The sequence below is a fragment of the Notamacropus eugenii genome, assembly GCF_028372415.1.
Source record: "Notamacropus eugenii isolate mMacEug1 chromosome 2 unlocalized genomic scaffold, mMacEug1.pri_v2 SUPER_2_unloc_1, whole genome shotgun sequence".
NCBI lineage: Eukaryota > Metazoa > Chordata > Mammalia > Diprotodontia > Macropodidae > Notamacropus > Notamacropus eugenii.
The window spans coordinates 855,168-925,964 of record NW_027325092.1 but is presented as its reverse complement, the minus strand read 5'-3'; the positions used below and the strand labels follow the sequence as shown (position 1 = coordinate 925,964).

The 70,797-nt window shown below is 38.0% G+C and overlaps 2 protein-coding genes and 2 pseudogenes across 2 annotated transcripts; 2 read left to right on the top strand and 2 right to left on the bottom strand.

Moving 5' to 3' along the window:
- Positions 1 to 13,907: 13,907 nt before the first annotated feature.
- Positions 13,908 to 14,870, bottom strand: LOC140516904 (olfactory receptor class A-like protein 1). Its single transcript, XM_072627756.1, has one exon. The coding sequence runs from the start codon at positions 14,868 to 14,870 to the stop codon at positions 13,908 to 13,910; it is 963 nt and encodes a 320-aa protein (XP_072483857.1).
- A 1,826-nt stretch (positions 14,871 to 16,696) lies between these two features.
- LOC140516920 (serine/threonine-protein kinase tousled-like 2) lies at positions 16,697 to 29,040 on the top strand (annotated as a pseudogene).
- Positions 29,041 to 39,081: 10,041 nt separating this feature from the next.
- Positions 39,082 to 40,280, top strand: LOC140516884 (actin, cytoplasmic 2-like; annotated as a pseudogene).
- Positions 40,281 to 50,445: 10,165 nt separating this feature from the next.
- Positions 50,446 to 51,396, bottom strand: LOC140516898 (vomeronasal type-1 receptor 3-like). Its single transcript, XM_072627750.1, has one exon. It carries the CDS (start codon positions 51,394 to 51,396, stop codon positions 50,446 to 50,448), a length of 951 nt encoding a protein of 316 aa, XP_072483851.1.
- Positions 51,397 to 70,797: the final 19,401 nt, after the last annotated feature.

The following is a 70,797-nucleotide window of genomic DNA, read 5'->3' as shown; positions in this document are numbered from 1 at the left end:
TGCACAGCAACGACCACAGTGTGCGAGAGTTTTTGGTTCACCTGGAAGATCGTAGCAATGCAAGGACTTAAAAAAAAATCCCAATGTTCTTCTGAGGCAAAATACCTTCCACATCCAGAGAAAGAACTATGGAATTCAACCGCAAAATGTAGCACATCATTTTTTGGTGTGTATTGCGTTTTGGTTTGTTAAATGATTCCATTCATTTTAATTCTTCTACACAGCATGATTACAGTGAAAATGTTTTTCATAGAAATGTATATGTAGAAGCTATACAAAATTGCATGCTGTCTTGGGGAGGTGGGGGAGGGAGAAGGGAGGGAAAAAATAATCTAAGTTATATGGTACTGATTGCAGAACACTGAAAATAAATACAACTTTAAAAAAAGAAAATGGAAGTACAGCTACAAAAAAAAAATTAAATACAATGCAATCTCCATAATTCTAAGTTTATATTTTGAAATTACCCTTTTGATTTTTCTGATAGTTTGCTTTTAATTTTGTTTTTTTAAGTTCTTTTAATGAAATTTTTTTCCAACTTCTCATTTTTTAATCCATGTGTCTTTGTTGTAAAGATGTATTTCCTGTAAAAAGAGATAATGGTTTTGTTTTCTTATCCATTCTTTCCCTCTGCCCCATTTTATTGGATAGTTTAATTCACTCTCTTGTAAAGTAATGAGAATTGGGCTTTTACTTTTCTTCATTTGTGCCTATATTATTGCTTTTGATTAGAATATTTTGTTTCCCTTTTACAATGCTACTTAGTCCCTTTAAAGTTTTGCTTAAATTACTGTGATGGCTCACTATTTTTACAGGATTCTTTTCCGCCCTCCATTCCTCACCTCTCATTTGTTATCGTTTTTCCCCCTCACTTTGGATTTTTCTTTAATTTGCAAACATTTTTCTTTCCATCTATTCTCCTTTCCCTTCAAAATCCCTTCTCTGTTCTTCTTTTATTTAGTTTTATTTCCTAAGAACTGTATCTTTGCCTTGTTTGTAGTCAGTGATTATACATTTTTATTGCTTCTCTCATTTCCTTGTTTGTCTCAGGTAATTTAAACTTCTGAAATATAAAATTTGAGCCCCATCATCTAACTTATTTGTGTTAATGCCTTGATATATTTTGTCCTTTTACCCTATTTTCCTGATAACTCAACAAGAGAAGGAATAAGAATGTGAATACTTCACCATTCTAGAAACTAACTTGTGTTCCAACCCATACGGGCTATTTAATTTCCTTTCCTCCCCTCTGCCATTTTTCTTACTCATTTATCATCCCATATCATCTCTGAGCACAGGTCCTCCCAACTATATCTTTTCTACTGAGGCTTCATCCCTGATTTCCTTTACCTTGAGGCAATATGCGCATGGAAGAATAATGTTGTGTGAGAGCAAGTGTCCTTCTTCTATACTGCTGTGTAGTTGAATCATTCAGGCATATCCAACTCTTCATGTCTCCATGGAACATAGAAAATTAGGACATTTCTTCCTTCACTATCTCCTAAAATGAGCTCAAGAACATGTTCATTGCTTCCATGAAACTATCTATCCATCTCATCCTCTGCTATGCCATTTTCCTTTGAACTTCATGTCTTCTCATTGTGTGGCCAGCGTATTTAGCCTTTAGTTTCAGTATTTCTCCTTCCAATGATTAGAGTTAATCTCTTAAATGTCGAATGGTTTGATCTCCTTGCTCTCCAAAAGACTTTCAAAAGTCTTCTCCAACACTACAATTGAAAATTCCCTGTGTACTGACTTTCCCACTATTAAACGTATTGAATGATTTCTTTCTCCCATTAGAAACAAATCTTTATTCCCTTAAAGAGTGCTGTTCACTTAATCTCCCTTTCTACGACTGTAATGATATTTCATGCTTTCAGTGTAGTCATTGATTTCTCTCCTTTATGTCATCATTCCTTTTCTTCCCAAGTTAATACATATGTGTACGTAATCATGTGTGTTTGGGTGTATCGATCTACTATATCTATATACGTGCATTGTGTATCTATATAGATATAGATACACAATGCACATGTACATATGGATATATATATGTATGTGTGTGTATGTTTATATACGCATACACATGTGTGTACACATATATGTATGTTGTATTTACTTTGTTATTTTACCCATGGCTTTACTAGGCTACTTTTCTCACTGTCAATTGTCCTCTTCCTCCATTTTATTTTTTATACGTCTTCCGATTTTAAAACTTTATCCAATACAATATGTTGATAAACCTATGGGAGGGGGGATTTTGGTGTTTTATACTGCATATCAGTATTACACCTTTATTGTTCCCTATTTCTGTAAACTCTGCTTTCCCCTTTTTCTCCTTGGGTGCTGAAAAGAGAAATTACTACTCTTCCGTCTGTATTATGAATATTATCATTATTATTCCCTTCAGTTAACATTTTTTCTGACTTAAAAATAATCTATAAAGATACAATATTAATATGATCAATTTTCTTTCTGATTTTAGTGACATTTGTTTACCTTTCTTAGCTTTCCTTACATTGGGAAATTTGCAAACTGAAGACTGAGTTTTACAAATATTTTTTCCTGAAATTCTAGATATTTGTTAAACCCTGACATACATCAAATTTTCAGTCTTATTTAGACTTAAGATTCCACATGTGGCATTTTGTGTTCTATCTTTAGTTGCCTTGACTATCAGATTCCAGTCTTTTCTTCTGGTTTGGGTGTATAGTACACAATTTTCTTTTGCTGTTTGTATGTCTTTCCTGTATATTTGTACGATTTAATTTCAGTATATTCCAATATATTTGGAACTCTTCCTCTTAATAATTTAAAGAATTTGACTTCTCCCGAGGATTGAAAGATTCCACTTGCGCTGGATACCTAGACCAGCCATATTTTGTTCTTCCCCAGACTCCATTCAGGACTTTCTCCATTTCCCCACACTGGTACCTTCAGCTTTTTTACTTTCCCAACCCCTTTTCAGGTTTCTTTTTTTAAACTTGTGTTTCGGGGGGAGGAGCCAAGATGGCAGAGTAGAAAGCACACATATGCTAGCCCCGAACACACAGCCCATAAAATATCTGTAAAGAAGAACTCCCAACAAATTCTGGAGCAGCAGAAGCCACAGAACAACACAGCTGATGAGATTTCTGTTCCAGAGAGCCCTGAAAACCTGACACAAAAGGTCCATCGTGCCCCAGACCTGCAGAAGAGCCCAGCCCTGCCTTGGTTGTGCGGCACCGAGAGGAGCAGATCTGAGCAGGCTTCAGGGACGGAATCTCCAGCAGCTGCACGGGTCCCTCCACCAACAGGTGACAAGGGTCAGTGAGGGGGTCTCTTTGGCAGGTCGAGAGGGGAGTGGGGTGCCCCCATAACTCAGGCCCCCTCGGGAGGCAGCAGCAGAGGCGACAGAAGACCAGGGCTCCACAAGCAGGCAGGAGCCCAGATCCATTGTAAAAGGACTCTGCATAAACCCCCTGAGAGAACTGACCCGGTGAGGCGACCCTGCCCTGCCCTGAGCACCTGAACTTGATCTCACACTGAATAGCAGCCCTGCACCCACCAAAAGCCCTGAGGCTGGGAAGCAGCATTTGAGTCTCAGACCCCAAGCACTGGCAGGGAGGATATAGAGATGAAGTGGGTGTGAAGAGAATATTAAGAAGTCAAGTCACTGGCTGGGAAAATGCCCTGAAAAGGGAAAAAAAATAAGACTATAGAAGGTTACTTTCTTGGTGAACAGGTATTCCCTCCCTTCCTTTCTGATGAGGAAGAACAATGCTTACCATCAGGGAAAGACACAGAAGTCAAGGCTTCTGTATCCCAGCCCACTCAATGAGCTCAGGCCATGGAAGAGCTCAAAAAGGATTTTGAAAATCAAGTTAGAGAGGTGGAGGAAAAACTGGGAAGAGAAATGAGAGACATGCAAGTAAAGCATGAAAAACAAGTAGGAGACCCAAAAAAATGCTGAAGAAAATAGCACCTTGAAAAATATGCTAACTCAATTGGCAAAAGAGGTTCAAATAGCCAATGAGGAGAAGAATGCTTTCAAAACCAGAATTAGTCAAATGGAAAAGGAGGTTTAAAAGCTTACTGAAGAAAATAGTTCTTTCAAAACTAGAATAGAACAGACAGAGGCCAATGACTTTATGAGAAACCAAGAAATCACAAAACAAAACCAAAAGAATGAAAAAATGGAAGAGAATGTGAAATATCTCGTTGGAAAAACAAGTGACCTAGAAAATAGATCCAGGAGACACAATTTAAAAATTATGGGACTACCTGAAAGCCATGATCAAAAAAAGAGCCTCCACATCATCTTTCATGAAATTATCAAGGAAAACTGCCCTGAGATTCTAGAACCAGAGGGAAAAATAAGTATTCAAGGAATCCACTGATCACCACCTGAAAGAGATAAAAAAAGAGAAACTCCTAGGAATATTGTGGCCAAATTCCAGAGTTCCCTGGTGAAGGTGAAAATATTGCAAGCAGCTAGAAAGAAACAATTCAAGTATTGTGGAAATACAATCAGGATAACACAAGATCTAGCAGCTTCTACATTAAGGGATAGAAGGACGTGGAATAGGATATTCCAGAAGTCAAAGGAACTAGGACTAAAACCAAGAATCACCTACCCAGCAAAACTGAGTATAATACTTCAGGGGAAAAAATGGTCTTTCAACGAAATTGGGGACTTTCAAGCATTGTTGATGAAAAGACCAGAGCTGAAAAGAAAATTTGACTTTCAAACACAAGAATGAAGAGAAGTATGAAAAGCTAATCAGCAAAAAGAAGTCACAAGGGACTTACTGAAGTTGAACTGTTTACATTACTACATGGAAAGACAATATTCTTATCTCTTGAAACTTTTCAGTATCTGGATAGTTGCTGGGATTACGCACACACACAGACAGAGAGAGAGAGAGAGAGAGAGAGAGAGAGAGAGAGAGAGAGAGAGAGAGAGAGAGAGAGAGAGAGAGAGAGAGAAAGCACAGAGTGAATTGAATAGAATGGGATCATATCTCAAAAAATGGAATTAAGGGGTGAGAGAGAAATATATTGGGAGAAGGAAGGGAGAAATGGAATGGGGCCAATTATCTCTCATAAAAGAGGCAAGCAAAAGACTTTCTAGTGGAGGGAAAAAGAAGGGAAGTGAAAGAAAAACATGAAGTTTACTCTCATCACATTTGACTAAAGGAAGGAATAAAATGCACACTCATTTTGGTATGAAGACATATCTTACAATACAGGAAAGTGGGGGAGAAGGGGATAAGCAGGGTGGGGGGATGATGGAAGGGAGGGCAATGGGAGGAAGGAGCCATTAGAAGTCCACACTCTTGGGGAGGGACAGGATCAAAAGAGAGAATAGAAGCAATGGGAGGCAGGATAGGATGGAGGGAAATATAGCTAGTCTTACAGAACATGACTATAATGGAAGTCATTTGCAAAACTTCACAGATATGGCCTGTATTCAATTGCTTGCCTTCCAAAAGGAATGGGTGGGGAGGGAGGGATGAACAGAAGTTGGAACTCAACGTTTTAGGAACAGCTGTTCAGTACTGTTCCTGCTACTAGGAAATAAGAAATACGGGCAAAGGGGTGTAGAAAGTTATCTGGCACTACAGGACAAAAGAGAAGATGGGGACAAGGGAAGAGTGGGATGAGAGAAGAGAGAGCAGATTGGTGATAGGGGCAGTTAGAATGCTCATTGTTTTGGGGTGGGGGGAGCAGAAAAATGGGGAGAAAATTTTGGAACCCAAAATTTTGTGAAAATGAATATTAAAAGTTAAAGAAATCAATAAAAAAGTAATTTAAAGAATTTGGGGACTGATTGGGGGAGGATCCAAGATGGCGGAGTAGAAACATACACATATGCTAGCTCTGAACCCACAGCCCATAAAATACCTGTAAAGAAGAACTCCCAACAAATTCTGAAACAGCAAAAGTCACAGAAAAATATAGCGGAGAAGATTTCTGTTACAGAGAGACCTGAAAAAGTGACCCAAAAGGTCCATCACGCACCAGACCCAGAGCAGAGCCCAGCCCTGCCTCAGCAGTGCAGCATCTAGAGGACCAGTTCCGACCAGGCTTCAGGGACAGAATCTCCAGTGGCAGCCCAGGTCCCTCCACCCACAAGTGCCAAAGGTCAGTGAGAGGGTCTTTTAAGATCACTGAGAGGGGAGTGGGGTGTCCCCATAACTCAGGCCCCCTGGGGAGGCAGCAGTGGAGGCAGCAGTAGACAGGGGCTCCCAAAGCAGGCAGGAGCCCAGGTAGAAGGTCTTTGTATAAATCCCCTGAAGGAACTGAGCTACTTGGGGCAGCCCTGCTCTCACCTGAGTACCTGAACTTAATCTCACACTGAATAGCAGCCCCACCCGCACCCAAAGCCCTGAGGCTAGGAAGAAGCATTTGAATCTCAGACCCCAAGAGCTGGCTGGGCAGATCTGGAGGCGAAGTGGGTGTGAAGAGCATATTCAGAAGTCAAGTCACTGGCTGGGAAAATGCCCAGAAAAGGGGAAAAGAAATAAGACCATAGAAGGTTACTTTCGGGGTGAACAGGTATCTCCTTCCATTCTTTCTGATGAGGAAGAACAATGCTCACCATCAGGGAAAGACATAGAATTCAAAGCTTCTGTATGGCAAACATCCAAAATAAATGTTCAGTGGGCTCAGGTCATGGAAGAGCTCAAAAAGGATTTTGAAAATCAAGTTAGAGAGGTGGAGGAAAAACTGGGAAGAGAAATGAGAGAGATGCAGGAAAAGCAGGAAAAACAGGGGAACACCTTGCTAAAGGAGACCCAAAAAATGCTGAAGAAACTAAAACTTTGAAAAATGGGCTAACTCAATTGGCAAAAGAGCTCCAAAAAGCCAATGAGGAGAACAATGCTTTAAAAAGCAGAATTAGCCAAATGGAAAAGGAAGTTCTAAAGCTTACTGAAGAAAATAGTTCTTTCAAAACTAGAATGGAACAGATGGAAGCTAATGACTTTATGAGAAACCAAGAAATCACAAAACAAAAACAAAAGAATGAAAAAATGGAAGAGAATGTGAAATATCTCATTGGAAAAACAACTGACCTGGAGAATAGATCCAGGAGAGACAATTTAAAAATTATGGGACTTCCTGAAAGCCATGATCAAAAAAAGAGCCTCCACATCATCTTTCATGAAATTATCAAGGAAAACTGCCCTGAGATTCTAGAACCAGAGGGAAAAATAAGTATTCAAGGAATCCACTGATCACCACCTGAAAGAGATAAAAAAAGAGAAACTCCTAGGAATATTGTGGCCAAATTCCAGAGTTCCCTGGTGAAGGTGAAAATATTGCAAGCAGCTAGAAAGAAACAATTCAAGTATTGTGGAAATACAATCAGGATAACACAAGATCTAGCAGCTTCTACATTAAGGGATAGAAGGACGTGGAATAGGATATTCCAGAAGTCAAAGGAACTAGGACTAAAACCAAGAATCACCTACCCAGCAAAACTGAGTATAATACTTCAGGGGAAAAATTGGTCTTTCAATGAAATCAAGGCTTTTCAAGCATTCTTGATGAAAAGACCAGAGCTGAAAAGAAAATTTGACTTTCAAATACAAGAATGAAGGGAAGCATGAAAAGGTAAACAGCAAAGAGAAGTCATAAAGGACTTTACTAAAGTTGAACTGTTTACATTCCTGCAAAAAAGACAGTATTTTTAACTCTTGAACCTTTTCAGTATCTGGGTAGTTGGTGGGATTACACACACACACACACACACACACACACACACACACACACACACACACACACACAGAGAGCACAGAGTGAGTGGAATAGGATGGGAACGTATCTTTAAAAAATGAAATTAAGTGGTGTGAGAGAAATATATTGGGAGGAGAAAGGGAGTAATAGAATGGGGCAAATTATCTCTCATAAAAGGGGCAGGCAAAAGACTTTGTAGTGGAGGGAAAAAGAGGGGAGGTAAGAGAAAACATGAAGTTTACTCTCATCACATTCGCCTAAAGGAAGGAATAAAACGCACACTCATTTTGGTGTGAAAACCTATCTTACAATACAGGAAAGTGGGAGATAAGAGGATAAGCAGGGTGGGGGAATGATGAAAGGGAAGGCAATGGGAGGAGGGAGCAATTTGAAGTCAACACTCTTCGGGAGGGACAAGATGAAAAGAGAGAATAGAAGCAACGGGGGGCAGAATAGGATGGAGGGAGATGTAGTTAGTCTCACACAACATGAGTATCATGGAAGTCATTTGTAAAATTACATAGATGTGGCCTATATTGAATTGCTTGCCTTCCCAAAGGGAAGTGGGGAGAGAGGGATGAAGATAAGTTGGAACTCAACGTTTTAGGAACAACTGTCCAATACTGTTCTTGCTACTAGGAAATAAGAAATACAAGTAATGGGGTATAGAAAGTTATCTGGCCCTACAGGACAAAGGAGAAGATAGGGACAAGGGGAGGGAGAGAAGTTAGAGGAGAGGGCAGATTGGTGATAGTGGCAATTAGAATTCTCAGAGTTTTGGGGTGGGGTCAGGGGAGAAATGGGGAGAAAATTTGGAACCCAAAATTTTGTGGAAATGAATGTTAAAAGTTAAACAAATACATTAAAATAAAAAAAAACCCAAATAATTTAAAGAATTTGCTCCTTGTCAATAGGATTATTAAATTTATACATTATGCATCTTGGACGTTGGATAAAACATTTGTTGATGTTCTTTTGATTTTCAATATCTAATTATGAATTCTCTTAATTCATGCTTTGTTTTCTGTATTCAGAAATTACAAATCGTTTTAGTATATCATTTCTGAAGACATGACATTCAGATTTCTCATTTTTCTACATTTTTCCAGGAGACATGATTTTATTTTGTCTCTCTGCATACTAGGCTTTGAGATTTTTGCCTATAGAGTTATCAGACAATCTTTTATCAATGTAGGGGTGCAAAGTGCTCTAAAGTCAAAGGAAACAGATATGCCATGAGAAGATTTATCAGGAAAAATTTTTTGAATATTATGTTTGAGTAAAGACTTAAAATTGTATGGTATAACGAAGAGGCAGGTAGCAGGAATCTTTCAAAATTCACTTATTAAATGGCTACTATGTGGCAGAAAGAAAGAATATGCTGAAAACATATAGAATAAATGCATAAAATTGAGAGATAAAATTAATTACTTGATGTCTGCAAAGAAGTTACAATCAGTGGGAGGAGAAGGAAGACAATATGTGCACATTAAAGAATGTGCAAAATAGAGCTAATATTAAAAAAAAAACCTGATAATTTCATGTAAACCAATTTTCTGACTTGGTGCCATACAAATCAAACTACAAAATATTATTTTATAGAGCTAGAAAAAAAATTTATGTTATATGAATATAATGGAGTACTATTGTGCTATAAGAAATACTGAAGAGGAGGTCCTCAGAAAAACCTGGAAGGACAAATGTGAACTGATGCTGAATGACACGGACAGGACCAGGAGAACAGTGAGCACAACAAAATCTATAGTATGCAATTAGTAATTTTGATAGACTTAGCCTTTCTCATCAACTGAGGGAACTAATGGTTATTTTTATTATATTAGCTCGGTCTACTCATGAGCAACTGATGTTTTTTTTTGTTTGTTTTTGTTTTTGTTTTTTTTTTTTGTTCAGTGAGCTTTTGAAACTTCTCCTCCATTCGGCTAATTCCACTTTTTAAAACCTTCTCCTCGTTGGCTTTTTGGACCTCTTTTTCCAATTGAGCTAACCTCTTTTTAAAGCTGCCATTTTCCTCAGCGTTTTTTTGGTTCTCCTTTAGTAAGCTGCTAACTTGTTTTTTAAGGTCTTCTATTGCCTGAGTCAAGTTTAAGTCCCTTTTGGAGGCAGAAGCCTTGACTTCCTCTGACAGTATGCCTTGTTATTCTTCATCCAAAGGGATGGGGGGAGACACCTGTTCCCCAAGAAAGCAACTTTCTATGGTCTTATTTTTTCCCCCTTTTCTGGGCATTTTCCCAGCCAGTTACCTGACTTCTGAGTTTCCTCTCCACACCCACCTTGCCTCCCCCACCCAGCTAGTGCTTCGGGGCTGAGATTCAAATGCTGCTTCCCAGCCTCAGGGCTTTTTGGTGGGGCAGGGCTGCTATTCAGAGTGAGATTAAGTTCACCTGCTCAGGTGGGGGCAGGGACGTCACACGGGGCTCAGCTCCCTCAGGAGGTTTATGTGGAGACCTTCAAAATGGATCCCAGCTGGTGCCTGCTTTGGGAGCCCCTGTCTGCTGCTGCCTCCACTGCTGCCTCCAGAGGGGGCCTGAGTCATGGGGACACCCCACTCCCCTCTCAGCAAGCTGAAAAGACCCTCTCACTGACCTTTGGCACCTGTAGGTGGAGGGACCTGGGCTGCCACTGAAGATTCTGTCCCTGAAGCCTGCTTGGATCTGCTCCCCTTGGTGCCATGTGACCAAGGCAGGGCTGGGCTCTGCTCTGGGTCCAGTGGGTGACAGACCGTTGCTGTTGGTTTTTCAGGTCTTTCTGGAACATAAATCTCCTCCACTCCATTGTTCTGTGGCTTTTGCTGCTCCAGAATTTGTTGGGAGGTCTTCTTTACAGGTGTTTTTATGGGCTGTGGGTTAGGAGCTAGCATAAGTGTATCTTTCTACTCCGCCTTCTTGGCTCCTCCCCCGCAACTGATGTTTTTCCACTCACTTAGATCTGACTTTATTTGTGAGAATAATGTTTTGAAATTGTGTTCATATAGTCCCTGTATTTGTTTTGGCAGATAGACTCTCAGATATTTTATAGTATCTACTATAGCTTTAAACGGAATTTCTCTTTCTATCTCTTGCTTTGGGCTTTGTTAGTAACATACAGAAATGCAGATGATTCATGTGGTTTTATTTTGTCAGCTGAAACTTTGCCAAAGTTGTTTATTATTTCTAGTACTTTTTTACTTGATTCTCTGAGATTCTTCAAATATATCATCATATCATCTGCAAAGAGTGATAGCTTATTTTTTTCTTTCCCTACTCTAATTCCTTCAATTTCTTTTTCTTTTCTTATTGCTACAGCTAGCATTTCTAATACCCTGTTGAACAACAGTGGTGATAATGGATATCCTTGTTTCATCCCTTATCTTATTGAAATACAGGGATTTAAAACAATTCCAAAGGACTCATAATGGAAAATTCCCTCCCTAAGCAGAGAAAGAGCTAAGGAGTCAGAATGCAGAGTGAAGTAGACTATTTTCTTTTTTATTTTGTTTTGTTTTATTTTGTTTTCTTGTCATGGATTCTCCCATTTGTTATAATTCTTCTATGCAACATGACTAATGTGAAAATGTATTTAACAGGAATATATGTGTGTAGTCTGTATCAGACCATGCCTTCTTGGGAAGGAAGGGGGAACAAGGAGCAAAAATTTTAAACTTATGGAAGTCAATTCATAACGTTAAAAATTAATTAATTAATTAATTAGATGAAAACAAAAGACAAATGATTGTGAATATAAATAAACAGAAATGAAAGAATCTGTAAGATCCAATAAAAAGCCATGACCTCAAAATAAAAGAGTATCTGTATTCAATCAAAACATTGTTTTTGAAGACAGGATGAATAGAGTCAACCTAAGTATTCTAGGTATCCTAGAAGAAAATGAGAAGTCAAAAAAATCTGACCACAAAGAAATTATTCAAGAAACCAGTCTGAAACTTCTAAAAATTGGAAACAAAGGCACAATTGAACGAATCCATAGATTACCTCCGTGAAAAATAGGAATTGGGGAGTGGGCATGGAGAAAGGGGTCTTCAAACTCCAAGAACAAGAATGATCAAATTTAACAATTGAGTTGGGAAACAATTTTTCTGCTCAACTAGGAAAAAGATTTTCAGATACAAAGGGAAGAAAATTTGTGTAATAAAATTCTATTCTGCATCTACCAGAAAGAAGAATAAGGATGAAAAATTGATGGACTAAAGGAGACAACAGAATACATTGTTCCAGAACCTCAGGAGTAATCAATTGTACAAAAATGAGCTTCACTATGAAAGAAAAAAAGATAAATGCTCAATAATAAATAAGCATTCAAAGTATTATAATGAGAAACCACTGACATGAAGAGATTACATGCCTCTCAAATACCACATAACACAGCAAATAGTCATACAAAAGGGTTGAAAAAAATGCAGCATCCAAGCATAGCAACTGCAGCACTGTGAGAACAGTGTAGAGTTAAGAGTCTAATTTATACCTTTACATATAAAGAACGGGGTGAAAGTGGAAGTTAATTTTAAGTAATGATCTATAGACAGACCTGTGGTATGGTGGATAGAATGTGATAGCACCCCTGCTACTAATGAATCAATGTTTTTGTGGTATTAAATTACCAAATGGGAGGGCATGTGGAAGAGAGTAGGGAAGCAGCAGGATAGAGGAGAATATATAATGTGTCCTGCTCAAGTCAAGGAATAGCAATGAGGGGAACATAACTCCTACTATTTCTCAGGAAAAAAGAAGCCTGCATAGGAGTAGGTGAGGAGGTGGGGGAAAGGAGTTGCAAAGGGATTAAGGAAATGGAAGGTCTTGTTTTGGTAAAGGGAGAAGGATGCTATTGATGAATGTTGCTATGGTTGAAGAGAGATGTTCTGAGAAGGGAAATGAGAACTGGGTGTCAAAATAGATAACTTTAATCCATCATGTCCAAAAGTGAACTTACTAATTTTATTCTCAAACTTTCCTCTCTTACTCCCTATTACTCTTAGGGATACCACTACCCTCTCTGTTAGCCAGCCTTTTAAGCCAGTATGACTGCTCATTCTCCCTCACCTCTCATATATGATATGTTACCAAATCCTTTAGCTTTTATTTTGATAACTCTTGAATATTTCCCCTTCATCCTTCTGAAAAGCTACCATGTTGATGCCTAGGTATGGATCACTTCATGCCTAGAAGTGTAGCAATCTGCTTAGTCTCCCTGCCCCAAGTTTGTCCTTATAACACTCTATCCTTCACTCAGCTGTCAGATTTATCTTCATGAAGTACAAGTTTGATCATGTAATCCCTCTATTCAATAAACTTCTTTGCCTCCCTATCACCTTCAGAGTAAGATATAAAATCTTCTGATTGACATTCAGAGCTCTTCAAAACCAGACCTTTCCTCTTTCCAGATGTCTAAAAATCTCTGTTCTGTTGCACATACAAGTGACACTAGACATCTTGCTGTTCCTTTCCCAAAACATTTCCAGATGGTGTTTATTTTCCCAGGTTATTTCTTATCCTTGAATTTTCTCCCTTCTTGCCTCTACCTCCTAACTATTCTGTCCTTCATCAGAACTCAGCTGAAATTCTGCCCTCTGTGAAAGAGACCATTCCAAGTTTACCATACTGCTAAAACATTCCTTCTAAGATTGCATATATTTACATTTAATATTCATTTTATATAATTGTATTAGTTCTTCAAATGTTTTCTCTGCTTAAGATAATGAATGTTTTTATCTTTATTTGTGTCATTTGTATTTACCACAGTGCCTGGCGTTTACTAAGCAATTCTACGTTTTATTGTTAGTGATGATTGTGACAGCAAGGAAATGTAGCCAATATTGAAAATATTGATTCCAATGTACTTAATAACATTTGCATGTTGCCTCCACAGAAGTGGCATTATATATTTTATCCAAATCTTTCATTTTGCAAATAAGGATAATGTGGTCAATAATGGTGCTGTGATTTACCCAACACAAAACAGTTATCTAATATGAGAATATGGAAAAGGGACTGAGTCTTTCTGCTCATCCTTATAATACTGAGGAGTGAGAAAGAAAGAAATTTCTTTTCAAATGTGAATTTAGGATGCCAAATTTTCATGTGTCATTTTTAAAAGTTCCTGCTTATTGAACTATGCATTCCTTCAAGGATTAGAACACTGAAATACTTAAAATTGTTGGGGGGAGATTAGAATCATGGGTTGACTAATGTATTCATAAAATCTTTATGAGACCTTTGTGACATTCCAATCATATAATGAAGCTTTGGGATACGACTCTCACTGCCAATTAGCAGTAAGGGAGAGAGGGCAGGGTAGCATCCACCAAAAAAACTCGCAATGGTTTCCAATTCAACGTCTTTTTCTAATTTAAAAGTTTCATATAAGGTGATACAGTTGTTGAGCCAGTAGAATAACACAAAACAGGTCACAAGCAAAAGAATGGTCTGTGTGGCCTTGACCTCAGGGAAGGATCTAGGAGAATGACTGCTGCTATAAATGTGGTGGACTTGCTTGCTATGTCTATAGAAGAGAAGCACCACATGAGTACTAGACAAGCCCATAAGGAAGTGAAAAATAAGGTCATGAAGTGTCATACCAAACATAAATGCAGCAGTAAGTTGATCATCACCTTCTGTTGGTCTTACTATGAAAATATGTGAAGCATAACGATAGTTGAAAGTGGTGGTATTTTTTGGTGCTTCAGTGAGTTCAATGACCCTGATGTAGATCAGTGCATTGGCAGCCCAGAAAAATAGGAAATAATGTAAAATGTATTTGGGGGCTCTCACTTTTACACTTGCCCACACAGAGTTGTGAGGAGTGATGAGGAGGGCCTGAAACATACTCAGGATGCTTGTTGTGCAGACAGAAAGTCCTCGTGCAAGTCTGTAAACGTACATGAGGGCCTTGCACATAAAATCATCTAAAAAATGTCTCATCCCAAAACAAAACATCATTTCTGGGAAGCCTCTGGTAAAAAGAGTTACCAAATTGGCCAAAGTCAAATGAGCAAGAATCAAATCCATTGGCTTCTTCTGTAGAGGCTTTTTGAAGAAGATAAAAATATAGAGCATGAAAAGCAGTGAATTCGCTACAAAAGCAATGGCACATTGAAAGAAGAAGGACACACCAAAGATCAGCTCACTAGATAGCATTTGTCTTCAGGAATTCAGTAGATATGATGCAGCAAATAATGGAAGAGCCTAAAAAAAAAGGAAGCAGTAGATATTCTGAACACTACAGGGATGGAGTTGCATGATGTCCACAAATATTAACATAATATCGTTTTTCTTCCACCGGGCGAAACATTGAGAATCAGATGTGTGCTATGTTAAAAGTTCACAGGAATATGTGTATATATATATATATATACATATATATATGTATGAATGTATATATATATGTATGAATGTATATGTATGTATGTATGTATGTATGTATGTATGTATGTATGTATGTGTATGTATATAATTGGACATTACCACAGTGACCATGTACTCTGATTCCATCACTTCATAGATGAGGATATGGGGTAGTGAAGTGAATTGTCAACTGTTTCCAGAGAAGAAGAGTAGTAAAATGGTTCTTACTGTACACTATGTTACTTCTCTTTTATTTTTAGGAAAGTACATTCCATACTCCTTGCACTTCACTGGATTCATCAAGTAAGATTTCTATGCATTTTAGACTTGAAATTGGATTAAATATTTTATTAATAATATATATGTATATATATAGTTATCAAGAATATTATATATATATGCATATGTGTGTACATATATATATATATATATGGAGAGAGAGAGAGAGTGCCACCGTATAGTAATTTCCAAATTTCACAACACACAGAGCTCATCACAGGAACAAGTTTATTGGGTTTTCCTCTCTGATGGGGCGTTCACTTTAATCATGACTCTCTCTTCATTACTCTAGGCCCTCCTCACCCAAAATAATCTAAACCTACAGTCTTCACAATTGTCAAATAATTTTTTGCTATGTGAAATAGTATAATCTGGATATTCATTTTCAGCATAGTGTCCTAAAATCATTTAAAGTCAGTAATTCATTTGAGATGGTATTGATTGTATCTGTATCATTCTAATTTTCTCTTCAGAAAGTTGAGGAAGGTACTTATAATGGCATTGAATCAAATAGGAAGATTTTTCAAACTCCACAAAACACGTTGTGTGTTATTTATTTTGATCCATATTATTTCAATTAAATTGTATGTGTAGAGTGCCTGTCTTATTCTAAATCCTTTTTTCACTCTGTTTTGCAAAAATTCAGGATCAAAGGAATGCCTTGATTTGTATTATCCTATTTAATCCACAAAAAGTTTTCTCCTTATGCTGTTAGTTTGTATAAAACTCACATTCATATTTGTTTTTTAAGCTACTACTTAACATTTTAAATAACCCTGTCCTGACGGTACTTCCTTGCAGATTTTTCAAAATTTAATTTTGTTGAGTGGTCATGAGAATAACAGAACTTACTCACTTTTGTTAGTATATGAATGACCCTTCTGAAATATCTATGGTGTGCCAATGTGCTAAATGTTGGTGATTTAAAAAAGTCAAACTTAATCCTTGCTCTCACGAAGTTTAGAATCTAATGGGAAATGACATGTAAAAAAAAAAAATGTACAAGCAAGCTATGTACCAGATAATGGCCAGAGTTGGAAGATACAGCATCATATTCAAGAAACAGCAAGAGGGCCAATGACACTGAACCAGAGAGTGCCTGGGGAAGTTCAGTATAAATTTTCAGACTATTGGAACGGTGAGAAGTGATACATTAAAAAGAGCATTGAATGCCCTTGTGATAGAAAAACAGTGGGTTTTATGGAATAGGGAAGGGAAAAAAGGACAGATGTGTACTTTAGAAATTTATTTTCACAGCTGTTTAAGAGTTTGGACTGAAGCTTGAGATATTTGAAGTAGGTAAATAAATCAGCAGGCTATAGCAATAGTCCAAGTCTGAGATGATGAAAGCCCACACCCAGACGTTGCCAGTGACAGAACAGAGAAAATATATAAGTAAGTGGTGTTTCAAAAGTAAAATCTAAAGGATTTCACCACAGATTGAACACGGGGTAAAAGACCAAGGAATAAGGGTGGCACATAAGTGACCACCTTGGGTGGCTGAAAGATTGGTGTTAACTCCAAAAATGAGAGAGAATTCATGTAGAGAGGTGGGTTTTGTGTAAAAGTAATAATTTCAGGTTTGGACATGTTGAGTTTAATGTCTATGAGAATAAAAAAGACATTGGGGCCAAATATAATGGTAAATTAAATGGGAATATCTTTTCCATGCATTAATGACTAATGTGACCTGGGTGGGTCACATGGAAGTCTGTGTCACATGGAATGTAAGGTGGGATAATTTTGCTGAACAGGTGGTACAGGAAGGGGTGGAGTAGGAAGTGAATCAGAGCACACAGTGTTGGAAAATAGAAAGCAGACAACAACTAGCCTGAGTGGAAGAGCCTGTTTGTGATTTTGCTTAAGGGAGTCTGTTTGTGGTTTGTTTAAGAGAACTGGTTTGTGGGAAACCTAACAGACGGAAGGTTTGGGAATGGTAGTGCCCCTGTGTTGTTACTGTGTACAGATTTCTTTGTTGCTATGAAGAATTTGTTTTTTTGGTGTTGGGATTCAGTTTTCTGGTGTTTGAAAAAATACTTTAGCTCTGTCTTCCATGTAGAGAGTCTTGTTATACTTTGAGACTGAGAATGATACTGTCATATTCATAGCCACCCCAGCTGTGAAGATTGCATTGGTGTTAGAGTACGGAACAATCAAATTTAGGTATTTAACTAAAATTTCAGATGGAAGACTGCAGGTAAGGAGAGAAGATAGGATTACATAAGTAGATTTGGGAATCTTTAGCTTACAGATGCTAATTGATTCACTATAAGCTGATGAGATAAAGAAGTGAAACACCATAGAGGAAACAGAGAAAATGGTTCACACACTGAGTCTTATGGACTAACCAAAGTGAGGGGGTGTGACTGGAATGAAGATCTAGCAAAAAAGACCATACAATAGTGATTAAATAGTTCAGAAGAGAAGGAGCTTCCTGAGAACTTAGAGAAAAGAGTGTATCAAGGAAGTGATCAACAGTGTCAAAGCCTGCAGAGAAGTCAAGAAAGAAAAGAATTGAGAAAAGGCCATTCATTTTTGCTACTAAGAAATTGCTAACTACTTTGAGAAGAGCACATTTCATTGCATGGTGAAGCGAGATGTTAGACTGCAGTGACTTAAAAAAGAGATTTAAAGGAAAGGAAAGAAGACACATTTAGGCACAAAAGGGAATAACAGACTTTGGATGCACTGAGTAAAGGTATTTTGAGCATTGGGAAGATATAAATTTGTTTAGAAGCAATAGAGAAATAGCCGGTGGATAAGGAGAGACATAAGTGAGAAACTATATGACTGGAGGGAATCTGTTGGAGAAGATGTCAAAGGGTCATCTCATTAAGTGAGATAAAGGTGAAGAAGAAGTGGCAGAAAGCATATGAGTGATATGAAAATCACATGAGAGGAAAGGAGCTATGAAGGAATGGCTTCAAATTTTTCAGCAAAATTTGAGAAAAAGTTCAGTAAAATTGCAGTAAAAATTGAGAAAAAAAATTTTCTCAGCTGAGAGGGAGAGAGAGGAATGGGACACCATAAGGTGATCAAAAAAAAGGACAAAAAGTTTAGAAGAACTGCTTTTGTGAGTGAAGGAGGGAATAAATTAGGGAGGATTAAAAAGATTGCCACGCAACACTGAGGGCCTAGTCAAAGTTATTGAGCATCTGAGGACATTAACCAAAATTATAATAGACCCAATCAAAACAATTTCCCCATATTTTGTTTTGTTTTTCACAGCTTTCTTCAGGAGCATGTGTGTAGGAAGGAAGGCAGCAGACTTTGAGACTGAAAGACTTAGGACAACAATATCAGAAATAAGTTAAGGGGCAAAGGACTCAGAAGAAAAGAACCCCAGAGAGTTAAAGTGGTTCTTCAAGAGACTGGGGTGATAAGGGGAGGATAGTGTAGCTAGAGCAGGAGTCATTTTCCTAGGAAAGAACTGAGGGGTCAAGGGCCTGAAAGTCCTGGTATGGATGACTAACTATATCTTTCCAGGAAAGTATATTATAATAAGGATGGGCATAAACTGCCACTTTCATGAAAAAGGTAACCCCTTCTATACTTGTGAATCAGAACACTTAATTTTTAACTTGTCTCTCCTGGATCTAATTCCAGGTCAGTTGTTTTCTTCAATGAGATATTTCACATTTTCTTTAATTTTTCATTCTTTCCATTTTGTTTTGTAATTTCTTGATTTCTCATAAAGTCATTAGCTTCCATCTGCTCCATTCTGATCTTTTTATTTTTTAATTTTATCTATCTTTTTAATATTCTACAATCACTACCATAAAACTTAGATTTTTACCCCCACACACACCTACACCCCATTACCCCCCTGCCTCCCCAAAACGGCATGCAATTCTATAGAGGATCTACCTATAGTTTCCTATTGAATATGTTTTCACTGTAGTCATGCTATGTAGACGAACTAAAAGAAATGGAAGAAATCATATAACAAATCAAAACATAATACGCATGCACACACACAGACACACACACACACACACACATACACACACAAGCATAATAATTCCATAGTTCTTTCTCTGAGTGTGGAAGGCATTTTCCCTTAGAAAACCATTGGGAATTCTTTTTTCAGTTCTTGCGTTATTATGAAGTTCCAAGTCTACCAGAAAAAACTCTCACACACTGTGGTCATTGCTGTGCACAAAGTTCTCCTGGTTCTGCTCCTTTCACTCAGCATCAAATCATATAAGTCTTTTCAGGTCTCTCTGAAGTCTTCTTGATCATCATTTCTCATGGTGCAATAGTACTCCATTACATTCATATACCACAATTTATTAAGCCGTTCCCCAACTGATGGGCATCCCCTTGATTTCCAGTTTTTGGCAACTACAAAGAGTGCTGCTATAAATATTTTTGTACATGTGAGACCCTTTCCCATTTTTATGATCTCTTGAGGATACAGTCCTAGTAGTGATATTGCTGGGTCAGAGGGTATGCACATTTTTGTAGCCCTTTGGGCATAGTTCCAAACCACTCTCCAGAATGATTGGATGAGCTCACAGTTCAACCCACAATGAATTAGTGTTCCACTCTCCCACATCCTGTCCAACATTTCTCATTTTCCTGTTCTGTCATGTTTGCCAATCTTATAGGTGTCATGTGGTACCTCAGAGTTATTTTGATTTACATCTCTCTAATCAAAAGTGATTTAGAGCACTTTTTCATATGACTATAGTTATCTTTAATTTCTTCCTCTGAAAATTGCCTGTTCATATCCTTTGACCATTTATCAGTTGGGGAATGACTTGTATAGTTGTACATTTGAGTCAGTTCTCTATATATTCTAGAAATGCGACCTTTATCCTCGAGATTAGCTGTAAAAATTCTTTCACAATTTACTACATCCCTTCAAATGTTGGTTGCATTGGGCTCCATTCTAATTTTTAAAGAAGAATTTTGTTGAGTGAGCTTTTGAACCTCCATTTCCATTTGGCTAATTCTGCTTTTTAAAGCATTTTTCTCTTCACTGACTTTTTGGACTTCTTTTGCCATTTGGGTTAGTCTATTTTAAAGGTGTTATTTTCTTCATCATTTTTGGGGGTTTTCTTTAGCAAGTTGTTTACTCACTTTTCATGATTTTCTCACATCGTTCTCATTTCTCTTCCGAATTTTTCCACCATCTCTCTTACTTAATTTTCAAAATCCTTTTTGAGCTCTTCTATGACCTGGAACCATTTCAAATTTATTTAAGAGGTTTTGATGAAGAAACTTTGACTTTGATTTCTTCCTCTAATGGTATACTTTGTTCTTCCTCATCTGAAAGGATGAAGGAAAATAACCGTTCACCAAGAAAGTAAACTTCTATAGTTTTATTTTATTCCCTCTTTTTTGGGCATTTCCTCAGCCAGTTGCTTGACTTTTGAGTCCTTTGTCAAGTGGAGGGTACACTGTAGGGACCTGTAAGTTTTCACTTCCTCCAAAGTGGCATAATCAAACTCCTCTCCTGGACTGCACTCTGGTCTTGAAGCAACCAAAAGATTTTTTGCCCAGGATCTGTGAATAGATCTTCTTCTCCACAGCCACCTCCAGCTCCACCACACCAGAGCTCCTTCTCACCCCAGGGCCACCACTCATACCTGAGATTCATATCAGCTGCCTTATTTCCCCAGGGTCTTTAGGCAGAGGACTCCAAAAATGAATGTTGCCACCGCCTGAGGCTGGGGATCCAGCAGGACCCTCTTCCCTTCTCACCTAGATTAAGGAGCTTTCTCATTGACCTTTGAAGCTATCTCTGGCGTCTGTGGGTTAAGGAATTTGGGAACTGCAACTACTACCCGAGATTCCACACCCTGAAACCTGCTCCATTCCTGCCCCTGCCATGCTGCATAGCCAAGGCTGGACTGTGCTCCGTGGGCTGTGCTCTGCTCTGAGCCTAGTATGATAGACCTTTCCTGTTGGTCTTCCAGTCTGCCTTGGGCTGGAAATCTCTTTCACTCTGTCGTTGTGTGGCTTCTGCTGTTTTAGAATTTCTTTAGAGTCATTTTTACAGGTATTTTATAGGGTTGGGGGGGAGAGCTACCGCAAGTCTATCCTTCTACTCTGTCATCTTGGCTCTGCCCAATGAGATAATATTTTTAAAGCAATTACCATAGTGCCTGTCACATAATAGGCATTTAATAAGTTTTGTTTCTCATATTTCTACTTTCCTTATTCCGTTACTTTTTCTTTCCTTCTTGTTGGCTCTCTAGTTACCTAAATCATTGACCCTCTTTCCTCTTGGATAAAGAAATCAGAATGTGAATAGTTGTAATGGAATAAGTAAAAACAATTGACATTGTATAAATGTATGTTGTCGCTGTTGTTGCTGCTGCTCCTGTTGTTTAAAGTTCCCAGGAGGTTATCATAAAATAAAAGGTGCCGCTGACCTTCTTCACAGAAAATGCAAGGGCTTTTTTAAGGAAATTTCGTGTGATTAATTGCTCCCTTATCCTTCACTTTTATCCCCAGCAAAACATACACATACACACACTATGTATGTGTATATATAAATACATATAATATATATATATCATTTACTTATATGTGCATATATATGGATATATGTGTACACACACATACATATACATGTATATATATGTACACATGTACATAATTTCACACAATGCCTGAAGATTCAATACTGTTTGATGCTGTCTTTATGAGATGGTTTGGGTAGTTCAAATGATCTCTTTTGGGCTCTACACACAGTTACATTCAGAGAAGAATGAAACATCCCAAGCAGATACTGAACTTCAAATGTCCTTCTCTTTAGAGTATGCCTCTGTATATTGTCTATGTTTATAGTCAGCTTCCTCTGAATGATACATAAACACCCTGGTCTTAGGGGAGAACTCAGTCCTTAGTGTGTCTTATTCATTTAATAATTTATTTTTCCGAATTCCATGTAAAAATAAATTAACATTCTTTTGTCCAAATATTGACTGTCAAATTCTTTCCCCCATTGAGAAGGCAAGTAATTTAAAATAGATTATACATGTGTAGTCTTCATGTAAGTTAGTCTATGAAAGAAACCACAGACGAACATATCCACAGCAACAATAAAATAAGTAAAGAAAATGTGTCTTTGATATGCATTCAAGCTCTACCAGTTATTCCTTGGGAGAAACACAACACGTTGTCATCATAAGTCACATAGAATTACACTAGATCAATTGTATTTCCACCTTATGATGGCTTATTCATGATTATCTTACGTCTCTTTCATGTGTCACAAATTTTTTGTCTTACTTGATTTTTGAAATTTTAATTGAGCCCTTCTGTGGGCTGGGATCAATTCATATTTTCCTTGGAAGTTTGGATGCAGAAATGTTGACTTTGTTAACTTCTTCTGAGTGTATGTTTTGATCTTATTTTTTTTACCAGAGTAACTTTCTATGATCAGAATTTTCCAAGGTGGAGCCAAGATGGCGGAGTAGAAAGACGCACATACACATAGCTCCAAACCCACAACCCATAGAACATCTGTAAAAAGGAACTCACTGCGAATTCTAGAGCAACAGAGGCCATAGAACAGTGAAGCGAAGGAGATTTCCGTTCCAGAGGGACCTGCAAACCTCTGTCAAAAGGTCCTTCACGCCGCAGACTGGGCACTGTGGACTGGGAGCCCAGCCCAGCCCTGCAGCACCCGCTGTACCGAGAGCAGATCCGAGCGGGCTTCAGGGATGGGATCGCCAGTGGCCGCGAGGGTCCTCCACCCACAGGTGACGGGGGTCGGTGAGAGGGTCTCTTTGGTGGGTCGAGAGGGGAGTGGGGTGCCCCAGGAACTCAGACCCCCTCGGGAGGCAGCAGCTGAGGCAGTGGCAGACCAGGGCTCCCCAAGCAGGCAGGAGCCTGGATCAATTGTTGAAGGTTTCCGCATAAACCCCCTGAGGGAACTGAGCCCGTGAGGCGGCCCTGCCCCTACCTGAGCACCTGAACTTAATCTCACACTGAATAGCAGCCCTGCCCCCGCCCAAAGCCCTGAGGCTGGGGAGCAGGATTTGAATCTCAGACCCCAAGCACTGACTGGGAGGATCAGGAGGTGAGGTGGGTGTGAGGAGAATATTCAGAAGTCAAGTCACTGGCTGGGAAAATGCCCAGAAAAGGGAAAAGAAATAAGATAATAGAAGGTTATTTTCTTGGTGAACAGGCATTTCCTCCCTTCCTTTCTGACGAGGAAGAACAATGCTTACCATCAGGCAAAGACATAGAAGTCAAGACTTCTGTATTCCAGCCCACCCAGTGCGCTCAGGCCATGGAAGAGCTCAAAAAGAATTTTGAAAATCAAGTTAGAGAGGTGGAGGAAAAGCTGGGAAGAGAAATGAGACACATGCAGTCAAAGCATGAACAGCAGGTGAGCACCCTACTAAAGGAGACCCAAAGAAAATGCTGAAGAAAATAACACCTTGAAAAATAGGCTAACTCCACTGGCAAAAGAGGTTCAAAAAGCCAATGAGGAGAAGAATGCTTTCAAAAGCAGAATTAGCCAAATGGAAAAAGAGATTCAAAAGCTCACTGAAGAAAATAGTTCTTCCAAAATTAGAATGGAACAGGTGGAGGCTAATGACTTTATGTGTAACCAAGAAATCACAAAACAAAACCAAAAGAATGAAAAAATGGAAGATAATGTGAAATATCTCATTGGAAAAACAACTGACCTGGAAAATAGATCCAGGGGAGACAATTTAAAAATTATGGAACTTCCTGAAAGCCATGATCAAAAAAAGAGCCTAGACATCATGTTTCATGAAATTATCAAGGAAAACTGCCCTGAGGTTCTAGAACCAGAGGGAAAAATAAATATTCAAGAAATCCACAGAACACTTCCTGAAAGAGATCCAAAAAGAGAAACTCCTAGGAACGTTGTGGCCAAATTCCAGAGTTCCCAGGTCAAGGAGAAAATATTGCAAGCAGCTAGAGAGAAACAATTCAAGTACTGTGGAAATACAATCAGGATAACACAAGATCTAGCAGCTTCTACATTAAGGGATCGAAGGGCATGGAATAGGATATTCCAGAAGTCAAAGGAACTAGGACTAAAACCAAGAATCACCTACCCAGCAAAACTGAGTATAATACTTCAGGGGAAAAATTGGTCTTTCAATGAAATTGAGGACTTTCAAGCATTGTTGATGAAAAGACCAGAGCTGAAAAGAAAATTTGACTTTCAAACACAGGAATGAAGAGAAGCATGAAAAGGTGAACAGCAAAGAGAAGTCATAAGGGACTTACTAAAGCTGAACTGTTTACATTCCTACATGGAAAGACAATATTTGCAACTGTTGAAACTTTTCAGTATCTGGGTAGTGAGTGGGATTACACACACACACATGCACACATGCACACACACATAGAGACAGAGTGCACAGAGTGAATTGAAGAGGATGGGATAATATCTTAAAAAAATGAAATCAAGCAGTGAGAGAGAAATATATTGGGAGGAGAAAGGGAGAAATAGAATGGGGCAAATTATCTCTCATAAAAGATGCAAGCAAAAGACTTATTAGTGGAGGGATAAAGAGGGGAGGTGAGAGAAAAACATGAAGTTTACTCTCATCACATTCCACTAAAGGAAGGAATAAAATGCACACTCATTTTGGTATGAAAACCTATCTTACAATACAGGAAAGTGGGGGAGAAAGGGATAAGCAGGATGGGGGGAGATGATGGAAGGGAGAGCATGGGGAGGAGGGAGCAATTTGAGGTCGACATTCATGGGGAGGGACAGGATCAAAAGAGAATAGAAGTAATGGGGGACAGGATAAGATGGAGGGAAATGTAGTTAGTCTTATACAACACAACTATTATGGAAGTCATTTGCAAAACTACACAGATTTGGCCTATATGATATTGCTTGTCTTCCAAAGGGAAGGTGTGGGGAGGGAGGGAGGTAAAGAAGTTGGAACTCAAAGTGTTAGGAACAACTGTCGAGTAATGTTCTTGCCACTAGGAAATAAGAAATACAGGTAAAGGGGTACAGAAAGCTATCTGGCCCTACAGGACAAAAGAGAAGATGGAGACAAGGGCAGAGAGGGATGATAGAAGAGAAGGCAGATTGGTGATAGGGGCAATTAGAATGCTTGGTGTTTGGGGGGGAGGGAATAAAAGGGGAGAAAATTTGGAACCAAAAATTTTGTTAAAATGAATGTTAAATAAATAAATTTAAAAAAAAAAAGAATTTTCCTCATTGTTTGTCTTTTTTAAACCCAGAACTGTGAAACAATTAAAAAGAGTCCTACCCATAGTGCTAGCAAAGGACACCTGTTAATCTGTGTCTTGTACATTGCCCTATCCCCTCACTTTCTGTGGGCTGAGAGATATAGAAACAGTTCCTGCTCCCATTGATTCAGTTGCTCTATAATCGTTTCTGGTTTACTGAAGCCCAGTGCATATTGTACTGTGCTTTTTTCTTACCCAGGTGCAACAGTTTTTCCTACCCACATTGTAAATTGTAATTAGTGTGAAAATTGTTTCACTCCATCTTTTCGTGTATTGGATCAATTGAGATTGTGATTAGAGTCATCATTTAAAGAATTTTATAGGAGTTTGTGGGAGAGCTCAGGTGAGTCCTTACCTTTCCTCCTCCATGTTGACTCTGCCCCACCTAAGTAAGTCTAAAGAGCAACTAGTACCTTGCTTCTTAACTTCCCTGTATAGTTTTGCTATCACTTCCCATATGCTGGCCATCAGTTACTTATCAACTCTCTGTTTCAAGAGGCATACTCAAAGTTCTCTCATAAGAGGTGTCATTGCACTCTATTTGTTCATTCTAGTAAGATCCCTATGTTCCCAGAGTACCTAGTGACACTGTTAACTATATTTGTCCAAGCCACAACTTTCCTTACTTTCTTCTCATATTTTCCCAATTGATAAATCGACACCTCTATGGTTATCAGGAAAATACTTAGCTAAAGTCTAAAACCTTTAAATGAGGCTTCACCCAGAACCTGGGATCCAATAGGTCTACTTGAGGAAGCTGAAATTGGCTTGTGAGACCTAATTGTTAATTCAACTGGCAAACATTTGATCAAGGGACTTACTGTTTTGTTGATTGTCTAGTATTAGTAAAGTGATAGAGAATATCTCTAGTATCTAATAAACAGTAGTAATTGAGAATAGTCATCTACTGTTTGATAATCCCAAAGCTAAAGCTATTGTTGAAAGAACTTAACTTTTTGCAAAAAAAAATATTGAGAAAAGTAGAAAACAGTTTGTCAGAAACCACGTAAATATCAACATCTCAGACTATGTGTGAAGATAAGGTTAAAAAAGATAAAGGATTTTGATATAAAGAGTGATGTAATAAATACGTTAGTCCAGCCCAGGAAAAATCTATCCTTTCAGATCTTCACATAAAAGAAGCATTTGTGATTTTAAAAAAGAGATAAAGATTACAAGCAGAATTAATAACATTGAGTTTATTAAAATAAAAATATTTTGCGCAACAAGCTAATGCAGTTAAAATTGAAAGGAAAAGGAGAGGGGGGAAATTATAGCATGTTTCTCTGATAAAGGTCTCATTTCTCAAATATATAAGATAGTTACCCCAATTGGTAAGAATGTGCCCTATTTTCCTATTGACAAATGGTTAAATAATATAAACAGGCCACGAAATCAAAACTGTCAATCATCTCATATAGATGCTCTCAATGACTACCGATTAGAGAAATGGAAATTAAAATAACTCTTATACTACAATTCAAAACTCTCAGACTGACTAATAAGACAGAAAAGTAAAATACTTTAAAGTTGTTGAAAAACTGCGGTCTAATGCACTGCTGGAGGAGGTGTGAACTAGCCCAACAATTCTACAGGAAAATTTGGAACTCAGTCCAAAAATCTAAAAAACTGAATATAGACATTCTCCAAGCAATACCACTACTAAATCTAAATCCCAAAGAGATCAAAGAGAAGGTAAAAAACCCTATTCATACAAAAATATTTAGAGTGGATCTTCTGTGTGTGTGTGTGTGTGTGTGTATGTGTGTAGAGACAGCACAGGGTGAGTTGAATAGTAAGGGGTCATATGTAAAAAATAAAATTAAGGAGTGAGAGAAGAATATTTTGGGAGGAGAAAGGAAAAAATGAAATTGGGAAAAATTATCTCTCATAGAAGAGGCAAGAAAAAGCTTTTCCAATAGAGAGGAAAAGGGGGAAGGTAAGAGGGAAAAAGTGAAGCTTACTCTTATCACATTTGGCTCAGGGAAGGAATAACATGCCCACTCGACTTGGTATGAAAAATTTTCTTACAGTTCTGGAAAGCAGGGCAGAGGGGGATAAGTAGGGGGCATGGATGATGGAAGACAGGGCAAATGGGAGAAGGGAGCAATTAGAAGTAAACACTCTTGGGGAGGGACAAGGTCAAAACACTGAATAGAAGAAATGAGGGGCAGGATAGGATGGAGGGAAATATAGTTAGTCTTACACAACATGACTATTATGGAAGTCATGTGCAAAACTACACATATATAGCCTATAGTGAATTGCCTGCCTTCTCTGTGGGGATGGGTGGGGAAGGAGGAAGGAAGAGCAGTTGGAATTTAAAGTTTTAGGAACAAATGTTGTGAATTGTTTTTGCGCACAACTGGGAAATGAGAAATACAAGTGATGGGGTGTAGAAATTTATCTTGCTCTACAGGACAAGAAAGAAGATGAGAATAAAGAATAAAGATGAGAATAAAGAAGAGTGTTAGAAGGGAGGGCTCGTTGGTAGAAGGGGCAATCAGAATGCTAGGCGTTTTGGGGTGGGAGAGGGGAGAGATGGGGAGAAAATTTGGAACACACAATTTTGTGGAAATGAATGTTGAAAACTTAAAATAAATAAATTTATTAATTAAAAAAGGCAGTAAGAGACCCAAATGCCCACCGAATAAAATAATTCCTAAAAATTAGAATGAAACAAATGGATGCTAACGACTTAATGAGAAATAAAGAAATTATAAAATAAAACCAAAAGAATGAAAATATAGAAGATGATGTGAAATATCTCATTGGAAAAACAGCTGACCTGGAAAATAGATCCAGGAGAGATAGTTGTAAAATTATTGATCTATCGAAATCCATGATGTAAAATGAGACTAGCACAAGTTAATGTCAGAAAAGGAGGCTGGATCCACTATTATGCAGATTTTGAATGCTTTAAAATACTTCATTGAAATCAAACCTCCCTTCATTCACTATGATTTCAAACCAGGAAATATTCTTCTAGTAAACGGTACAGTATGTGGAGAAATAAAGACCACTTATTTCCGTCTCTCTAATATTATGGATGATGATACAATTCAGTTGATAATATAGAGATGGTACTTACTGGTATTTGCCATCAGAGTGCTTTGTGGTTGGGAAGGAACCATCAAAGATCTCCAAAAATGTTGATGTCTGATCATTTGGGGTGATCTTCTACCATTGTCTTTATGGAAGGAATCCTTTTGGTCATAAGCAATCACAGAAAGACACTCTGCAAGAGAATACTATCTTTAAAGCTCCTGACCTTCAGTTCCCTCCAAAGCCAGCTGTGACACCTGAATTAAAGGCATTTATCTGGCCCTGCCTGGCTTACTTAAAAGAGGATCACATTGAAGTCCAGCAGCTGGCATGTAACACCTATTTACTTCCTCACATCCCAAAATCAGTTTCCACGAGCATCTCTGCTGCAGCTGCAATTGCATCCCCTTGTGGGGCAATCTAATAACAGTTCTTCAAACTGAGATAGACTCCGAGGCCAAAGACTATGCAACACAAATGGACAAATGCCATTCAGCAGTGAATTCGGAGAATAAGGAATCTGAATGGATTTCATGAAACTTATATCAGGTGCTTTTTTTCTTGCTTTTTCCCCATCCTTACAGCATGGCAGTATCAGTTCTCATTGAGAAGTAACCTTGGGCAGTGCCGGCCAAGCCCTGCTGGAATAAACCCTGAGGTTCCCACGGCACTGGCTGCTCTGAGTGAGGGGGGAAAAAGAAAAACTAACTGGATCCATGTAATGTGACTGAGTACACGCAGACTCAGGGAGTCCCTGCTGCAGCACTTCTGATGAAGAAAGAGAACTTTTCAAATACAGAGTGGGCTAGTCCAGTGTCTATATTTAAACTTGTTCTTTTCTTTTAATAAAATTTAGGTAACATCTCCTGAAGAGTTCACAGCAGAAAGGCTCGGTTGGGGATGATGTTTGAGATCAAAGGAAAAAAAAGTTGCTATTACTCATTGATGGCACTAGGGTTAGTGTCCTCTCCCTCCCTCCTACCCCAAATAATTTCAGCTTTTAAAGACCTACAGCTTCCCTAGTTGCTTTTTTATTTTTGAAAAAAAAAATGGTCACAAAGTGAAACCTGTATTAGCAGGTACGTGGAAATGTCCATTCCAGTCAAATGCAGCTTTCTCCTCTTCCATCTGGCCTCCTGTTAACAATTGTTTCCCTCATCTCAGTAGGCAAACAGTTGGATGGGAGAATGGAGATCTGTGACTTTTTGCTATTAGACAAGGAATAAGGTTAGAAGACTGCAACCAGAAGTTTCTCTAGGTTTTCAGCTATTTCTTCACAATTTAACCACTTGAAGGTTGTCCCTTTTAATTTATTTGAAGTACCATTTTGTTTTTAAATAAAGGTTTGTTTGCCCACACAATCCTCTTGACTTCTCTGAATATAGTATCTGTTGAATCTGTTAAAAGAAAAAAAAAAGATAGAAAATAGTCTGGGAAGTCAAATGCAACAACAGGGATGAGTATCTTCCTTCACATCATCTTTGTGCTCACTAACAATTTTACGTTTCTGGTTAACTACTTGAAAATTTAAATACTATATAAACTTTCCTCTGCTAGACCATTTGGCACAAAACTCCCTGGTTCCTTTTCCATTAATGTCCCCTGCAAATTGGTGTGCATGGCGTTCCAGCACACTGCGGATGTAGTTAACTTCTTTAGACTAATCAGATGGAATTTTGAGAGATCTCAAGGGGAATTAAATATGCCAAATCTTAACATTCTTTTGGATCTGGCTTTTTAGTCGTATTGTCAATGAGGTGTGTGTTCAACTGGAGAGGAAACTGAAATGGGAGCTGCATGACCCTTCTCTGCCCTTCAGACACCAGAGTGCTGAACTCAAAGAGGGGGAAGGAGGCCAGAACCCAAACATGCGCCAACCAGCTTGGAATGTTACTACCATGTGCCAGGAGGGCTCAACCAGAAATATTTAACGATGCAGCATTCAGGATGGGGAGGGTCCGGAGGTCAGAAGGGTGGGAAGAGAATGTAAGTACACTCAGATAGCTCATCCCATCCATGATGCTTTTATGTAGGGGTTGGGCAAGGGGAGAAATGGGGAAATGCCACTGCTAACAGATTCTCTAAACTGTAGGGTCCACTTTGTTTCCCTCACAACCACAGGGCCATCACAGTCAGTTCTGGAGATAGACTGTTTTGTGAAGCCAGTGGGACTTTTAATAGGAGTCATTCTTAGAGGCTTCATTAGTGCCTGTCCCTACAGCTTTCCTTTTTTTCTAGCTTTGGTTTTTCAGCAGGTACCTGATAAACACAAAAGGCTGTGAAGGAAGAAGAGCCGCCAGGGGTCTGAAAGACTGAGAGTAAGCACCCTGTTAAAAACCAATAGTAGCTACTTGTGCACTGACATGAAAGACACTGCTATCTTTAAGAAGAAAAAATTATTCCAATAATTGAATCCCAGTTCCTATTCTAATTCACTTGATTTGATCCTGAATTCTACTTCAAAACATTTTCAGCTTTGTTTTTACTTGGGGGAAAAATGCTTCATCTTTAAGTCTTCCCTCTAACTTCCTGCCCACTTCAGTATCATAGAAAATTAACTCCTTTCAGGACCAGTTAGTCTGCATGTCCAGGCCCCTGGAATTGTTAGGTTTTCTTTGAAGTGAAACTACAGTAACTCCACTGTGACTATCAGTTGAGCTTGATCTTTTAACTTTTCTACCTCCACTGGGAAGGGAGAAGCAAAAGGATAGATTCCCCACCCTCAACCTTATTGTGTATCTGGGACAGATGGTGCTGGCTCAGGTCAGCTGGTATTGAGACAAAACCTTTGCCCTGGGATGAGCTTATCCACACTCCAGAGACAAGGAGACAACTCTGTCCTTTTCTGGTGTGGATCAGGTCATTAGTGAAGAAACCAGTAGGACTCTAGTTTTGACATGCTTTGTTAATGTGGGTTTCACTTTCTCCAAGGATGGCCTCTTATTGCCACAATGTTCATTTACTTTAAAAAAAAAAAACATTTTTTTAAATAAATGTATTAATTTGTAACTTAAACCTGGTCAGACTGTTTTGGCCTTACCCAACACATGAAAGACATGGATATTAAAATAAGTTTTAAGAAATGCAAAAGAAAAAGAGCCTAGACATTGTCTTTTAAGAAATGATCTATTTTTATTAGTTTATTTGTTTTCAGTTTGCTACAATCACATCCATAAGTCTTAACCTTACTCTCCCTCCCCAAGATGGCATGGAATGGTAAACAGGAAAGAGAGGCTATAAGGGACTTATTAAAGGTGAACTGTTTACATTCCAACATTTAAAGATGATATTTGTTGTAACTCATGAGACCTTTTCCAGTATTAGAGTAGTTAGAGGGAATATATACATATGTGTGTGTGTATATATATATATATATATATATATATATATATATATATATATATATATCTGTGTGTGTGTGAGTGTATGTGTACATGCTTGTGCACATGTACATATATACACACATGTACATGTGTGAGGTGTGTGTTATACATGTTTATGTGTGTATTACTTATATGTGTGTGCGCATGTATATATGCGTGTGTATTGTGCATGTGTATACGTATGTTTATATATGTGTATATGGTTCCATGTATATATGTATATTATATACGTGTAGGTATGTATATATACATAGGTATTAGTGCCTATGTATATGTATACATAGACAAAGGGCACAAGGTGAGCTGAATATGAAAGAAGGATACCTAAAAAATACAATTTCCTGTGGAGTGGAATGTTCTAGGAGTAAAAGAAAGGGAAAGATAAAATGCAGCAAATCATATCACATAAAATAGGCAAGAAAGAGCTTTTACAATGGAGTGTAAGAAAAGGGAGATGAAAGTGAATGAGTGAACATTGCTCTAATGAGATGGGGCTTCAGGAGGGAAGAACACACACTTAACTGGATTCAGAAATCTATTTTACCCCTGAGGAAGACAGAGAAGAAGAGGATGGGACAGGGACGATGATAAAAGGGACAGAAAATTGGGGAAATATATAATCAGAAGCAATCGCTATTGTGGAGTGACAGGTCAAGGGAGAAAATGGAATAAATGGAAGACAGGACAGGACAGAGGGAAATGTAGTTAGTCTTTCACAACATAACTATTATGAAAGTGTTTTGCATGGTTTTACATGTATGACCTATAATAAATTGCTTGCTTTCTCAATGTGGGTGCACAGGAAGGAAGGGAGAGAATATGGAACTCAACATTTTACAGGTGAATGCTAATTGTTTTTGCATACAGTGGGAAATAAGATGTGCAGGCCAGGGGGCGTAGACATCTCTTTTTCCTTACAGGAAAATAGAGGGAAGGGTGATGGAAGAGGAGAGGGAGTAATAGAATGTAAGACAGACTGGAGGAAGGGGTGGATGGGGTGCACACTCTCCTGGAGTGGAGGGTGGGGAAAGATGGGGCAAAAATTTGGAATTCAAATTATTCTGGAAATGAATGTTGAAAACCAAAAAATAAATGAAGTGTGTGTGTATATATATCTGTATGTATGTATGTATGTATGTATGTATGTATTGAAAAAAAGGCACAGGATGAGACTTTCCATCCATCCATCTATCTGTCTATATCTATATTGATATATAGCATCAGGGCAGGGCAGCTAGGTGGTGCAGTGGATAGAGCACCAGTGCGGGAGTCAGGAGGACCTGAGTTCAAATCTCACCTCAGACACTTGACACTCACTAGCTGTATGACCTTGGGCAAGTCACTTAACCCCAGTTGCCTCATCCTGGGTCGTTTCCAGTCATACTGATGAACATCTGGTCACTGGATTCAGATCGTTCTGGAGGAGAAGTGAGACTGGTGACCTGCACAGCCCTCCCTCCCTCAAAACAAAGTCAAGTGCAACTCATGTCATCATTTCTCTGATGGCATGGTCTTCTTCAGCAATGAAGGATGAACACAGTAACATAAGGTGCTATAAGGAATAGGCAGGTAGTAGCCATTTTTCAAAATCACTCATTAAATGTCTACTATGTGCAAAGAAGTAAGAAAATACTGAAAACACTGAGAATAAACAAATAAAATTCAGAGGTAAACTTAATTACTTGATGCCCGCAAAGAGGTTACATTCTATGACCAGAAGGGGCAGATGTGTACAAATTTAAGAATGTGCAAAATAGGGCTACTTAATAAAAATTACAATTCTGCCTAATCTATTTCACTAATTTAGGACCATACCATTGAAACTAACAAAATTAGTTCATAAAACTAGAAAAAAAAGGCAAAATTCACCTGGAAGAACTCAAAGTTCAGAATATTAAGGGAAATAATGAAAAGAAATACGAGAGAAAGTAGCCTAGCCGTACTAGATTTTAAATGGTAATATAAAATAGCAATCATCAAAACTAATGGGTACTGACTGAGAAATAGAGTGGTGGATCAGAAGAATGGATTGGATACCCAAGTCACCAAAGTCAATGACAACAATAATCAACGGTTTGATAAACCTGGACACCTGAGCACCTGAGGAAAGAAATCGTTGCTTAACAAAAATTATTGAGCAAACTGGGGGAAAAAAATATGTGAAAACTTGGCATAGACCAGCATTTTACACGGTCTACCAAGATGAGGTCAAACTGGGTATATGATTTAGAAATAAAAGGTAAATCTATAAGCAAATTAGTAGAACAAAAATTGTTTACCTGTCAGATGTATGAAAAATGGAATAATTTATTACCAAACAGAAGATACTACAAAATGTAAAATGCAAAATGGATAATTTTGATTGTAACCAACATTAAAAGGGAAGCGGGTAACAAGGAAGCAATTTTTACAGCCAGAGTCTCTGCTAAAGCCCTCATTTCTAAAATATATAGAGAAGTAAGTGAAATTTTTAAGAATAAAAATGATTCCCCAATTAAGAGTCAAACGATATGTGAAGAAATGAAAGCTACCTATAGTCAAATGAAAAATACTCTAAATCCTTGTTGATTAGACAAACATCAAAACAACCTGAAGTACCACATCACACCCATCAGATTGGCTAACATGACAAAACAGGAAAATGATAAATGGTGAAAATGTGGGAACATTGAAACATTAATGCACTGATAGTAGAGTTCCAACCACTCTGGAGAGAAGTTTTGAACTTCTGGATAGGTATCTATCCAAAAGAGATCTTAAAAGTGTGGAAAGGACCGCACATACAACAATATTTATAGTAGTTCTTTTTGTGGTGGACAAAAATTGGAAATTGAGGGGATGCTCATTAATTGGGGAATGACTGAACAAATTGTTGTATATGAATGTAATGGAATACAATTGTTCCATTTGAAATGATGAGCAGCTGGACTTCAGAAAAAAAAAAACTGGAAAAGCTCACATGAAAGTAAAAGCAACACTGTGTAATGACCAACTTTGACAGACATAACTCTGCTCAACAATACAAGGAACTAAGATAAAAGTCCCATAATGGAAAATGTTGTCCATATCTAGAGAAAGAACTGTGGTGACTGAATACTGATTGAAATATATTATTTTCCCGTTTTGTTTGTGTCTTCTTTCTCATGACTTTTCTCTTTGGTTCTAAATCTTCTTCATAATGTGACTCATGTTGAAAGATGTTTATTAGGATTGTACATGTGCACCCCATATAAGATTGTTGCCATCTTGTGGAGAGGAAGCACGGAAGGGGAGAAAATTTAGAACTCAAAATAGTAGTGATTGTTGAAAACCAAAAACAAACAAATAAAATTTAAAAAATATAATACAATAAGAGGTGAAAAATAGAGTTATGGTGACTTTGTTGTCAGGTGATCTACAAGATAGGGAACTAGGCATTTTTTCTCATCTTCATAGCCCATCAGACCTCTCCAAAACAGAAATTATGCACTGAAAATAAAGGAACTTCAACTTTATTTTAATTGTCTGACACCAGGAGTTCACAAGAAGGTTAAAAACTCCATTATCTAATGCCTAACTTATTTTCCGTAAGCACCCCATCCTTCAACCACTCACCAGGTTATTGGCAGAAGGGCTGTACTAGTCACCCAAACCACTGACTTGCAACAAAATGCAACCCCATACCCTGACTCTTTCTCCCTCTTTCCAGAGACATTGAGGTCCAAGCCCCAAATGGCAGAAATTTGTTGAGGTGTCAATTGGCAGTCAGGCAGCAGCATTTTGTGCTATGATGGAGAACAAAGGAGCAAAAGGAAACGGGAAGGACATGGATCTTAGCTTGCAATAGAGCTCAAAACCATCCCCCAACCTATCCCTTCCCATTGCCAAGATACCCAAACTCTAAATGACAAACGTATTCCCAGGCAGCAAAATTACCAAATGTGGCAGCACTTTGTTCTGATGAAATAGAGACCTGAATGAATGGAAGAAGACATCACCTGTGGGATGGGAGGGAAGTAGTAATTATATAGCACACTACTAACCCTGAGGGAAAGAGTGCAGCATCTAGGTGAGGCCAGTTCTTTAGTCATGAAGGTCACTTGGGACAGAGACTCAAGGTATTGAGCTACCAATTACCCAGGGTAGCAGAAGACCAAGACACTCTGAGATTCAATCCCCTGAAAATCAAGAAAAAAATTATAAAAAGCAATAGGAGAAAATAAAGAAGTATAAAGGACCCCAGTGAAGAAAACTCAAAGATCTTGGGCTGAAGCAAATAAACCAGCAGGGAAGACAATAGATAAAGGAAGTGTTATCTAATAAATGAATGCAGGAATAATATAAATACTACAAAACAAAAGGAAATGATTCAGCGTTTGATGAGATGGAACTGGAAAACACTGCTACTGTTTAAAGAAGAAATAAGAATAATAAGAGCAAAATTTGCAAACTGTGGAGCAAAAATAATTGGCAGAAGAGGAAAAAAATTCAATCTGTGATGGAAGCTTTTGTATCAAAGTTAGAAAAGAGAAGATCATGAATGCAAACAAATAGAAATAAAAGAATCCGCACCATTCGATCAAAAACCATGACATCAAAATAAAGCAATATGTGCATTCCATCAAAACACCGATTTTTTAAGATAGGAGTACAATCAACCTAAGAATTATAGGTGTCCCAGAAGAAAATAAGAAGCCAAAACAATTGAACAACACAAAGGAAGAAATAATATAAGAAAGCAGCCTGGAACTTCTCAACACAGGAAGCAAAGTGCCAATTAAAAGAATCCATAGATCACCTCTAGGAAAAAGAAAAAAAGGAAAAGGACTGGGCAGGGGGCAGAGAAGTCGCAAACTCTAACACCAAAAATGGTTAAATTTAACAATTTAATTGAGAAACAAGTTTTATAAGCACCTAATAGAAATATTTCCAAATACAAAGTGAGTAACAAGAGTGTACTTTGTATCTGCCAGAAAGAGGAATAAGGATGGGAAATCGATAGACTAAAGGAGATGACAAAATACTGCCAAAGACCAGTGGAGCTCAGGATGGAACCCAGAGTAATCTACCCTGAAAATTTGAGCTTCCCTAAAAAGGAAAAAAAAATATTGACGTTTAATAATAGAAACGCATTAAATGTATTCTAAGGGAAAACCACAGGAGCAGCATAATGAAAACATCAGAAATATAGAAGGGGTGAACATCTGAATGTATTATGTTGTAGAAACTAACCATGGCAATTGCAACACAGTGACAGTCTGCTGAGGTAAGAGACTATTTCATAGTTTTACAGAAAGAGATAGGGATGAAAGTCAAAGTCAATTTCAAATGATGATGGATAGACAGACCTGCAAAGTGGTGGATAGAATCTGACAGTCCCCTCCTACTACTAATCAATGTTCTTAAGGGACTAAATTACAGAATGGGAGGGTATGTGGAAAGGAGTACGGAAGAAGGATAATAGAGGAGTATATCTAATGTGCCCTGCTCAAGTCGAGGGATAGCAGTGAGTTGAAAATGATTCCCATGATTTCTCAGAAAGAAAGAAGCCTGCCTAGGAATAGGTGAGGAAGTGGGGAAAGGAATTGAAAAGGGGTTAAGGAAAGGGAAGGTCTTGTTTTTGTAGTGGGAGAGGGATGCTGCCGATGGATGCTCCTATGATTGAAGAGAGATGTTCTGTGAAGGGAAATGGGAATCTTGTGCTGGATCTCTTGTCTGTCTCCATTTGGTGATGAGACCATTAAGAACACATGACAACTCTTGTCCTGCCTGGGAGAGTGAAGAATGAAACTGAATACTCTAGTAAATAGGGTATGGACCTAAGGAGGAGATTTTAAGGCAAATTGGGAAGACAGATGATGAGGTGAAGGGTATAAGAAGACAGCCCCAACCAACTCCTTTGTGAACACTGGAGGTCCACAGTGTTGCACATTACATTTTTGGACTTTTTCAATGTATTGATGAGATACACTGATTCTTTTCTCTTTTATATTTGGTCTTTAAAAAAATACTATATATTATAAATGGTGGTTCTCTAAGAGACGTAAGAAAAAGAAAATTAAATGAAACTCATCATTACAAATGACTAATAAAAACTTATTCAGAATACAAAATTGGGCAAAGGGGGCAGACTGTCTAAGTTTGAGAAGCTGTAAAAGTCTCATGTAATAGTAAGTATTTAAGCTAACGTTAAAAGGTGGTGAGATTGTAAGAAACATATCTGAGGAAAAAGTACAAGCAAGGAGGTAAAGGACATTTGGTACATGGTGACAGAAGATGGAATGTTGCATATGAAAATCAACAAAAAATCCCCAGTAACTACCTATTACCTAAAGGATCAAATGCACCAGTTTGGCATTTAGTTCTTCACAACATGGTGCCAATCATTTCTAACCTTGATACATTTTACAAAACTTCATGCTTTCTACTCTACACTCAAACTAGCATAAAGACTTTTCTTCATATCATGAACCCTACTTCCGATCTCCATGGTTTTTACACCACCTATCCACTAAGCCTATGTTCATTACCTCCTGATATCCACCTTTCAGAATTCATCATATCCTTTCAGATACACCTCAAACACCATCTTCACTTAAAGTGCTTTCTGATGCTCCAGTTCCTACTACTCCCGTCCAAACCAGCAGATCACTTTGTGTGTGTGTTTTTCTTTTTTGCATATATCTTAGAAATATATGTTGCCTTTATTGAAAGAATTTAAACTACTTGAGGACTAGAACTGTTTCACTTTTCTGTATCCTTAAAAGTGCCAGGCACATACGATTATAAAATGTTCATTGACCAACTGATTGTAGAACGTGTGAAGGAGAGATAAGTGGGAGCTATGTGTGAATGGATATTTGGATTTGGATTTGGGATTTGATCTTAGTGATAAAAGGCTACCACTGGATTTTTTTATTCATTAGTCTGTTTTTGTGATACTGTCAGACCTATGCTTTAGGGATAATGCCCTGAGGGTCTCACTGAGTGGTATCCAGCAGCACTTGTAAGCTACTTTGGAAGTACCCCTGGATTTGCTCCCCCTCTCCCCCCTGCTCTAAGTTCTCAGACTAAGATGGTGCGCAGCCTCAGATTAAACAAAAATGGAAGAAGAAAGTGCTGCTCTCGCCATTGACAGTGGCTCTGGCATGTGCAAAGTTGGCTTTGCTGGGGATGATGCTCCTCGAACTGTGATCCCCTCTATTGTTGGACACCCAAGACACCAGGATGCCATGGTGAGAATGAGGCAGAAGGACAGTTATTTTGGTGATGAAGCCCAGAGCAAGAGAGATATCCTGACTCTGAAATACCCTATTGAACATGACGTTATTACCAACTGGGATGTCATAGAGAAAAACTGGCATCATGCCTTCTAACATGAGCTTCGTGTAGCTCCTGAAGAACACCCTGTTCTGCATACAGAAGTTCCCTTAAACCCTAAGACCAAGAGACAGAAGATGACATGGATCATGTTTGAGACCTTCAACACCCCAGTCATGTATGTTACTATTCAGGCTGTGTTGTCTCTGTATGCCTCTGGTCGTACCACTGGTATAGCTATGGACTCTGGTGATGGTGTCACCAACACTGCCCATCTACGAGGGTTATGCCCTTTCCCTGCCATCCTTCATCTGGATTTGGCTGGCAGTGACCTGACAGACTACCTCATGAAGATACTGACAGAAAGAGGGTACAACTTCACTACCACATCTGAAAAGGAAATGGTTCGTGACATCGAGAAGCTGTGCTATGTTGCCCTGGACTTGGTGCAGGAGATGGCCACTGCTGCTTTCTCCTCTTCTCTGGAGAAGAGCTATGAGCTTCCTGATGGCCAAGTGATCATCATTGGCAATGAGAGGTTCAGGTGTCCAGAGACCTTCTTCCAGCCATCCTTCCTGGGTGTTCAATCCTGTGGCATTCATGAGACCACTTTCAATTCTACCATGAAGTGTGATGTTGATATCCAAAAGGATGTATATGCCAACACAATACTGTCTGGTGGTACTACCATGTACCATGGTATGGTCGACAGAATGAAGAAAGAAATCACAGCCCTGGCACCTAGCACAATGAAAATTAAGATCATTGCTCCCCCTGAATATCGGTATTCTGTATGGATTGGTGGCTGTATTCTGGCATCTCTGTCCACCTTCCAGCAGACGTGGATCAGCAAGCAGAAATATGATGAATCTGGCCCACCGACTGTCCATCGCAAATGCTTCTAAATGGACTGCTAGCAGATGCGTAGCATTTGCTGCATGAGTATTCACAAAGTAAAAATTTGTCCAGGTAAACATACACCTCATGTGAGCCTCATGAAACTGGAATAAGACTTCCTTGAAAAGGAATTTGTTCTTAGGGAAGTTTGTATCTGATATTAGACAAATATCAGCACTTCTTAGATTGTTCTACTGTTACTCATTTGAGCTCATATTCAAGTTAACTGTTGTTCCCTTGGTGTACATTTTAGCATACCTTGTACATACCTTTGATCTAAACCCTGACACAGGTCATTTCATTTTGACAAGTAAGGCTAAGAGTTAAACTTGAATAGAAAATTGAACTGATAATATGGCAATATAGTAGCTGACTGGATGACACTTTACAGCTGTACAGTTTAGTTCTATAAAGCATCAAATCTGTGTAGCATATTTAAAAGTCAGATTTCCAGCATCTAGAAGAGCTGACTTGCAGAATTTCTTTCCTAAGGCTAGGAAGGGTTTATGAAATGTGTGTTGCATCTTGCCACCACTCTAGAAGGAATAAATATTGAATCCAAGTCTTAGGAACCAGTTTTTTTTTTCTTAACCCACTGCTTTTCCCCAATGTCGTGGGGTTAAGTTACTCAACCTTGGGTTGCAAAAACTTTTGCATTTATAACCTGTAAATTTGTGCATCTAGTTAATGAATGTAAGATTTTTGTACATTGCACATATGTTCTCACATGACAGTAGAATACCAAAATTTGTAAGTCATCCTAAGAACTGAGAATTGTAATGCCCAACACGTCATTGTGTAAGGAAAAATAAAAGTGCTGCAAGTAAAAAAAAAGAAAGAAATATTACCCTGACAGATATACATAACCATTGGCCCATTACCAAAGACTCAGCTACACACATATAAAGTATATTGTGATACAAACTCTATATTTATGCATATTTTACATGGTTTTGCACATAGTAATACACTGTCTTGTTTTTCTTTACCCACATTCCCATGTCAGAAAATCAGGATGTGACTATATTTTTGTTCTACTTTATAGTTATTCAATTGCCCTTTAAGTAACCAAGGCATATCAACTTAAAAACACCATATTTTGGAACGTAATAGAAAAATTAGTAATGATAGGAAACATCTCTTAAATGAATGACTCTTCACCCTGAACCTCTCTGAACATGATTCATAATAGTAATTACTGAACAAGAGCACCATGAGTAATCTACCAATTATGATTTTGAGATCAATAGAATGTCAGTTGCCTTCTCTCCATTCCTTGAGGTTAGCGCCCCTTTTGTGAAAAACATGCCTTTTTACCATCACATGGCTTAACTCAGCCACTTGCAACTGCTGCCATCACTAGTATTTTTTGTTCAGTAGCTACTGGTTTTACTGAGTCACCTCTTGTTGTTCATCTCAAAACTTTGCATTAGCAGTTGGCTTGCTTTCCTCATAACTCCCACCTCTCTGAAACTACTTTAATATGCACATGTTGGAATATGTTGTATGTGGGAAATTTCTGTTTTTGCTTTTCCTTATAGAATTGTTTTAACTCTTGCTGTTTTGTATTAACTTGATGTAGAATAAACTTTCTTCTACCCCCTCATGTTTAATTTGCTTATATGTTTTGGTGTGTATTTCTTATAAAAGCAGAACATTGTGGGATTTTCTTTTCTTATTCAGTGTCATTTTTCATTTTATTGAAGTGTTTAAGGAATATGCATTTAATGATATAAGAGAAAGGTTTGGCAGGAGTGGAGCGAACATGGCAGAGTAGAAGGACAGACCTGTGGAAGCTCTACCCTCACAGCCCACAAAATAGCTTTAAAATATTACTCTTAAGAAATTCTAGAGCAGCAGATGCCACAAATTTCCAGGTCAAGACAGCCTGAAATGCAGACAGGAAATGTCTATCACACCAGACTGGGAGGGGAGCACTGCCCAGCCTTGGCCATGCAGCTCAACAGGGACAGGACTGAAGCAGGTTCCAGAGTGGGAAAGTGTGGATGGCAGTTGTGGTTACCACTTTACTCCACCCACAAAGACAGCTTCAAAGGTCAGTGAGAAAGCTCTTTCACCTGGGTAAGAAGGGAGCAAGGTCCTCCCCTAGCCCCAGCACCAGGTGGCCCCAGGTGGTGGCAGTGTCCATTTTTGGAACCCTCAGCTTAAAGACCCTGGGGAAACTGAGCTGCTGATCTGGATCTTAGCCCTGGCAGACATGGGATGAGGAGGAGCTCTGACATGGTGGAGCTGGAGGTGGTTGTGGAGAGGGAACCCTACTCACAGATCTTGAGCAGAAAAGCTTGTAGTTGCTCACAGAACAGAGCGCAGGACAGGAGAGGAGTAAACTCCTTTCCCTTGATTGTGCCACCATGGAGGAACTGAGAACTTACAGGTCCCTGGAGTATACCCTCCACTTGACAAAGAATTCAAAAGTCAAGTAAGTGGTTGGGATAATGCACAAAAAAAAGGAAAAAATAAGACTATAGAAGGTTACTTTCTTGGTGAACAGGTATTTTCCTCCATCCTTTTAGATGACGAAGAAGAAAGCATATCATTAGAGGAAGACATCAAAGTCAAGGCTTCTTAATACAAAACCTCTAAAATAAATTTTCAGTGGTCTCAGGCCATGGAAGATCTCAAAAGAGAGACCAAGATATTATAAAACAAAACCAAAAGAATGAAAAACTAGAAGACAAAGTGAAATATCTCATTGGATATTCAAGTGACCTGGAAACTAGATCCAGGAGAGATAATTTAAAAATTATTGGGCTATCTGAAAGCCATGATAAAAAGGAGCTAGACATCATCCGTCATGAAATTATCAAGGAAGATTTACCTGATATTCTAGAACCAGAGGGTAAAATAAATATAGAAAGAATTATCCAATTACCTCCTGAAAGAGATCTGAAAAGAAAAACTCCTAGGAATTTTGTAGCCAAATTTCAGAGTTCCCAGGTTAAAGAGAAAATATTGCAAGCAGCCATAAAAAAAACAATCAGAGTATTGTGGAAATACAATTAGAATAATACAAGATCTAGGAGCTTCTACATTAAGGGTTCGAAGGACTTAGAATATGATATTCCAGAGCTCAAAGGAACACGAATTAAAACCGAACATCACCCATCGAGCAAAACTAAGTCTAAAACTTCAGGGTAAAATGGTCATTCAATGAAATAGAGGACTTTCAAGCATTCTTGATGAAAAGACCAGAGGTGAATAGAAAATTTGACTTTTAAACAGAAGAATCATGACAAGTATGAAAAGGTAAACAGGAAAGAGAAATCAAAACGGACATAATAAAGTTGAACTGTTTAGATTGCTACATAGAAAGATAATATTTGAAACTAGAAACTTTTCCCAGTATTTGGGTAGTTGGAGGGATTATACACACATATATAGACAGAGGGCACTGGTTGAGTAGGATAGGAAGGGATATATCTAAAAAATAAAATTAAGGGGTGACAGAGGAATATATTGGGGGGAGAATGGGAGAAATGGCATGGGGCAAATTATCTCTCATAAAACAGGTAAGAAAAATATTTTTCAATGGAGGAGAAAAGGGTGGAGGTGAGAGGGAAAAAGTGAACCTTAGTCTCATCACATTTAACTTAATGAAGGAAGAGCATGCACACGTAATTTGGTCTGAAAATGTGTCTTACACTACAGGAAAGTAGGGGAGAAGTGGGATGGGGGATAGTAGAAGGGAGTGCAAATGGAAGGAGGGAGTAATTAGATGCTAACGCTTTAGGAGAGGGGCACGGTCGAAAGAGAGAATAGAATAAATGGGGGACAGGAAAGGATGGAGGGAAATGTAGTCTTTCACAACATGACGAGTATGGAAGTCTTTTGCAAAGCTACACATATATAGCCCATATTGAATGGCTCGCCTTCTCAGTGAGGATAGATGGAGGGGGAGGAAAGCAGAGAAGTTGGAGCTCAAAGTTTTAGAAATGAATGTTGAGAATTGTTTTTATATGCAACTGGGTAATCAGAAATATTGATAATGGGGTACAGAAATCTATCATGCCCTACTAGAAAAGACAGAAGATGGAGATAAGGGAAGGAAGGGGTGTTATAGGAAAAAAAGGCATATTGGGGAAAGGGTAATCAGAATGCAAGGTATTTTAGGGTGGGGGAGGGGAGAGATAGGGAGCAATTTTGGAACTCAGAATCTTGTGGAAATGAATGTTGAAAACTAAAATAAATAAATCAATCTACAAAAAATAGTAAGGCTTGTGTTTTCCCCATTGGTTTATAATACAGCATACTTCTTGGAATTAGAATATTTTGTTTATTTTCCTCTTGTAAAGACTAATATTTTTTACTCAGGAAATTTTCCTGACTCTATCTAAAGTGGATTTTTTTTTTATAGAATCTCTTCCTCTCCATCACAACATTGTTCTCGTTGTGCTTTTCTCCAGTATACCACATTTTTAAATTTGATTCATTTTTCCTTTAAGCTAAATATTTGCTATTCTGCTTTTACTTCTGATAAAGAATCAGCTAAAATTCTTCTTTCTCCAAGCCTCTACAAAATGTTTTAGTTTTTCTTAAAATTTTTTGTGCATTTTTTTCTAAACAAGATCTATTTCACTCCTTTATTTCTTTAATTTCCATCCCTGTTTGTCTACTCTTGACTTCTAATTCTTTGAAGAATGAACATACCTTATTTATCCCTTCTTTAAATTCTGAATTGATTATACAATTAAAGGTTCTAAGGCAGTTGTTTTAGTTTCATCTTCTGAATAATTTCTATGCCATTCCTAAAACAGAGAGTATAGAAATATTATCCCATGGTAAATATATATATATATACATATATGCATATATATATATATATATATATTTCACTGTCTGATAATGCAGTTCATTATTACCCCCTACCTTTTCCATGATCATTTCCCCCCATATTCTGCAAGGTCCTTTGTTGGCACAAGTTAGCTAACTTTTTTTGGTTATCAATTGCCTGCCCGATAATTAAGCAGGAAGATTTCTATAGAGGTATGGCATGCTATACATCAAATCTCTGTGGATTGTGCCGCTTTGAAAGCCCCTGTCTCCTATTAAAGAATATCTCTCTCCCCATGGGAACATTTTTCATAAGGACATTGTTCCACAATTTAATGGAGATTTCACCCTTTCTCCACCTTGTTTTAATACTTGTCTTTACCACTTCATCCTTTCTCCCTCTTCTTTCTGAGACTTCTTCTTACCCCACTGACTACTGAGAACTTTACCTGATATTTCACTGAAAAAATAAAGGTCGTTCTCTGAAAGTTCTTTCCAGCTATTCCCTCCTCCTCATTGCATATCACTCAAATGCCTTTTGCCAATATCTCGTCCTTCAAGCTAGACTCACATAATAACATAATCCTTTTCCTTGTCAAGGCAAACCACTTTACATGCACAAGTGATCTCATTCAAAATCACTTCTCTAACATAGTGTACCCTTTATCATCCTCTCTCACTTTCCTCAATCTCATCCAGTCTACTGTATGTTTTGTTATTGGTTATGACTCCCTCCAAGTTTCCCTCCTGTTAAAAAAATACACATTCCTTCATCCATCAATGCCTTTTGCCTGTTTCCCTGCATCTCTCCTTTATTTTGCAGCAAAACTTCTTGAGAAATCATTCTACATTAGAGAAGTCATTCTCCCCTTCCTTCTTCCACTCTCTGCTTTTATATCTGCATAATTCTGGTTGCTGAACTCATTATTCAAACATAAGTGTTCGCTATGAAACATTTTATTGTCAAATCCACCAGCGTTTTCTCAATACCCATTCTGGATCTCTCTGCTGCTTTTGACATCGTCAGTCACCTTCCCTTCCTTGACACTCTCTTCCTTCTATGTTTTCATGACCTTCTCCCAGGTTCTCACCTTACTTATCTGACCATTTTTTCTTAAACTCTCTTCCAGAATCCTCATCCAAGTTATTTACAAACACCTTGGCCATTTCAAAAGGCTCTGTCCTAGGACCTCTTCTCTTCACTCTGTATTTGATTTATTAGATGATTTCAATTCCCAGTGATTCACATAGTATGTCTAATGCTGATATTTCTCAGTTTGACTTATTCAGCGATAACTTTTTCCGTGACATCCAGACTCATGCCTCCAATTGCTTATTAGACATCTTAAACTGAGGGTCAGAAGTGACATCTTAATCCCAACATGTCCAAAACTGTCTTCCAAAACTTTCCTCTTACTCCCAATTACTATTAAGGACACCACATTCCTCCCAGTTAGCCAGTCCTTTAAGCCAGAGTCAGATATTAAGCATGACTCCTCACTCTTTCTCATCTCCCATATAAAATACGTTGACAAATTTTTTAGATTTTATTTTGATATCTCATGAATATTTCCCCTTTTCCCCTCAGAAAATCTACCTGATGCAGGTATAAATCACCTCATTTCTGTACTACTGCAGTAGCCTACTGCTTAGTCTCCTAATCCCAAGTCCATCCCTATACTAGTCTGTCATCCATTCAGCTATCAAATTGGTTTTCCTAAAGCAGAGATATTTTTAATTAATTTATTTAACTTTTAACATTCATTTTCACAAAATTTTGGGTTCTAAATTTTCTCCCCATTTATCTCTTCCCCCAACCCCAAAACACCGAGCATTCTAATTACCCCTATCACCAATCTGCCCTCTCTTCTATCATCCCTCCCTTCCTTTCTCTCCATCTTCTCTTTTGTCCTGTAGGGCCAGATAATGTTCTACACCCCTTTACCTGTATTTCTTATTTCCTAGTAGCAAGAACAGTACTCAACAGCTGTTCCTAAAACTTTGAGTTACAACTTCTCTTCATCTCTCCCTCCCAACCCGTTCCCTTTAGAAGGCAAGCAATTCAATATAGGCCATATCTGTGTAGTTTTGCAAATGACTTCCATAATAGTCGTGTTCTGTAAGACTAACTATATTTCCCTCCATACTATCCTGCCTCCCATTGCTTCTATTCTCTCTTTTGATCCTGTCCCTCCCCAAGAGTGTTGACTTCTACTTGCTCCCTCCTCCCATTGCCCTCCCTATCACCCTCCCCCCCCACCCTGCTTATCCCTTTCTCCCCCACTTTCCTGTATTGTAAAATAGGTTTTCACACCAAAATGAGTGTGCATGTTATTCTTTCCTTTAGTCGAATGTGATGAGAGTAAACTTCATGTTTTTCTCTCACCTCCCCTCTTTTTCCCTCCACTAATAAGTGTTTTGCTCGCCTCTTTTATCAGAGATAATTTGCCCCATTCCGTTTCTCCCTTTTTCCTCCCAATATATTTCTCTCTCTTTGCTTAATTTCAATTTTTTAAAAAATATGATCCCATCCTATTCAATTCACTCTCTGCTCTTTCTGTGTGTGGGTGTGTAATCCCACCCCCTACCCAGATACTGAAAAGTTTCAAGAGTTACAAATATTTTCTTTCCATGTAGGAATGTAAACAGTTCAACTTTAGTAAGTCCCTTATGACTTCTCTTTGCTGTTTACCTATTCATGCTTCTCTTCATTCTTGTGTTTGAAAGTCAAATTTTCTTTTCAGCTATGGTCTTTTCATCTATAATGTTTGAAAGGCCTTGATTTCATTGAAAGACCATTTTTTCCCCTGAAGCATTATACTCAGTTTTGCTGGGTCGGTGATTCTTGGTTTTAGTCCTAGTTCCTTTGACTTCTGCAACATCCTATTCCACGCCCTTTGATCGCTTAATGTAGAAGCTGCTAGATCTTGTGTTATCCTGATTGTATTTCCACAATACTTGAATTATTTCTTTCTAGCTGCTTGTAATATTTTCTCCTTGACCAGGGAACTCTGAAATTTGGCCACAATGTTCCTAGGAGTTTCTCTTTTTGGATCTCTTTCAGGTGGTGGTCTTTGGATTCCTTGAATACATATTTTGCTCTCTGGTTCTAGAATCTCAGGGTAGTTTTCCTTGATAATTTCATGAAAGATGATGTCTAGGCTCTTTTTTTGATCATGGCTTTCAGGTGCTCCTATAATTTTTCAATTGTCTCTCCTGGATCTATTTTCCAGGTCAGTTGTTTTTCCAATGAGATATTTCACATTCTCTTCCATTTTTTCATTCTTTTGGTTTTATTTTGTGATTTCTTGGTTTCTCATAAGGTCATTGACCTCCATCTGTTCCATTATAATTTTGAAAGAACTATTTTCTTCAGTGAGCTTTTGAACCTCCTTTTCCATTTGCCTATTTCTGCTTTTTAAAGCATTCTTCTCCTCATTGGGTTTTTGAACCTCTTTTGCCAATTGAGTTAGCCTATTTTTCAAGGTGTTATTTTCTTCAGCATTTTTTGGGTCTCCTTTAGCAAGGTGTTGAGCTGTTTTCCGTGCTTTTCTTTCATCTCTCTCATTTTTCTTCCGAGTTTTTCCTCCACCTCTCTTACTTGATTTTCAAAATCCTTTTTAAGCTCTTCCATGCCCTTAGCCCATGTTGTATTTATTTTGGATATGTGGGATGCAGAAGCCTTGACTTCTGTGTCTTTCCCTGATGGTAAGCATTGTTCTTCCTCTTCAGAAAGGAAGGGAGGAGGTATCTGTTCACCAAGAAAGCAGCCTTCTATTGTCTTATTTTTTTTTCCCTTTTCTGGGTATTTTCCCAGCCAGTGACTTAGTTTCTTAGTTTTCTTTCCACCCCCACCTCACCTCCAGATCCACCCAGCTAGGGCTTGGGGTCTGAGATTCAAATGCTGCTTTCCAGCCTGAGGACTTTTGGCAGAGGCAGGGCTGCTATTCAGTGTGAGATGAAGTTCAGGTGCTCGGGTGGGGGCAGGGCCACCTCACGGGGCTCAGTTCCCTCAGGGGGTTTATGCTGAGACCTTCAACAATGGATCAGAGCTCCTGCCTGCTTTGGGAGCCCCTGTCCTGCTGCCACCTCCGTTGCTGCCTCCAGAGGGGGCCTGAGTTATGGGGGCACCCCACTCCCCTCTCAACCAGCCAAAGAGACCCTCTCACCAAACCTTGTCACCTGTGGGTTGAGCGACCTGCATGGCACGGCCACTGCAGATTCTGTCCCTGAAGCCCACTCGGATCTGCTCCTCTCGGTGCCACGTGGCCAAGGCAGGGCTGGGTTCTGCTCCGGGTCCGAGGCACAACGTAACTTTCGCGTCAGGTTTTCAGGTCTCTCTGGAACAGAAATCTCATCTGCTGCATTGTTCTGTGGCTTCTGCTGCTCCAGAATTTGTTGGGAGTTCTTCTTTACAGATATTTTATGAGCTGTGGGTTCGGAGCTAGCATATGTGTATTTTTCTACTCCACCATCTTGGCTCCTCCCCTTAAAGTACAGATTGATCATGTAATCCTTGTATGCAATAAACTCCATTGCCTCCCTATAATCTTCAGGATCAACCACAGAATCCTTTTATTGACATTCAAAGTTCTTCAAAATCTGGGTCCTTCCTGTCATTCCAGATTTTTAAAAAATCTTTACTACTATGCACTTAAAAGTGACTCTAGGCATCTTACTGTTCCTTTCTCAATACACTACATTTTCAGATGGTGTTCCTTTCCCCTGGTTCTCCCTTTGTTGTTGAATTTTTTCCTGCCTTGCCTCTACCATCTGATTACTCTGACCTCCCTCAGGATTCAGCTTCAATCTCATCCTCTCTATAAGAGACCATTCCAAATCTATTATACTGCCAATACCTCCCATCTGAGATTGCACTTATTTACATTGAATATTTATTTTATATGATTCAATAATTCTCTAATTTTTTTCTGCTTATGGTAATGAATGATATTTTTGTCTTTATTCATAGCCTTTGCACTAACTACAGGGCCAGACATTACCTAAGCTGTTCAAAGACTTATTATTAGTGATGTTCCTGAGATCATGGAATGAAACTCAACACTGATGACATTAATTTCAATGTACTTAATATAATATCCATAGACACTCCATATAAGTAGCAATATGCATTTCATCCAAGCCTTTCATTTTACAAAAAAGCATAATGTGGCCTGTAATTGTAACATGACTTACCCCAGATAAAGCGGTTGTCTAATATGAACATTAAAAATGTGCCTGAGTCTTCCTGATGATCATTCTCATAATCAGGGGTGAGAAAGAAATTTTCTTTCAAATTAGGTTATAGGATACTAACTTTCCTATATTAGTTATGTTATTTTACCTGTATTTCTATGTGTTATTTTTAAAATTTCTAGTTGTCAAACTATACATTAGTTCCAGAATTGGAAGACTGAAAGTCATATAATTGTAGAAGGAAGATAAGATTCATGGGTTGACTAACCATCCCTAAAAGCTTTATGAGATCTTTGTGTCTCTCCAGGTACACAGTGAGGCTTTGGGATACGATTCTCACTCCCAATGAGTAAGAGTGGACAGAGGGCTGGGAAACATACACAAAAAAAACTTGCGATTGTGTCATACTGAGCGTCTTTTGCCAAAGTAAAAATCTGATATAAGATGATAGAGTTGTTGAGCCAGTAAAATAACACAAAACAGGTCACAAGCAAGAGGATAGTCTGTGTGGCCTTGACCTCAGGGAAGGTTTTAGCAGAGTAACTACTGCTATAAATGTGTTGCACTTGCTTTCTATGTCTATAAAGGAGAAACACCATGCGGGTGCTAGACAAGCCCATAAGGAAGTGAAAGATAAGGTCATGAAAAATAATACCCAATGTAAATGGAAGAGTAAATTGGCTATCATTTTCTTTTACTCTTACTATGTAAATATGTGAAATGTAACCATAAGTAGAAACTGTGTAATTTTTCCTTGCTTCAGTGGCTTCAATGACCCTGATGTAGATCAGTGCATTGGTGATCCAGAAAAAGAGGAAGTAATGTAAAATGTATTTGGGGGCTCCAACTTTGATGCTTGCCCACACAGAGTTGTAGGGACTGATAATGAGGGCCTGGAACATACTTAGAAGACTTGTTGTGCAGACAGAAACTCCCCGGGAAACTCTGTAAATGTACATGAGTGCCTTACACCCTAAATCATCTAAAAAATGTCTCATTCCGAAACAAAACATGATTTCTGGGATGCCTCTGGTAAAAAGTGTTACCATATTGGCCAAAGTCAAGTGAGCAAGAATCAAATCCATTGGCTTCTTCTGTTGAGGTTTTTTGAAGGAGATAAAAACATAGAGCATAAACAGGAGTGAATTCCCTACAAAGCCAATGGCACATTGAAAGAAGAATGCCGCACCAAAGATCAACTCACTAGATACCATTTTTCTTCAGAGATTCAGGAGAAATGATGCCAAAATTAATGGAAGAGCCTAGAAAAGGAAGCGGTAAACAATCTCAACAGCAAATTGTTAGAATTGTATGAAGTATACAAATGTTACAATAATGTCCTATTTTTTCCAGCTGGTGAAATATTGAGAATCAGTGGTGCCCTATGTTAAAAGTTCATAGAACTATATATCTTAAACTGGACATTACCACAGTGATCATATACTCCATTACCATCACTTCTTAGATGAGAAATTTGAGGTAAGGGATAGGGAAGGAGTTAATAACGATCACCAGAAAAGAAGAGTACTAAGATTGTTTCTGCAATACACTATGCTATTCCACTTTTATTCCTAAGAAAATATATTCCGTATCTATTGGACTTCAATGGATTCATCAAGCAAGAAATGTGTATTTATTTTAGAGTTGAAAAAGGCTGAAAAAGTTATTGATGAAAAAAGTATAAAAGGCCACGGTAGTAATAGTTCCTGAATTTCACAGCACATAGAGCTCATCGGAGAAAAAATGTTACTGGGTTTTCCTCTCTTACAAGGTATTCACTTTGCTTATGATTTCCTCTCTGCTACTTTCTCTACCTCAGGCCTTCTCCCTGAAGTAGTCTATCCTTGCAGGGATCATAATTGTTGAATTATTGTTTACCATTTGGAATGCTTTTGTCTGGATTTTTGTCTCCACCATTCTCTCCTGAAATCATTCAGTGTTGGTAATGTGTTTGAGGTGTTGTTGGTTTGATCTATATCATTCTAGTTTTCTTTTGTGGAAACTGAGGAAGGTGTTTTTAGTGGTACTGAATCAAATAGGATGGTTTATTAAGCTACACAGGACAAGTTTGATTTTATTTTTTGTGATGCATTTTTTCACTTAAATTTTATATATAACTATATATATAATATATATGTATATATATAATATATATATATGTATATGTGTGTGTATATTTATATATATGTAGTTACTGACCTATTCTCAACCACTTCCTGACTCTGTTTTGCAAAATTCAGGATCAAAGGATGGTCCTGATGTGTATTATCTGATTAAACAAAAAAATTTCTTCTCATTTTGGTACTTTGCATACAACTCACATTTATGTTTGAATTTTATGCTACTACGAAACATTTCCAATAACGCTGTGATGATGCTCCTTTCTTGCAGATTTTTAAAATTCTTACTTGTGTTGAGCGGTAATTGGAACAATAAAACTTTTGAAATCACCTAGTTAACTTTTGTTAGTGTGTCAATAAACCTTTGCAAATGCCTACTGTATTTCAGTGTGCTAAGTGCTGGGTATTACAAAAAAGTCAAGAGTTAGTCCTTGCTCTAGAGAACTTTAAAACCTAAAGAGAAACTATACATGAAAACTCATGTGTAAGCAAGCTCTGTATCAAACAATGCCCAGAATTGGAAGATGAAATGTTTTATTCAAGAAATCACAAGAGGGTCAATGTCACTGGACCACAGAGTGCCTGAGGAAGTTAAGTATAAGTTTAAGTTTAAGAAAATTGAAAAGATAAAATGGAATAAGTTATGAAAAGCACTTAATGTGCTTGTGATAGAAAACCAGTGCGTTTTATGCAGGGAGGGGGAAATGACATGGTCAGATATATACTTTGAAAGTTTATTTTGACAACTAAGTAGAGTATAGATTGTAGGTGGGAGACATTTAAAATAGAGAAATAAAATACAAAGCTATTGTCATGGTCCAGGCATAAGGTGATGAAAGGCCACGCTCAGATGTTGGAAGTAGCAGAAATGAGAGGAGATATACGTATATGTACATATATATTTATATTTATATTTATATATATATATGTAATTGATGTTATGAAGTTAAAATCTAAATGATTTCACTACAGATTAGACATAGAGTGTGAGAAGAAGAAACTGAGGGTCACCCTTAAGTAACTATCCTAGGTGCCTAAAAGAATGGTGTTAGCTCCAAAAATTAAAGAGAAGTTATGAAGAGGCATACGTTTTGTGTAAAATAGTAAGTTCAATGTTGGATATGTTGAGTTTAATGTCTTTGGAACAATCGATTTGAAATCATTACTAGCAAAAGGAGATGGAAAACTGCAGGTCAGGAGAGAGGATAGGGTGGGATAAGTAGATGTGAATATCTTCAGTCACTGCAAGCTGATGGGAAAATCAAGTGAAGCAATATAGAGGGAGCAGAGAATATGGGTCAGAGACAGAGTTGTCTAAGATGAGTGGGCATGATTTCAATGACGACTTAGCAAAAAAGACCAAGAAGAAGTGATTATATAGTTCAGGGCAGAAGCACCTTCCTGAAAACTTAAAGAAAAGAATGTATCCAGGAAGTGATCAGCAGTGTCAAAACTTCAGAGAAGAAAAGAAAGAAAAGAACTGAGAAAAGACCGTTCATTTTTGCAATTAAGAAATTGTTAATTACTTTGGGGAGAGCACATTTCATGGGATTATGAAGTAAGAAGTAAAACTAGAGGCTTAAAGAGAGATTTAAAGAAAATGAAAAAAAGACACATTTAGGCACAAAAGAGAATTATATATAGAGTCTTTGGATGCAGAGTAAGGGTCTTGGGGACATTGGATAGACATAAGTTTGTGTTTGTCCTTTGTTTCCAATGAAGACCATGCCATCAGAGAAATGATGACATAACTTGCACTTGACTTTGTTTTGAGTAAAGGAAGGCTGTTCAAGGTCACCAGTCTCAATTTCTCCTCTGAAATCATCTGGATCTAGTGACCAGATACTCATCAGGATGACTGGAGATGGCCCAGAATGTAATGGGAGACCTTGGTCTTTTTAGGTTGGTCTTTACAGGTGCTCACTTAGGGTGAGATAATACCCACTCAGTGAATAGACCTGTTTAAGAAGTAGTCAGGGGATGGTCCCTTTAATGAGGCAAAGAAAAATAACTAAATAAAGCTGGGAGGAAAACAGTAACAGTTACTATTTGATAATTAGTCTTAATCCAGGAGGATCCAGAAAGTAGCCCTTAAGTCAAACTTGGGCAGGTGTCTATTGCACAATCTATGTGCTTCAGAGTGCAGTAAGTTTAAGGGGAAAGGAAAAGAAAGGAAGGGAAGGGAAGGGAAGGGAAGGGAAGGGAAGGGAAGGGAAGGGAAGGGAAGGGAAGGGAAGGGAAGGGAAGGGAAGGGAAGGGAAGGGAAGGGAAGGGGAGGGGAGGGGAGAGGAGGGAAGAGAAGGCAAGAGAATTGGAGAAATAGACTATGGATAAGGAGAGACATAATGAGAAACTGCAATGACTGAGATAAATATGCAGGAGAGATAAGATTGAAAAGGGTCACCTCACTAAGTGAGGTAATAGTGAAATGAGAGAGAGCGTATGAGTGAAATGAAATTAGGATGAGAGAAGAGGGAGGTATGAGGGAATGGCTTCAAATTTTTCGCTAAAGTAGGAAAAGATTTTCTCAAAAGGGGAGGGGAATGGGATAAGATAAGAAGACTGAAAAAGAAAACAAAGGTTTAGAATATCTAGTAGTGTGAGTGAGATAGTGTGCTAATTAGGGATGATTAAAAGAATTGCCATGCAGCAATCATGGCCTAGTTGATGTTATTGACCAGTTGAGGCCATTGATCACGTTTATAAAGTGCCCAGTAAATATAGCTTCCCCATATTTTGTTTTGTTTTTCACAGTTTCCTTTAGGAGCATGTGAGTAGGGAGGGAGGTGGCAGATTTTGGGAACAACTCACAGCAAAGGTTTGGAACAGAAATATTAGAAGTTAACTAAAGGACAAGGGATTCTAGAGAAAAGCACAACACAGAGTTAAATTGTTTTTTCAGGGGTTAGCATGGTAAAGGGAGGATACTGTCATTAGACCAGAGGTGATTCTCTAGAAAAGAATTTGGGGATCAAGGCCTTAGAATCATAGTGTGAATAAGGAATTATATCCTTCCCACAAAGCATATTATAATAAGGATGGGTGTAAACTGCCAGTTTCATGAATAAGATAACCCCTCCTACACTTGTAAATCAGAACAACTAGACCTTTGAAGGGAGATGCCTAGTGTATTTAGAGGATGAGTGATTTGTTTAAATTTACACAGGCAATATGTGACAGTACTAAGACTTCTTCCCAAATCTTTATGTCTCAAATTCAAAGTTCCTATCCCCTAAGCTAAAAATGGAAAAAAAATTCAAGCTATGAAACAAGGATTAGATTATTTAACACAAAATAAGATTTTATTTTGAAAATATGCTGATGAATAAAGCATCTCTTGTGAGTGGAGTGGATAGAAGAAAGAAAGAAAGAAGGAGAGGGAGAAAAGAGAGGATCACAGTTCGTGAATGAAAGGAGTGAAGAGAAGGATAGAGGAATGTAGTGTAAAAGAATTAACAGTGGCAAGAGGGAAAGTAATTCAAGAAAATGTAAAAAGAAATGGTCAGGAAAGGAATGAAGAAAGTGAAGTAGTGATGAGAAAAACAGTAAGTAAGAAGAACTGTAGGGTAAATGAAGGAGAGAAATGCTAAAACATGAGTTTTTTAAAGATTGAGGTTATTTTTGTTTTGTTGAGTGTAGGTTACCTAAAATCAGTACAACAATATCAATATCATGAAAATCTATTAGTAAATAGAACTAATTAGTTAAAACATTTACTATGTTGAGAGAACTATTAGGGAAGAAAAAAGAATAACAGAAAAAAGGAAAAGTAAAAACAAAAAAGGGCAATAATAGACAAAAGTGGAGTATTGAAACTATCACGAACAAGGAAAATATAGAGACCTTATATTGAGTTTCAACAGAAAGTAAAATTTATACAAACTATTACCTTTCAGGAAAGAAAGGCACTATAATGGGCAGGAGCATGTGCGTGGCGTGGAGGGGGTTTCTATCAGAAACACCACATTTGACAGGCACAATTTCCCAAGAAATGCTGTACAGTTAATATGAGACACCCTACTTCCTTTTCAACCAATCTTTAATGCAGCCTGAAAACCAATGGGGTAAATTGGGAAAGGAGCATGAAGAAAACTAACTGTACACTGTATTTCTGGTTCATATTCAATTCTTGTTTGAAGCATGAAAAGATGGAAGAAGATATTTCAGAATGTCTTAGATATTGTGAACTGTCTGGTAAGATTTTTTAAAAGTCTAAACTTATTAGAAATAAGGGTTTGAATAAGAGAACTACACTAAGAGTATAGAAACTAATCCTTTTCATAACTAAAAACTTGCTGTGTAATGCTGACCTAGTTATTTTCCTGTCTTATCAGAGTCTGATTTCCTCACATATTAAATGGAAAGAGCAGTTATTATTTGATTTTTCTCTTTAGATATGATGTCTAAAGAGAAAGCAAAGTTTGACCTATGCTACAAAAAGGAACAGACAGTTTTTCAAATTGCGAATAAAATTTCATTTCGCTCTAAGAAGAGTCTTCAGAGGTAGGCCAAATTGAGCAGAGCTCATATGCACTGAATTTAGAAATGCACCATTTAGAATTGGAAAGAACCAATGTGATTACTCCCTATACTTTAGGGAGAGGGGAAAGGGTGGGGAGGATTAATCTAATAATCAATCACTGAAACTAAGAAAGAAAAGAAAAAATATTGAAAAAGAAATGCAAATAAAAAGGGAGAAAAAAGTTGAGAAAGTGGGCATGGTACTGGCTTTATAACTTAGAGGAGTGAGGGCATCAGGGAAATGAGAGAAATGACATAAAGGAGTGAAATAAACTGAAGGAAAATTGCAAAAAAAATAATTCAAAGCAGAGGAAAGAAAAAAAATAAATAAAAAATTCCATGACAAATAATTAAAGATTTACAGACAGTTAAAAGAGGAAAAAAAATTAAATGCCTCTTGTTTTTCTTGAATGAGAATTAGAGATAGAAGCAAAAATATTTATTATGTAGAAAAAAGAAAAAAAATAAGGTACAGCCAATATAGAGAGAATAAAAAAAGAAAAACCACTTATAAATGAGAAGAAAAATTAGAAAATTCATAGAATATGAGAGAACATGCAGAGAAACATAAACATATCTACATTTACCTGGATATGTTATATACAAATGGAAGGTATATGTCAAGAAAAATAAATGAAGTTTATATAATATATTTCCATTTTTAATAGTCATTCCCACATATAAATTATGTAGTAAAATATGAAGAAAAACCATAAAAGGAAAATAAAAAAGCATATACATATCATATAGAGACACGTATTTGTAGTAATAAAGTATGAGACACAAAAAGTGTTTCTTATACCTCTCTTTCCTAATCTTTCCTATCTCAAAACCTGAGGAATAAAGAGTCACTTACTGAATCTTTACCGTCTCCACGCTGAAGAGGTGAAGACTGACATCCAGGGGGCTTAGGGGAACTCCTAGGATTCAAGTTATAAGAACCTGGGGATTGTCATATTGAGGTCCATGAAAGCCTAGACCTCAAAAACAATGACTGGGGTCAAATTATAGAGAAACAAACTATATGAGCTCATCTCTCCACAGGGTTGTGATTATTATGTCACCTGCAAGGGCTTTGACACCATCTGAAGTGGGAATCTCTAGCCTGTTGCCAATAGTAAGTATCATGTAATGTGTGCAAAACATCTACAACATCAAGTCACTGAAATAACTCATTGCAAATGAAAAGTGGCTCTCTGGGAGGTAAGTCATTTCCAACTTAATAACTGCAATTGGGGAAATAAGGAAAGTGAAGGTCATAGGAAGTAAGGAACACAACTGTCAACTTTGTTTCTCCCAAGAAATAGTGGACAGAACCAAAATGAAAATTTTATTTCTAATTAGAATGACTGAAAAGACCTGTATCTCCAGGTCTGGTATTTCTGCTGAATGTATGTACTTTATTATCCCTATAATATTGTAGCTACGATCCCAGAAAAGAAAAGCTGTAAGATATCTAAAAGCTATTTAAGTCAAACTACTTCATTTGAAAGATGAAGACAGTGAGGATGAATGAGATTAAGAGATTTGCCCTAGGGCACACCAGTAAGAAGCATAACAGATAGGATTTGAATCTATGTTCTCTTATTTCTGGGCCACTTGTGGAGTGAGAATCAAAAGTTTGTTCTGGTCTGTGCCTGGCCAACTCACGGTGTCTCCACAAACTTGACTGAGCCAAGTGGACCATGGTTTATTTTAGGAGTGATTCCCCATCTTTGTACACTAATATGAGCTCCCTTCTAATCTAGTGGCTCTGCCATTGTGCTCTTATTTTTGATCTGTGCTCCACGTACTACAACACTGATGAAGTCAGGAATAGTTATAGATATGGGCCTAAGGATACCCAGGTGGTTCAGTGACTAAAGCATTGGGCCTAGAGTCAAGAAGACCTGAGTTGAAAGCTGGTGTTAGACACTAGCTATGTGTCATTAAAGAAGTGTCTTCAGCCTCACTTTCCTCATTTGTTCAATAGGAATGATAATATTACCTACCTTCCAGGTTTGTTGTGATGAGCAAATGAGATATTTTTAAAGCACTTAACACAATGCCCATCACATAAGAGGCATGTAGTAATTCGTTTCCTTCCTTTCTACTGTTATTTCCTTATTCCCTTCCTGCTTCCTTCCTTCTTGTAGACTCCCTAGTTACATAACTCCCCTGGCATCTGTTCTCTTGGTGAAGGAAATGAGCCTCTGCAAGGTTGTAATAAAATAGGTAAAAACAATAAGCATATATAAATGTTATATCCCCTTATATGGAATATAATACCATTATATACCCAAGGATAAATGTTTATTGTTGATGATGATGATAATTATGATAATGATGATGTTTAGTTCACAGTTGGCTACCATAAATTAACGGATGCCACTCGCCTTCTTGACAGAAAATACACGGAATTTTGCAAGAGGATTTCATGTGATGAGTTGCTCCATCATCCTTCACTTTTATCCCCAGAAAAGACATATATTTCATATAACTCCTAAAGACTCAGTACTGCTAGGTGTGTGCATGGAAAGTTTGGATAACTCGCATGATCTCTAGTGGCCTCTACATGCAGTAGCATGCATAGAGATGACTGGTGTATCCCAAGCAGACACTGATCTAGAAGAGTCCTCTTTACAGTCTGCCTCCATAACTTCCCATGAATAATCCATAAAGCCCTGTAAAAGACCCCAACATACACAGGAGGGCCTGCTATTACAAGTTTTTATATCTGCTTTGCTAAAAGAAAAACAGTTTTGAGGGATCAAAAATCACCTTAATGTAACACATGTATCGTTCACTTAATTCAGGGGAAAAAACTCAGCACCCTGAATTTCAGAACAAATACGAAAAGAGAAACAAAGATCAATCAACAGACAGGGCTTCCAGTTGCCTCACCGTAAACAATACATATATCAGAGATGAACAGACAAATCCTACTGTCTGACTATACATACATAGCTACCAGAGAGAGAAGCACCAACATTCGGATTTTCAAGGCCGGAGGCCTCCTTAACAGCTGCCCAGAGTCCCATCTGGTCAAACAAACATCTCCAATGAGTAAGCCCCAAGGTAAAACTGCACCTCAGAGGATTTATCCATTTTTCAGTGCCAGAGGGCATCATAACCCTAGATTACCAGTGCCTCATTAACAAAATGTGTGGACCTTCCTACAAATTTACCTTAATCAAACTCCCTTTAATGGACAGGCCCAACAATGGGTGGAGAAAATTTTTAATCTTGTTAGCATTACAAGCCCCTGGGCTTTACAGGAGACCTCAGGACTTATTTATTTAGGTAGGTCTAATTTAATATTTTATTTTTCCCAATTACAATATAAAAACAGTTTTGAAATTTTTTGCAGACGTTCAGTTCCGAATTCTCTCCTCCCTCTCCTATCCCCCTATTAAGAAGGCAAGTAACTGGACATAGATTATACATGCGTAGTCTTGCAAAACACATTTCAATTGAAGTATTCTCCAAAAGAAAATATGGACAAGAAAAATTAATTAAAGAAAAGGTATCTTTCATATGCATACAGGCTCTTCCAGCTCTTTCTTGGGAGAGGCACAGCACCTTTCATCATAAGTCATAGAAAAATTGTCTTAGATCGGTGTATTGCCAAGAATATCTAAGTTATTCATGACCATAGATTATCATACAATATTGCTGTTACTATTATCAAGTTTTCCTGGTACTGTTCAATTCACTTAGTGTCTGTTCATCTCTCCATCGTTTTCTGAGAATATCCTGTTCATCACTATTTAAAGCAAACTAGTATTGCATCACCATCATATCTAACAACTTATTCAGCCATTCGCCAATTGATGGACATTTCTTCAATTTCAAATTCTTTGCCACCGCCGAAAGAGCTGCTATAAGTATTTTTACATGTAGGTCCTTTTCACTTCTTTATCATCCCCAGGATACAGAGCTGATACTGGTATTGCTTGTTCAAAGGGCATGCATGTGTTTGTAGTCCTTTGGACATAGTGACAAATTGCACTACAGAATGGTTGAATCAGTACACAACTTGACCTATAGTTCAACAGGGTTTTAAATTTCCCACATCCCCTCCAGCATTTGCCATTTTCCTTTTCTATCATATTAGCCTTTCTGACAAATGAGAGGTTGTAGTTCGGAGTTGTTTTAACTTGAATTTCTCTCATTAATTGGGATTTATACCATATTTTTATATGATTAGAGATAGCTTTGATTACTTTGTCTGAAAATTGTTCTTATGTTTGATCATGTATCAGTTGAGGAATGGCCCTTATTTCAATAAATTTGATCTAGTTTTCTCTAAGTTTGAAAAATGACTAGGCAGCTAACTGGTGCAGTGAATACAACACCATCCCTTGAGTCAGGAGGACCTGAGTTCAAATCCCAACTTACATATTTGACGCTTACTAGCTGTGTGACTTGAGCAACTCACATAACCCCAATCACCTTGCCTTTTCCCCTCCAAAAAAGAATAGTGAAATGTCACTATAAATTTTTGTCAGAGTAGTAGTTCACAACTGTGTATTTCCTCCATCCCATTTTTCCCCTGCTTCGCCTACTCTTTCTCTTTTTCCACCATGTCTATTTTCCAAAATATTTCTCTTCTGACATTTACCTTTCCCAAACTGACTTCCCTTTTATCAGCTCCCCCAACCTTTCACTTATTCTTTTCACCTCCTACTTTCCAGTACAATAAGATTTCCACACCACAACTGAGTGCGCATATCATTCCCTCTTTGTGTCAGTTACTAAGAGAGTAAGTTTCATGTGCTCCCCACCCTGCTTTCCCCATTTTCCCCTGCACTATAATCACTTTTTCAGGCAGCTTTTACGCCAGATAAGTTATCTCATTTTACCTATCTTTTTCTAGCACTTTCTTTCTCATCCCTTAATTTTATTTTTTAGGTAATCATGCCATCACATCCAACGCATACATCTGTTTTCTGTCTTCAGTATAGAAGGAGTGTCATACACTCCTTCTAAAAACATTAATAATGAAAAAGATTTTAGGAGTGGTAAATGTAATTTTTTCCATGTATAAATATAAACAGTTTAACCGTATTGAATATCTTAGGTTTTTTCCTTCTCTTCTGTTACCTTTCTATACTTCTTTTGTGTCTTGTATTTGCAGTCAAATTTTTTGTTTGACTCTGGTTTATTCATTGAGAATACTTGAAAATATCTATTTCATTGATCATTCATCTTCCCCCTGAAAAACTTTGCTCAGTTTTGATGGGTAATCATTCTTGGTTGTAATCCAATGCTTTTGCCTTACAGAATAATATACTCCAAGCCCTCTGATACTTTAAGGCAGATGCTGGTAGATCTTGGCTAATCCTGACAGTGTGTCCACAATATGTGATTTGTTTCTTTTGGGATGCTTGAAGTATTTTCTCCTTGATCTGGGGAGTCTGGAATTTGGCTATAGTATTCCTTGGAATTTTCATTTTCGGATGTCTTTCAAGGAGGTGATCAGTGAATTCTTTCAATTTCCATTTTACCCTCTGGTTCTAGAATACTAGCACAATTTTCCTCGACAATACCTTTTTAAAAAATATTTATATATTTTAAGTTTTCAACATTCATTTTCACAAAATTTTGAGTTCAAATTTTCTCTCCATTTCTCCTCTCCCCCACCCCAAAACTCTGAGCATTCTAATTACCCCTAAAACCAATCTGCCCTCCCTTCTAAAATCCCTCCCCTGTCTTATCCCCATTTCTCTTTTGTCCTCAAGGGCAAGGTAAATTTCTATACCCCATTACCTGTATTTCTTATTTACCAGTTATATTCAAGAACAATACTCAACAGTTGTTCTTAAAACTTTTAGTTTCCACTTCTCTTCCTTCCTCCCTCCCCACTCATCCCCATTTGGAAGACAAGCAATTCAATATAGCCCATATACGTGTAGTTTTGCAAATGACTTCCATAATAGTCATATTTTGTAAGACTAACTATATTTTCCTCCATCCTGTCCTGCCCCACATTGCTTCTATTCTCTCTTTTGACCTTGTCCTTCCCCAAGAGTGTTGACTTCCAATTTCTCTCTCCTCCCGTTGCTCTCCCTTCCATCATCCCCCTCACCATGATGATCCCCTTCTCCCCTACTCTCCTGTGTGGCAAAATAGGTTTTCATACAAAAATGAGTGTGTATTTGATTCCTTCCTTGACTCACATGTGATGACAGTAAGCTTCACGTTTTCTCTCTCACCTCCTCCCCTTTTCCCTCCATTGAAAGGTCTTTTTCTTGCCTCTTTTATGAGAGACAATTTGTCCCATTCCACTTCTCCCTTATTCCTCCCAATATATTCCTGTCTCACCAGTTAATGTCATGTTTTTAGATATGATGCCATCCTAGTCAACTCACTCTGTGGTCTCTGTCTCTATCTGTCTCTGCCTGTATGCCTGTCTGTCTCTGTCTCTCTCTGTCTCTGTCTCTGTGTCTCTGTGTCTCTGTCTCTGTCTCTGTCTCTCTCTCTCTCTCTCTCTCTCTCTATATATATATATACATATATTTATATACATATACATGTGTGTATGTGTGTCTGTGTGTGTGTTTGTATGTGTGTCTGTTTAATCCCACCAACTACCCAGATACTGAAAAAAGTTTCAAAAGTTACAAATATTGTCTTTCCATGTAGGAATGTACACAGTTCAGCTTTAATAAGTCCCTTATGATTTCTCTTCCCTGTTTACCTTTTCATGCTTCTCTTGATTCTTGTGTTTGAAAGTCAAAATTTCTTTTCATTTCTGGTCTTTTAATCAAGAATGTTTGAAAGTCCTCTATTTCATTGAAAGACCATTTTTGTTCCCCTGAAGCATTATACTCAGTTTTGCTGGGTAGGTGGTTCTTGGTGATAATCTTAACTCATTTGCCTTCTAGAATATCATATTCCACACCCTTTGATTCCTTCATGTAGAATTTGCTATATCTTATGTTATCCTGATTGTATTTTCACAGTGCTCAAATTGTTTCTTTCTAGCTGCTTGCAATATTTTCTCCTTGACCTGGTAACTCTGGAATTTAGCTACAATATTCTGGAAGTTTCTCTTTTTGGATCTCCACCTTGCCTCCAGCTCCATCAAGCCAGCACTGGGGGCTGAGATTCAAATCAGCTGCTCAAATTTCCCAGGAGTTTTATGATACAACAATGAGTCTGGGCTGCTACGAGAGTCTCTACCAACAGATGCAGCCTCTGTAGCTGCCACCTCAGGCCAGAGCTATGGGAAGACCCTTCCCCCTTCTTGGTCAGCTGAAAAAGCCCTGTCGCTGGCCTTTGGCGCCTGTGTGTTGAGGGATCTGCAAACCGCCGCTACTGCTGCAAGGGATTCTGCCCCTGAGCTCTGCTCAGGTACTCCTCTGAGTGGCCCAGGCTGGACTGGGCTGTGCTCCACGTCTAGTGCAACAGACCTTTTCCATCATCCTTTCATGTCACCCTAGGCTGGAAATCTTCTCCACCCCATTGTTGTGTGGCTTCTGCTGCTTAGAATTTGTCGAGAGTCTTTCTTCACAGGTATTTTATGGGCTGTGGGGAACAGCTAGTGTATATGGGTCTTTCCACTCCACCATCTTAGCTCCACTCCGGATAATTTCTTGATAAGTGATGTTTAGGTTCTTTTTTGGATCACAACTTTCTGATATTTCATTAATTCTAAATTTATCTCCCTGGGATGTGTTTTCCACGTCAGTTGTTTCTTTTTATGAGGTTTTTCACATTTTCTTCCATTTTTTCCTCTTTTTGATTTTGTTTGATTGTTTCTTGATGTCTCATAAAGTGATAAACTTCAGCTTGCCCAGTTCTAACTTTTAAGTAATTATTTTCTTCACTGAATTTTTGTATCTCCTTTTTCATTTGGGCAGTTCTACTTTTTATGGAGTTCTCTTTATTGAATTTTTGCATATATTTTTCTCTTTGTACAATTCTGTTTTTCAAGGCTTTCTTTCCTTCTTTGGACTTTTGTGCCTCTTTTGCAATTTGCTCTATTGTCTTTTCAGGGTGTTATTTTCTTCACTATTTTTGTATCTCCTTTACCAAGCTATTGACTCCTTTTTCAGGATTACCTGACATATCTCTCATTTCTATTCCCAATATTTAGCCTACATCTCTTACATGATTTTCGAAATCCTTACTAAGCTTCTCCGTGGTTTGAGATCATTCATGCACTTTTTGAAGGTTTTAATGCAAGAATGTTAGCTTTGTTATCTTCTTCTGAGTGTATGTTTTGTCTTCTTTTACACTATAGTAACTTTCTATGATCAGAATTTTTTCCACTGTTTGCTACTTTTTCAAACTGTTTCTTGATTTTTACCCCTATGCCAAAGAGACACCGTTTGCCAAGTGCAATCTAGACTGTAAAAGTTTTCAGGTTTTTCTGCAACTATTTTCAAAGTTTATTCTATGGGGACCTATAAGTTTTTGGATTTTTCAAGGTGGTATGCTCTAGGCACAGGTTTGTTTACTACTCGCTTGTACTATACAGTGGTTTCTGAGTAAACAGAAGAACTCTTTACAACCCTGAGATTATTACCAGGGTTCCTTTTCCCTTGGACAACATGCTCTGCTGTGCTAGTGCTCCTCCTCACACTTGTACTGAGACCTAGGATAGTGAATTACACTCAACGATAGGCAATGAAAAATCATCCTGGGGGGGGCGGAGCCAAGTTGGTGAAGTAGAAAGACACAGAAATGCAGTCTCTCCCCACACAGACCACAAGATACTGTAGAGAGGGACTCTCAACAAATTTTGTAGCAGCAGAAGTGGAGAACAACAGAGTGGAGATTTCCAGCCCAGGATGACCTGAAAGGCCAACGGGAAACGTCTGTTGCACCAGACATGGAGCAGAGCCCAGCTCACACTTGCCCAAGCATCACACAGCTCCCAAACAGCCTGCGGGGGCAGAATCTCCAGTCGCACAATCCCCAGTCCCAATAGCAGTAGGTTCGCAGATCCCTCAACCTTCAGGACCCAAAGGTCAGTGGCAGGGATTTTTCAGCTGGTCGGGAAGGGAGAAGGGCCGTTCCATAGCTCCGGCCTCAGGCAGCAGCCCACAGAGGCCACTTTGGGCAGGCAGCAGCAGTTCCTACCTCCACACCTACAACAGCCCTCATCCGTTGTTGGATCATAAAACCCCTGGGGGAACTGAGAAGCTAATTATTCTCTCTGCCCTTTGTAGAGGCCCTGAGGGAGCTGGTTTTGTCTCATACTGAATGGCGGACCTGCCCCCACAACTTGACTGAATCCCAGCCTCCCAGCGTTGGCTTGGCAGAACTGGAGGCCAGGTGGCTGTGGTGAGGAAACTGCTAAGATTGTGGGCACAAAAATCTCTAGTTCCTCCCAGACCACTGCACACGCTTGATTGTGCCACCTTGGAGGAACTGAGATCTTACCGATATCCAAAGTATACCCTACTCTTGACAAAGCACCCCAAAGTCAAGTAGCTGGTTGGGAAAATGCTGGAAAAAGGAAAAAAAAAATAATACCATAGAAGGTTACTTTCTTGGAGAACAAATATCTCCTCCCATCCTTTCAGATGTGGAAGAACAATGCTTATCATCAGGGAAAGATATAGAAGTCAAGGCTTCTGCATTACAAACATCCAAAATAAATATTCAGTGTTCTCAGGCCACGGAAGAGCTCAAAAAGGATTTTGAAAATCAAGTAAGAGAGGTGGAGGAAAACTGGGAAGAGAAATGAGAGAGATGAAAGAAAATCAAGAAAATTGGGTAAACATCTTGCTAGAGGAGACCCAATAATGCTGAAGAAAATAGCACCTTTAAAAATAGGCTAACTCCATTGACAAAAGAGGTTCAAAAAGCCAATGAGGAGAAGAATGCTTTAAAAAGCAGAATTAGCCAAAAAGAAAAGAATGTTCAAAATCTCACAGAAGAAAATAGTTCTTTAAAAATGAGAATGAAGCAGACAGAGGCTATTGACTTTATGAGAAGCCAAGAAATCACAAAAAAAAAAAAAAAAACCAAAAGAAAGAAAATGGAAGATAATGTGAGATATCTCATTGGAAAAACACCTGACGTGGAAAATAGATCCAGGAGGGACAATTTAAAAATTCTGGGACTACCTGAAAGCCATGATCAAAAAAAGAGCCTAGACATCATCTTTCATGAAATTATCAAGGAAAACTGCCCTGAGATTCTAGAACCAGAGGGCAAAATAAATATTCAAGGAATCCACAGAACACTGCCTGAAAGAGATCCCAAAAGAGAAACTCCTAGGAACCTTGTGGCCAAATTCCAGAGTTCCTAGGTCCAGGAGAAAATATTTGAAGCAGGTAGGAAGAAATAATTCAAGTATTGTAGAAATAAAATCAGGTTAACACAACATCTAGAAGCTTCTACATTAAGGGATTGAAGGGCGTGGGATATGATATTCCAGAAGTCAAAGGAACTAGGAATAAAACCAAGAATCACCTACCCAGCAAAACTGAGTATAATACTTCAGTGGAAAAAATGACCTTCCAATGAAACAGAGGACTTTCAAGCATTCCTGATGAAAAGACAAGAGCTAAAAAGAAAATTTGACTTTCAAACACAAGAATCAAGAGAAGCATGAAAAGGTAAACAAGAAAGAGAAATCAAAAAGGACTGACTAAGGTTGAACTATTTAAAATCCTCCATGGAAAGATAGTATTTGTAACTTAGGAAACTCTTTTCAGTATCTGGGTAGTTGGTGGGATTACACACACACACACACACACACACACACACACACACACACACACACACACCAAGACAGAGAGCACAGGGTGAATTGCATAGGCTGGCACCATATCTTAAAAAGATGAAATTAAGTGTTGAGAGAAATATATTGACAGGAGAAAGGGAGCAATGGAATGGGGCAAATTATCTGTCATAAAAGAGGCGAGTAAAAGATTTTTCAGTGGAGGGAAAAGGGGGTGAGGTGAGAAAAAAAACATGAATCTTACTCTCATCACATTCGACGAAAGAAAGGAATAAAATGCACACTCATTTTGGTATGAAAACCTATCTAACAATATAGGAAAGTGGGGGAGAAGAGGATAAGCAGGGTGGGGGGATGATGGAAGGGAGGGCAGTGGGAGAAGGGAGCAATTTGAAGTCAACACTCTTGGGGAGAGACAGGATCAAAAGAGAGAATAGGAGCAAAGGGGGCAGGATAGGATGGAGGGAAATAAAGTTTGTCTTTCACAACACAAGTATCATTTGCAAAACTACACAGACATGGCCTATATTGAATTGCTTGCCTTCCCGAAGGGAATGGGTGGGGAGGGAGGAATGAAGTGAAATTGGAACTCAAAGTTTTAGGAACAACTGTTGAGTATTGTTCTTGCAACTAGGAAATAAGAAGTACAGGTAATGGGGTATAGAAAGTTGTCTTGCCCTATAGGACAAAAGAGAAGATGGGGATAAGGGAAGGGAGGGATGTTAGAAGGGAGGGCAGATTGGTGATAGGGGCAATTAGAATGCTCGGCATTTTGGGGTAGGGGGAGGGAAGGAAATTTGGAACCCAAAATTTTGTGGAAATAAATGTTGAAAACTTAAATAAATAAATTTAAATTAAAAAAAGAAAAAAAAGAAAAATAATCCTGACCATGGTACCAGCAAAAGGATCAACTGTAAATCTTCTTCTGACCAATTGTCCTATCCCTTTACTGTCTGTGGGTTGAGTGGTCTGGAAACTGCCACTGTTGCCCCTGGTTCAGTTGTCCCAGGCCTGTTTCTTGTGTGTTCAAGTTATGTACATACTGGACTATGTTCCTCTCTCACACAGGGAAACAGGATTTTCCTGCCAGTCTTGTAAATTCTTTTCAGTGGAAAAATTGTTCCAATATGGTTTCTATCAAATTAGATTTTCCTTAGACTCATTGTGTAAGCATTTTGAAGTACTGGGAGGGGACACATGAGTCCTGGACTTTACTCAACCATCTTGGCTCTACCCAACCAAAGTAAATCTAAAGAGTCACTAATAACCTGCTGCTGAATATCCCTGTACAATTTCAATATCACTCCCTATATCTCGTGTAAGTACCAGGAATATTATAACAATGATCAACTCTGAAAGACTTAACTCCTTTGATCAAGACAATTATCCAAGACCATCTTTAAGTATCCATGATAAAAAATGCTCTCCTCTTCCCAAGAGAGAATTGGTGAAGTCTGAGTGCAGATGAAAGTACACTTTTCTTATTTCCTCATTGTTTTTGGTTTTATGTGCCTGTGCCTTTGTAACATTGTTACTATAGAAATGTTTCACATGATCTCACATGTATAATCAGAATACACATTTGAAACTTAAAGAATTTTAAATCTATATTAAAAATTTGCTTATAATAGGGAACTATGGAATAAAAGAAATAATATATGCATATATGTGCATATATATACATATCCACATATGTATGTGTATGTATACATGTGTATATAGATTATATGTGTACATATATACGTATGTATTATATATATATACATATAGATAGATAGATAGATAGATAGATAGAGAAAATGGAAATGATGTAGATTAGTTGTGGAATTGTCATAGGTTTTTAGAAAGCCTGTTGAGAAACATTTGCCAGTACATCCCTGGATTTAATTTTCCCTTTGGCAATTGGTGAAATGATAGAACAGGTCATGGGCAGGATTAGAAAGGGGAACATTAATTTATTCTAGCAAAAACATTAGTTTTTGGAAATTTAATGTCTTCACAGAGCTAACTGTGAGAGTAAGTCATCTTTATTGATCCAAATGTGAATTACTGTGAATCTCAGCCACTTGAATTAGACCCAGGAATTTCACCATGGAGGATATAATATGTTTAGCTGACTGGACAGAAAAATATTTATTTCGCAGAGAAGTTCTGTGAAGAACTTTACTCAAGACAGGAATGATACTTCTCCTCAGACAAGTAATAAGAACATAGCGGTACTCTATTTTTCTACCAATGGGAGAAGTCCATTCTATTCTTTTTCCCTGCTCTCATTCTCTTCTTCCTGACAACCCTCAAACTTCACAGAGGTACATTTACTTTCAATGTGAAGGTTAGGTGACTGAGTTTGTTTCTGGACATTTACCAAGTCATGGAGGCCCTAATCACATGTAAGTAGGAGCAGAAGTAAATTTCAATAAAATAAATAAATCTTTGGTTAATTAATTTTAAAAAAGGAAGAAGAAAACAAAATTCTCAATATCAAAAATAAAAAGGATGAATTTACCACCAATGAAGAGGATATTAAAACAATAATTAAGAACTGTTTTTCCTATCTACATGACCAAAAACTTGCCAATCTTAGCGAAATAGTTGAATATTTATAGAAATATAAACTGCCCAGATTAACAGAAGAAGAATTAAAACACCTAAATTATTCCATCTCAGAAAAAAGAAATTGAATAATCCATCAATGAACTCAATAGGAAAAATTCTTCAGAGCCTGAGGGATTTACAGGTGAATTCTATCAAACATTTAAAGCACAATTAATTTCAATATTTAAATGGACAATTTGGGTAAATAGGCAAAGATGGAGTCTTAACAAATTCTTTTTATGTTACAAATATGGTACTGACACCTAAACTGAGAAGAATCAAAACAGAAAAAGAAAATTACTGACCAATTTCCCTAATGTATATAGGTTCAAAATTTTAAATAAAATATTATCAAAAAGATTACTGCAACTTATCATGAGAGTAATACATTATGACAGGGTAGAATTCATACCAGGAATGCAGGGCTGGCACAATATTGGGAAAACTCTCAGCACAATTGATGATATCCACAACAAAACTAACAGAAATCGTATTATTATTCCAATTGATAGAGAAAAAGCTTTTGACAAAAACGCAACACTCATTCCTATTTAAAAAAAAAAATTAGAAAGCATAGGAATAAATGGAGACTTCCTTAAAATTGTAAGCAGCTTCTACCTCAAATCAGGAACAAGCATTACAGGCAATGGGGATAAGCTAGATGCATTTCCAATAAGAATAGGTGTGAAACACGG

Bases quoted from the DNA above. Each gene is read 5' to 3' on its own strand.
- LOC140516904 (XM_072627756.1), bottom strand. From the start codon at position 14,870: ATGCTATCTAGTGAGCTGATCTTTGGTGTGTCCTTCTTCTTTCAATGT.
- LOC140516898 (XM_072627750.1), bottom strand. From the start codon at position 51,396: ATGGTATCTAGTGAGTTGATCTTTGGTGCGGCATTCTTCTTTCAATGT.